Source organism: Pelmatolapia mariae, linkage group LG18 (genome assembly GCF_036321145.2).
Source record: "Pelmatolapia mariae isolate MD_Pm_ZW linkage group LG18, Pm_UMD_F_2, whole genome shotgun sequence".
Taxonomy (NCBI): Eukaryota; Metazoa; Chordata; class Actinopteri; order Cichliformes; family Cichlidae; genus Pelmatolapia; species Pelmatolapia mariae.
In genome coordinates this window covers 32,077,321-32,148,940 of record NC_086243.1, presented here as the reverse complement: position 1 = coordinate 32,148,940, position 71,620 = coordinate 32,077,321, and the positions used below count along the sequence as shown (strand labels likewise).

Below are 71,620 nucleotides of genomic sequence, written 5' to 3'. Positions count from 1 at the left end.
CATGCGGCACTTCACCTTGTATATAACATATACAGGACATAGAAGGGAAGTTTACAAAAATGGACAACAGTTCCAGACAGTAGATGTCCTTCGTGTGGCTGTCTTCACCACTTGGAAAAATGTTCCCACTCACCTCATGGAAGTGCTTGCATCAAACAAATATTTGAAGTGACTCATTACCAAGTTTATGTTTGGAACTTTGATTTCTGTTTTGGGGGGGTTTATGGGTTTTTTGGAGGTGTGGTCCTAAACTTTTGATAAACTGTAAAACAGCCTGTTTCAGTTTAAGCGTTGTTTTCAATAAATTGCATGCTCAAAAAATGTTTTGTCTCACTGTCATTTCTTCTTGTTGCAAGTTGAAGCTCTATTTGGAACCTTGTTAAGATCCAACCATGCAAAATACGATTTTCTTTGCCATTTTTCAAGTGGTCTTAAATTTTTGATCAGGACTGTATGAGGAGATTCAAGTGGGGAATAGACCACAGCTAACTTTGCACACACTCACATAAATGGGGATACATCGTATGACTCTTTTTCCATACAAAGTGATTCCTATATGAGTGCAGCCTTCTCCAATCAGATAATAATGATAAAAAGGCCATAAAAATCTATAAAGTACAAATCAGTTTGTCAGTAAAATGCATCAGTGTTGCAAAAAAGATAAGACTTTTGGTAAATCTGATGATCTAGCCCACAGATAATGCATTTCACCCAGCAGAGAATATACATTGTATTAAAAACATGCTCTATGTAAAAAATCAGTGAAAGTGTGGCACTTCCAACTGATTTTTAAATCAAACCTCAGAACATAACCTGCTACTGAGCAGGGTTTGTGTTCAGAATCAGTTACCTTGGTGATTTAGCAAGGGAAAAAAGAGAGCCACTGACACAATCTAACCTTTTAATCTCCATTAATGGTACATCCCTTTGTACTACAAAGCAGGGTTTCATCATATTCAGGTTAGGTTAACCTAGTCTCAGTATGGTTTTTTTGTACTAGAAAGGTGGTTTACATCTTATTGAGGTATATCACCATGGTAACATATGCTGTAAAACTAACCTGAAATCACTGCCCACTGACCAGTCTGATACAAAATCAACAATGCTGTAAAATAAAATAATTGTCCCCTCACTGATCTATTTTGTACATATTTGTTAGACTTCCACATTAAAAATGTCTGATTTAGGGTCAAAAGCATTGATGAGACTTTGAAACATATTAAAAGTTATTTACTGTCACATTTACATGCAATTTCCACTGTAAACCGGCAGTTATAGTACATAAATATAATATGTGTGCATCATTAATTAAAGTAGACTTATAAAACAGAGTGAGGCAAGTTTAAGTAATGAAAAAACATTTTCTGAATTTATGTAAAACAATATGCCTCGCCTCGCCTCTGTCAGTGCGCCCCAGGGTAGCTGTGGCTACAATGTAGCTTGCCATCACCAATGTGTGAATGTGTGTGTGAATGTGTGTGTGAATGGGTGGATGACTGAATGTGTAAAGCGCTTTGGGGTCCTTAGGGACTAGTAAAGCGCTATACAAATACAGGCCATTTACCATTTGAGAAAAAAAAGTGTGAAACAAGACAGAGCGCTCTGATATTTCAGAGATTACACCTTAAAAATTAATTATCAATTAATTAATTCATTAAAATACTTAAGTTAAAAAAAGAACCAACAGTTGTAAATACAGTTCAAGAGGACAGGCACATGCTGAAGTTTACGCCTCAAGAAAGGCAACACCACAACATATGAAGTGACCTTGAATCCATAATGATATAACATTTTTGGTCTTGTGTTACTTTCTAGCAGCTTTTAAACCTGTTCAGAAAATGACTACGGAATAAATATAATTAACAATTATTAGACTATTACTGTGGAGATCATAATAATAATAATTATTATTATTATTATTATTTTATTATTATTATAACTAAAGCTCTCCCAAATTTTTTAAGTAAAAACCTTTAAACTGTATGAATTTTCATATGTCTTTTCAAATGGATAATCTGAATGAATCTTTTCCCACATATGCTACAAGAGTGTATCTTTTCCCCTGTGTGAATTCTTATATGAGTTTTCAATGTTGATGAAACCGTAAATTCTTTCCCACAGGTGTTACAAGAATAGGGCCTCTCACCTGTGTGAACTCTCACGTGGGTTTTTAATGTTGATTTTCGACTGAATGTTTTCCCACAGGTGCTACAAGAATACGGCTTCTCACCTGTGTGAATTCTCATATGACGTTTCAGTTCTGATTTCCAGGTAAATGTTTTCCCACACGTGCTACAAGAATGTGGCTTCTCACCTGTGTGGATTCTGATATGATGTGCCAAAGTTGATTTCTGACTGAATGAGTTACCACAGGTGTTACAAGAATATGGCTTCTCGCCCGTGTGAATTCTCATGTGAGTTTTCAAGTTTATAATTTGACTGAATCTTTTTCCACAGGTGCTACAAGAATGTGGCTTCTCACCTGTATGAATTTTCAAATGTTTAGTTAGTCTGGATTTATCGTGAAAAGCTTTTCCACAAGTGTCACATTTTACAGACGTTTTTCCACAAGTGTCACACTTTACAGACTTTTTACTTGTGTCAGTGTTACACTGAATCTCTGGTCCAGGAGAGTTGCAAGACAGTTTCCGGTCACTGTGTGCTCCTGGTTCACTGTGATCACTTTCCTCGTGGGTCACCACGAAATTATCAGACTCCTGCTTCAGTCCAAGCTGCTCTCTTTCCTGACTGGTACAGAGTTCCTCCTTTTCCTCTTTAATCTGTGGAGACTCTGAGTCATCCTGGTCCAGACTGGAGTTCTTATCCTGCTTACAGATCTGCTGGTCTGTGAGATCCTCTTCCTCCTCCTTAGAGACATGCTGATGTTGGAGGTCTGAAGGGACAAATCGAAAAAGAAAAAACTGAAACATCTGAAAAAAATACATTTTAATCTTCATCCGTAGTAGTCTCAATGAAGCATTGCTTGACTCTGAAATAATGCCACTGTCTACATTCAGGAAGGAAGGATTGTTCATGATGATAGGATGAAGAAGCATCATTAATGCAGCTGTACAGCAAGCACTAGGGATGGGTACCGGTATCCGGTGCCATTATGGCACCGGTTCTGACATAAACGGTAGTAACCAGACCGAAAAGCAGCGCACATTTCGGTGCTTTATTTCGGTGCTTTTTTTTTTTTCTTGAGATGCCATACACTTTGGATTCTAGCCAATCATTTTACCTTTACAAGGATAGTAGGCGGGCCCAGGTACGTACGTTCTTTTAGAGCAGAGCTACAGATTAAAAATGCCCAAAGCGAAGCGGTCAAAAGTCTGGCTGTACTTCACAGCAAAAGATGCAAACTCAGCAGCCTGCAACAAGTGCTTTAAGCCCCACGCCCCCGGTACCGCGAGCAAAAAGGAGGAGATCACGTTTAATCGGTTATAACACGGGTGAGAAATATAAGTCCAGACATGTGTGGTATCCACAGAAACCTCTGAATCTCAGCTAAACTGTCATATAAACCATTTCTACAACCACCAAACTCAACGAAAACAAGCCATGATTAAACGAGCAGTAAATGCGCACAAGTCCGCTAAACAAACAAGGCGAACCAGAAATTCTCCAGACTTCATGTAACCGGCTAAAGAAAAGCTGGTTATCTTCCAGAGCTATCACCAATTCCAAACACCAAGTTTCACCACACTCTGACCAAAATTCACTGAATGAGCCGCAAAAGAAGACCACAAAAACATACAGCGGCGCAAATGCGCTAAGACAGAAACTGGCTTACCGTCCAGATTTCCTCGTTATTTTCGCCGGTAGCCGGTAGCCATGTGATTATCAGCAGTTACCACGCCTACATAGCTGCATCAGAGTCGTTTTCCGTCAACAACCTCCATTTTAGACCCACCTATAGACACGTGACTGGACAGACGTAACATGCAGTAAATTTGGGCCCACGTGGGTTTTGGCCTTGGAACGTCTGATTGGTTGAAGTGACGTGAACGTGGCATCGTTACTGTGACTCTACTGGCTCAAACAATTAAAAAGAGGTGTCAATCATGCAAATTGACCAAAAGAAACCAAAGTTACAGCCCCTCAGAATTTAAAGGGCCAGAGGCCAATTAAGCGCTCCATGGCAGAAAAGGCCCATTACCATGTAAATGTATGGTTAATTCTTCAAAAACGTATTTTTTTAAAAAGCATTTTTAGGCATGTTAATAAAATTAATTAATGTCTGCTCTTAAATACCTAAAAAAAACCACTGGCATGGTGTCCAATTGTGTGCCAGAATTGGACATTTTTGTACAACGTCTGGATATTCATGTATTGACAGCGCTGTAATTTTTTCACTGTTTTACTTTAAAAACATAAATTTTTGCACAGATGATGTTTATATTTTGTTACGGTTCTTATCATTTTGCAGAAAAAAAGAGACTGCTAAAAATAAAAACATGAGAGGTTTTTGGACGAAGTTTGTGTTCTCCATTCTTTAAGCACCGGCTCGAGCACCGTTTAAGCACCGGCACCGTTTCAAAAGTACTGATTTGGCACCGGTATCGGATAAAACCTAAACGATACCCATCCCTAGCAAGCACTGAGCATAAACGCCAAAGAAAAACTCCCTTTTAACAGGAAGAAACCTCCACTTTTACCATGAAGAAAAGTGGACTGGAAAATGGTTTATAAATAAAGGTTGCTTTAGATTTTTCCAAATGTGCGACTTTTGTGTCACTATTTTATGCCTGCATAGTCATGTGACAGCAAAAACATGTAAGTATGTAAAATAGAAAAATTTTATCGTGAAATTGGTTCATCATCAAAATATTGATAATGTTCCCAGAGGAAGTGTAACATTAAGCGTTAGCTGCAGATGATTCTAACAGCAATAAACATGTTGGATTTCCTGCTATAATTACATTCTTATTAAAAACAAAAGTTAATCTGTTGGGTCTTTATTTTCTCTGATACTGAGAGGGCACAGTAAGGACTTGGCTGAAACATTAACCTTGTCATAACGAAGGCTTGTGAGCTTACTGTTCGAAATCGGGCATATTCAAGTTCATATTCTGTATCTTTAACCGCTGGGTGTTTGAATAAACATGTTTGCTAGGGATGCACCGATACTGATACCGGTATCTGGTATCGGCCTCGATACCACATTTTCTAAAGTACTCGTACTCGTTAAAAGTCACCCGATACCGGGGACCGATACCACGGTCTGAGAAATTTCTATGTTTGAGCGGCGTGTAAGGGGTTAATCACAGGCGCCGAGTGCCCGCCCCCAGGCCCCGGCTGCAGCTCAGAGCTGCAGCAAACTCTTGCAAGACGAGAGAAAATGTCCAGAGACAATCCATGTACTGTGAAAATAACACAGGCAATTATCTAGTACATTGCATTGAGTGACCAGCCACTCTCGGAGGTAGAAAATGTTGGATTCCTGCATCTCCTCCATGTTCTGGAGCCCAGATATGATGTCCCAAGCCGCCAATACATGACTGACACGGAGCTGCCTAAACTACACAAGTCCGTGAAAAAACATATCCACAGCCTACTGCAAGCCTCCTCTGCGTTTAGTTTCACCACGGATATTTGGACAAGCAGTGTTAGCCCCGTGTCGCTAATTAGCCTAACCTCCCAGTGGATAGATGAGTTTCACGCCGCAACGAGCCATATTACATGCCAAACAATTCCGCGGCTCGCACACCAGCCAGGCTATAGTGCATGTGTTTGAGGAAATGCTCCAGACATGGGGTATACATAAAACATCAGTACATGTTGTGCTTCGTGACAATGCCAAAAACATGATTAAAGCCATAAATGACGCAGGGCTCCCAAGTCTGCCGTGTGTCGCGCACACGCTCCAGCTGGCTGTTCACGAGGGCTTATTAGCACAGAGGAGCATAGCTGATGCTATAGCAGTGGGGCGGAAAATAGTTGGGCATTTTAAACATTCCGCCTTAGCCTACTCCCGCCTCGAGGACATTCAGGGACAGCTCAACCAGCCAATAAAGAGACTGCAGCAGGACGTACAGACGCGCTGGAACAGCACGTATTACATGCTCCAGTCCCTCATTGAGCAAAAGCGAGTGCTGGGGGTGTATGTGTCCGAGCACGAACTCCCTGACTATCTCACCGCTCACCAATGGGCTCTTATGGAGAAGACTGTTGCCATCCTCGCACCTTTTGAGGAACTAACTAAAAAAGTGAGTAGCTACGAAGCACTAGCCTCTGATGTCATCCGAGCTGTGACTGTGCTAGTGAGACTTCTAAACAGAGAAACAGACGAACAAATTTAAAATTAAATTTTGGGGTTTTTTTTATAATTATTTATTCTGTAATATGTTGCATACAACATGCTTTTCATTTTAAATAAATGTTCTTAATTCCAAACTAGTGCCTTGTTTGTTTGTTTTTTGTTAAATTATATGACTAAAGCTGTTACCTGTAAATTTAAATCATGTTTTTATTAAGTACTCGGTATCGGTATCGGCGAGTACTGAAATGCAAGTACTCGTACTCGTACTCGTACTCGTTTTCCAAAAAGTGGTATCGGTGCATCCCTAACGTTTGCAGAATGCTTGGATTTTTTACACTCAAGTATAATTTTGTTTCTTGTGGTTTTATTTTGGCAGGTGTCAAAAATTCTTCTACCTAGGAGAAACCTTCACTTTGTTGGCGCCAGTGACCGGCAGCCTCGCCTCTGTCAGTGCGCCCCAGGGCAGCTGTGGCTACAATGTAGCTTGCCATTGCCAGTGTGTGAATGGGTGAATGACTGAATGTAGTGTAAAGCGCTTTGGGGTCCTTAGGGACTGAGTAAAGCGCTATACAAATGCAGGCCATTTACCATTTAGTAACCTTCAACAGTAAAAATAAACACATTTAAAATAATTTTATTGAAATAAACAAATCCCTATATTCAGATTGGATAAAGTGCTTTTACCTTCGACTGACACAAACTGTAGGTTTAATGTTAAATGTTCACAGTTTAGAAAAGAAATGCATTAAAGTTACTTATTGCAGTTAGTCCTTAAATTCTTCCTAAAAGTAACTCTGAGCTCTGATTAGCATCCAAACTGAGTCATATTTATTTTTCTAAGACCTTTACAGTTTTACATACCTATTCTGTGTAAGTTTATTTCAGGTTTCCAGTTGGTGTCACTTAATCTGTCCTGGTCTTCCCTGGTCCAGACGAGGATGCCTTTGCCTTCGTGCTTCAGTACAAGCTGTTCTCCCTCCAGACTGGTGCAAATTTCCTCCTCTTCCTCTTTAGTCTGCTGAGAATCTGGGTCCTGCTGGTCCAGATTGGAGTGACTCTCCTGGTTACAGACCCGCTGGTTATCCAGATCCTCTTCTTCCTTACATTCATCTTCGTGTGGAAGATCTTGAGGAACAAAAACACACAAGAAAACATTTACTAATGTGATGATGGAAAAACACACACCTGAGCAAATATATCCCAGCATATGTAACTATGTCCCTCACATATGAGTGAAATGTTTCAAGGGTATTCCTATGAGTTCTGACAGTCTTATTAGCAAAGTTGTCACACTTTCAAGCCCCACTTATGCTGGGCACTGGTGCCTTCACAAACGGAGGCCCACACCACACTTATGTTAGAACTGCTTTTCTGTTGTTGGAGGGGAAGAGACTCAGAGTAGGTCAGTGGCACATTAAGAAAGTCACATACCTGTGAACTATATTACTGAGGTCCACAGGCATGAGTCTGATCAGTAGGGTTCATTAAATCTATTTATTTTTAATCAAAACATTGTTTTGTATTGCTGTATATACATTATAATAACATGGACATGCATTTAGTATAAACAGGTGATTGCAACTGTAATGCAAACAGTGCAGCTCCATGCTAAACTTTTGCACAATCGCATGTGTTTCATGAGACAGATCATACACATTTATTTCCTGAATTAAACAGCCTACTGGAAGCAAAATATACCAACCTAAAGAAGTAGAAATGAAAAAATTCTATGTAAATGTATATTATTATTAGATAAGATAAGAAAAGAAAACCACAACACATCAATACTCGGTTGATGCCGGCCCTTGTTGTCTATCTTCTATCTTCTCCTGGCTGATAGACTAATAACAGCACAAACACGAGTAGACCAAAGACTGGTTGTACACACAGATGATCTCTGCAGACAGATGGGCTATGAGTAGTTGCCCACAGTCTGCCAACGGACTGCTAAGGCACTGCCACTGCCGAACCATAATTTTGCCCTAAGGGCTTCTCGAGGACAAATGTGTTGGTTGCAACCACAATATAGAAAGCTGCTAAATTAAAAGAAATTAAATTAAATGATAAAGTTTGATTAGCTGTTGAAACAAATATGTGATCTTGTTAAGTGTGTAATAATGTAGTGTAAAAGTGTAATAAACAGCTAAACCTACTTGGAGCAGAGACTGCTGAGCCACTGCTGAGGGCGATGTAAAATGACCCTGAATGATAAAGATCTGGAAAAAGTTTGTGGAACATCTGAAAAACTGTAATTTTTGCCTCAAACCAACGTTGCCCTGATGCCAAGAAAACTTTCATAGACAACGGTCGAGAAATGTAGCCAGAGAGAGGATGCAGAGGATGCAGTGAACATTCCCTGAGCCCTCACTTGCTTTTTTTTTTTACACTGTATTCTGCTATGGATTCCATATCTTGTGACACAGGCATGATATTTTACTCAGTTTCGGTTATACTGGACCTGCAAGCATTTATTGTGTTGTTTATGAGATTTTTTACACCAGAAGTCTCAGTGGAAAAGCACATTTGTCATGAGAATTGTTTTAGTTCACCTGGAAATAAGTGCATTCATTTTTAATTAGGCATTCACGCATTTGTTTGTTTGTTTTACAGCAGGAATACTCTGTCAGTTTCTTGGTCATATTAAAGTGAGGATGCAGCAAATATGATCTCAATTTCATATTAAAGACGGGTGTTACAGATGAAAACCTCTGCCTATTATTGTTTCTTTGAAAGCGATTGTGTTTAAAGAGCTTACAGCACAGCACAGCTCTCTTTATGTTGATACAGCTCAACTAACAGTCTCAGTCTTCATCTCTCACTTACACGAAAGTTATAAATGAAATGAGAAGAGTAATTATTATACTTAGTTGTTAAAGTAAACGGATGGTTGAAATACTAATAACAGATCGAGTATTGTTTCCATAATCTCTACACGCACGTGTATCCGCTGGGAATAAACAGAAGCGGTCGTATTAAAAACATTAACTTTAAATTACAAGGCCCAGCCTAAATACTGCCGCTAGCCGCTTATCGTTTAAGACAAAGAGAAGCACTTCTATTATTTATGTAAAAAATAAAAAACCTCAGAGTTGCAAACTGGGCTGTGATTTAGGTGCTGCGTGAGTCATCCCAGTTTTACATACCGATTATGTGTAACTTTATCTCAGGTTTCCGGCTGATATCCAGCAGCCTGAGCTGATGGTTGATTTCCTCCTCATACCGGACGATCGTTTTTTTAACCTCTGAGAAGATTTCTTCAGCAACGCCAGTCAATCTATCCCTGATGAAGTCTCTCAAATACTGAACTGAAGACATTGCTGAGCCGTAACACAGACGCATCGTTTCCGTTCGTCCTCGTCTTGTGTTGGATCTGCGGAAAGCTTAAGGAGCGCCCCCTTCAGCTCAGGCTGAGAATTCCAATCAGAAACAAATCCTTACAGTGCAGCTAGTAACGTGGACACAGGCGCCAAAACTTCATGCTTGGAGCAATGACTGTAGTCATTGGTTTGGAGCCATTATCTTGAAAATGTATTTATTTATTTTTGCTTTCAATCTTAGGAAACAGCTGTTATAAAACAGAATTTTAGCTACTCTGCAAATTCAAGTTTAACTGAGAACTGATATCTGTGTAGTGCAGAACTGCCGCAGAAGTTATGCGGAGAAAATATGACCCCAATTCCAAAAAAGAAAAAGGAAACGGAGACACTGTAAAATGTAAATAAAATTGAATTACATGATTTTGCAAATCTCAGATTTAAACTAACTACAACATGAAAGTTAGTTAATGCAATGTCTCTAAACTAAAGTCAGGCTAAAGTCAGGCATAGAGCGGATGAGTGAATGTGGTCTGGATTCTGTGGAGGAAGTCATGGTTTCAGGGAAGAAGGACACAATACCTGCTCATCTGGAGGACTGAGGACCTGAGAGTCTCAGAGCTCTGACACAAAACCTCAGAGGACGGATATTATTGATGGACGAGTTTGTAGACTCACATCTTCTACAACTGAAATAGTTCTCCATCACACCACCAGCCCACAGACTTCCAAATAACATAAAAATCATACATGAAACTAGTTCCCTCATTTTACAGTAAAGGGTGTTTCCTTGATAACATGTGGATGCTTTGCTTTGCTCCATAGACTGCTATTGTTCCTTCAGCACTGGTGTGATCACATTATAGAGACAGATTACAATAAATTATATAGTTTCAAAAATAAGGCAAATATTGGACTGGCGGTGCTTCCATATTTTTATCCTTTAAGTAAATTATCTTTAACTGCGGCTGTGTCCCCGAGCTAATGGGAAGCAAGGAGAGGGGCTTTAACAGGGGACAGAGCTAAAACTGCAAGTTTCAGACAGAATGAGCTGAGGCACTGCAGTACAGCCCAGTAAAAGATAAAAACTGAAAACAAAAATTGGGGATTGAAATGAGCCTAAGGTTCTCTTTCATCAAAGTATCACTGATAAATTACAAAGGCCCCCACAAAATATGAGTTAAAACAAAACATACTGGAAATCTCTGACAGAAAGTCCACGTTAGCACAAAAAGTTGATTTTTTTCCATCACATATACAGGTTGTTCAATGCATTTCATAATTACTAAAAAAAAATGGTAAATGGCCTATATTTGTATAGCGCTTTACTTAGTCCCTAAGGACCCTAAAGTGCTTTACACTACATTCAGTCATCCACCCATTCACACACACATTCACACACTGGTGATGGCAAGCTACATTGTAGCCACAGCTGCCCTGGGGGGCACTGACACTTACTATTACATTTTTATGCAGTTTATACAGCTGCACTAAATGAACATCATACAGTGGCTTGCAAAAGTATTCGGCCCCCTTGAACTTTTCCACATTTTGTCACATTACAGCCACAAACATGAATCAATTTTATTGGAATTCCACGTGAAAGACCAATACAAAGTGGTGTACACGTGAGAAGTGGAACGAAAATCATACATGATTCCAAACATTTTTTACAAATAAATAACTGAAAAGTGGGGTGTGCGTAATTATTCAGCCCCCTTTGGTCTGAGTGCAGTCAGTTGCCCATAGACATTGCCTGATGAGTGCTAATGACTAAATAGAGTGCACCTGTGTGTAATCTAATGTCAGTACAAATACAGCTGCTCTGTGACGGCCTCAGAGGTTGTCTAAGAGAATATTGGGAGCAACAACACCATGAAGTCCGAAGAACACACCAGACAGGTCAGGGATAAAGTTATTGAGAAATTTAAAGCAGGCTTAGGCTACAAAAAGATTTCCCAAGCTTTGAACATCCCACGGAGCACTGTTCAAGCGATCATTCAGAAATGGAAGGAGTATGGCACAACTGTAAACCTACCAAGACAAGGCCGTCCACCTAAACTCACAGGCCGAACAAGGAGAGCGCTGATCAGAAATGCAGCCAAGAGGCCCATGGTGACTCTGGACGAGCTGCAGAGATCTACAGCTCAGGTGGGGGAATCTGTCCATAGGACAACTATTAGTCGTGCACTGCACAAAGTTGGCCTTTATGGAAGAGTGGCAAGAAGAAAGCCATTGTTAACAGAAAACCATAAGAAGTCCCGTTTGCAGTTTGCCACAAGCCATGTGGGGGACACAGCAAACATGAGGAAGAAGGTGCTCTGGTCAGATGAGACCAAAATGGAACTTTTTGGCCAAAATGCAAAACGCTATGTGTGGCGGAAAACTAACACTGCACATCACTCTGAACACACCATCCCCACTGTCAAATATGGTGGTGGCAGCATCATGCTCTGGGGGTGCTTCTCTTCAGCAGGGACAGGGAAGCTGGTCAGAGTTGATGGGAAGATGGATGGAGCCAAATACAGGGCAATCTTGGAAGAAAACCTCTTGGAGTCTGCAAAAGGCTTGAGACAGGGGCGGAGGTTCACCTTCCAGCAGGACAACAACCCTAAACATAAAGCCAGGGCAACAATGGAACGGTTTAAAACAAAACATATCCATGTGTTAGAATGGCCCAGTCAAAGTCTAGATCTAAATCCAATCGAGAATCTGTGGCAAGATCTGAAAACTGCTGTTCAAAAACCCTATCCATCTAATCTGACTGAGCTGGAGCTGTTTTGCAAAGAAGGATTTCAGTCTGTAGATGTGCAAAGCTGGTAGAGACATACCCTAAAAGACTGGCAGCTGTAATTGCAGCAACAGGTGGTTCTACAAAGTATTGACTCAGGGGGCTGAATAATTACGCACACCCAACTTTGCAGTTATTTATTTGTAAAAAATGTTTGGAATCGTATGATTTTCGTTCCACTTCTCACGTGTACACCACTTTGTATTGGTCTTTCACGTGGAATTCCAATAAAATTGATTCATGTTTGTGGCTGTAATGTGACAAAATGTGGAAAAGTTCAAGGGGGCCGAATACTTTTGCAAGCCACTGTATATGTGTCTCATTGCATAAAATGCTGGAGCTAGGACAGCTAAACAGGAACTGTAACACAGACTGAGGCACAATTAACCAAAAAACAAACATCAGTATCTGAATTAATCTAAGACAATGTCAGGCAAAGAAAAGCTTGTGTGAAATAAGGCCCAACACTGTTAGGTTTCTCCCATATTTTACACATAAAGAAATCTTTATTTAAACTTTAAAAAATTCACAACCTTTCAGTGCATGCTGAAATCTTGTGAAAATAAATATTGCATGGCCGATGTCCATATTGATATAATATATATATATATATCTAACATGTCATTTTCCAGCTTTTAGTCCTGTGTATCCTCCTCACTGAACAACAAAGGAATCAAAACCTGGTTGTAAATGTTTTTGCCATAACACAGATATTTAGTGAAACAGGGTAGAAATCTCCATCTATAATTGATGGCCATCACTTCCAGAGCCTAAAATTATATTTAAAAAAAATTTCACACAAATTCGGTTTTTGGTAAGATCACAGAGACTGTATCTACTGAGGAAGTTCAGTGGTCTGCTGGAAGTGTTTTAACATTTTTTATGTAAATGTGACTACAGATTAGTAAAAGTCTTTAAGCTTTTGTGAGAAGTAAACCAGCAACCAGTATGGATCAGGCTTTCAAACCTTAAGTGCTTTAATGTGGCCGTGTAGATGTCTCAAGTAATATTGTTTGTGCTCATTTCTCTCAACCAAAACCTTTGGAACTTAAAAGGCTCCATCTAGAACCGATGCTTGTCAGCTCTACAGTTTATAACAAGAAAAATAATGAATTCATTTATCAGTTTAAATAAATATGAAATCAGGCTTTTTTCTAAATCATAAGAATAAGCGAATAAATAATTATACCATAATTACCCCCCAAAACAGAAAAAAAAGAAAAAGAGGTCATATTGTCCTTTAGGTGCTGGAGAGATTTGGCTTCTTACACATGTGAACTCTACCATCATCACAGTACTACATCTACGCTTTCCCACATTCTTACACTTTTAATCAGTATGAATTCTCATGTGCCTTCTCAAGTGTATCAGCTGAATGAATTCCTTGCCACAGGTGCTGCAAGAATGCAGCTTCTCACCTGTGTGGATTTTCTTGTGTTTTCTGGATGCTGATAAGTCACCAAATCTTTTCCCATCTTTCCCAAATCTTTATAGTGTGTGTTCTCTCATGTTCATTGCTAGTCCGTCTGTGTTTCTTCCCTCTGTTTTCTCCCAGTCACCCGTTCAGGTTAGTTTTGTTAGTCATTCCCAGTTTAGGTCACCTTTAGGTTTTGTTTTCCTCGCCGTGTTTCTGTTTGTGCCACCAGTGTGTAAATAAAGCTCGCTCACGTCCAAGCCAGTGCCAGCGTCTGGGTCCTCTCTCACACTCACCACACGTCTGCCACCGCAGCCATGACAGTATCATTCTAAGATCTGAGTAAAAAAAAAACTTCTCATTCTATATCTCTCTCTGAAAGAAATAAAAAGCCCACATTTGCAAAAAAAGAGATAAGTTTATTTAAATAGTTAAAACAACATGGTTGTTTCATGTAAGCAGTGTCAAACATAAAACATTGGGAAATAATGGACAACACTGTTCAAATCCATAATGACTTGTGTCACTTGTGTCAGCTTTTGGATAGAGTGATGTAATCTTGGCTATAGAATACAAGTGTCAATAAATTATTTATCCATTCTTGTTTTTCTATAATAAAGTACATTCCACATTTTAAAACTTAACTAGTATGAATTCTCATGTGCCTTTTCAACTGTATCATCTGAACAAAACCTTTCCCGCAATTGCTACAGGAATATGGCTTCTCAGACGTGTGAATTCTCATGTGAGTTTTCAAATTCGTCATGTCACTGAATCTCTTTCCACAGGTGTTACAAGGGTGGGGCTTCTCACCTGTATGAATCCTTTTATGTTTTTTGAATCCTGATGAATCGCTAAATCTTTTCCCACAGGTGCTACAAGAATGTGGCTTCTCACCTGTATGAATTCTCATGTGGGTTTTCAAGTTCATCATATGACTGAAACTTTTTCCACAGGTAATGCAAGAATGTGGCTTCTCACCTGTATGAATTCTCATGTGGGTTTTCAAGTTCATCATATGACTGAAACTTTTTCCACAGGTAATGCAAGAATGTGGCTTCTCACCTGTGTGAATTTTCATGTGAGTTTTAAAGGATGTCGTATGACTGAAGCTTTTCCCACAGGTAATGCAAGAATATGGCTTCTCACCTGTGTGAATTCTAATGTGGGTTTTGAAGGCTGACAAGACACTAAAGTTTTTTCCACATGTGCTACAAGAATAAGGCTTCTCACCTGTGTGGATCCTCATGTGAGTTTTCAGTTGGTGCATCTGAATGAAACTTTTTCCACAGGTTCTACAAGAATAAGGCTTCTCACCTGTGTGAATTCTTTGGTGACATTGCAAATGTGATTTGTAACTGAATCCTTTTCCACAGGTGCTACACAAATAAGGCTTCTCCCCTGTGTGCGCGCTCAGATGTTTAGTCAGTCTGGATTTAAACGGGAAGGTTTTTCCACAAGTTCCACATTTTACAGACTTTTTACTTGTGTTAGCTTTACAGTGACTATCTGACACTGAAGAGATGTCTACTATGGTACTGTGACTTCCATTTCTGTGATGGTTCCTTTTCTTCAGCTCTGCATTTCTTGCTGATCCTGAGTCCACATCCTCGCCTTCTTCCTGATCTCGTCTCTCTGAATCAGGAGAGTTATGAGAAAGGAGTTGGTCACCATTTGGTTCTGGTTCACTTTCCTCAGAGGTAGCAGTCACTATAAAGGCATCAGCCTCCTGCTTTAGTACAATCCGATCTACCTCCTGACTGCTGCTAAGATCCTCTGGTTCCTCTTTAATCTGTGGAAGCGCTGGGTCCTCCTGGTTCCTTTCTTGATCGTCCAGACCCTTCTCTTCCTTACAGCCATTTTGTTGTGGGAGGTCTGAGGAAACAAAGCAACAACAACAACAAAAAAAAAAAAACATTTGAGAAAATATAATCCAGTCTTAACCATTAGCAGTTCACTACATTATGAGCATGTTGCTCACATAGTCCAGTGAAACTTAAAGTGCACAAATGTGGCAAACCATTTGATGCAAATGACTGCTGATTAGCCAAGTTCAGCTCACTATGTGGACATTTCTGGTGTTATATATGCATGAAATTTAAAACTACTGGTGCATTTTCTTTCAAATTAATTTAGTAGTGGACGTCTGGTTTTGGTACAGTTATAAGGCATGTAAGGGCAGTGTTGTTTTGCTCTGGCTTGTGTTCTCTTGTGGTAAACTACAATGGGAAACGTTTTCCTGCATAGCTCTAAGCACAATGAAAAACACTCTTCTGATATGATTAACTTAATTTAAATTTAGTAATTTCGTGTTTTAGTAAACAGAATATAAATATTTAACCATACTTATCTTAACCAGGCAGTAATTAATATGCAATTTTGTATATTTCCGTGCTGCTGAGGCATCGTTTAACTGGATGAGAGATGCATGCATCAATGATAAAAATGCAAAATGCATGTGAAGAAAATTACAAAAGTCAGGTATCAGGTGGCATCTTACTGTGCTTCTAATTTCTCAAGTTTTCTAATTTATCATCCCTGCCAAGTCAACACACCAGATATTATTTCCTCTGTTGTCTCACTTTTTATGACGTCAGGTGACTGTTGACTCCGTTTTTTGAGGGGTGACCTGCGTAAATGTGTATGTGTTACCTGTTCCTCTCAGTGATATCTGGAGTGAGTTTATATGATATCAGACCTCCTTCTCCTTTTTGTTTATCAGCCTGCCTGCATGTACAGCTGCAGACTCACAACACAACACTTTGAGTGAATCTGTTTGTGTGTGGCAAAGATAGTTATGTTTTCCACAAGCATTTCAGTCAATTACATTTTGGGCGTAAATAAAACCTTCTGCAGACAACAAAAAAGATCAGTACCCGATCATCTGTTTATGGTTGGAGCATTTTTCACTAATGCGTTAGTGTTTGTCACCAGGAAGAAGAAACATCACTAACACAGCTGTAAAAGCAGGAAGGACACAGTGTTTCTGTAAAGCGCTATACAAATGCAGGCCATTTACCATTTCTGTGGCTCCAACAGAGTGAAGTGTCTTTCTCTAGTAAAACAATCACTTCAATTTCAGAAGTCAGAATGTAACAGGAGAATTTTAATTCCCACCAATAAATGATTCGCTGTTAACCAGGACCTTCGGGAATTTGAGAAAACACCTTTTTGGAAAATGGCAAAACTAGGCAGGTAACCTTAAAAGGTAAATACATATTCATTATAATCTGATATCCTCTGCTGCCGTGAATATGTGTACATGGTTTTCACTATGTTTACTTTTGACACAATCTACAATTAACTTCTTTCTAAGCTCATTTTCAGATTGTAACATTAATTAGACTCTCAAAACAGTGTCTGTCTTCTCAAGCAACAGACTCTTTAGTTTTAGTCATTTAAATGTTGTGGCATGCAGTATAGGTCTAATGTTAAACAGTTAAAAAAAGTTGCATGCTACATATTGCAGCTGGCCCTGTGTATTTTAAAATAAATGCAACTTTCATCTCTGATTAGAATACATAAGTCAAACTTTATTAAGATCATTACAGCTTTACATACCTATTCTGTGTAACTTAATTTCAGGTTTCCAGATGGTATCCAGTAGTTTGCGTCGCTCTTCCCCAGTCCAGACAATAATGCCTTCAGCGTCCTGCTTCTGTACAAGATGCTCTTCCTCCTGATTGATGCAGAGTTCCTCCTCTTCCTCTTTAATCTTCGGGTCCTCCTGGTCCACGCTGGAGTTCCTCTCCTGCTTATAGACCTGCTGGTCATCCAAACCCTCCTCTTCTTTACACTTCATGTTGTTGTAGGAAATCTTGACTAAACAAAGGAACAAAGTTATAAAATGTTCAGGTAGCCGCTGCCAGCTTCACCCTTTGAGTTTTGCTGGAGGCTCTACTTTAAAAGCTGTTTCACTTTATCCCATTTATATCTCTTTTGTTTTGTTTTTTTTAATTTATTTAACCAGGAAGATCCCATTGAGATTAAAAACCTCTTTTTCAAGGGAGACGTGGCCAAGATAGTCAGCAGCAGCTCTTTGTCTTGATTTCTACATAAATACTCTCAGATTTGAAAACAGAAGCAGAGCAAACCAAAGGGGACTCTGGTGCTGCCATGTGAAAGACATCCAGCGGGTATACATATATATTAAAGCTTCAATTATTTTAGACAATTATTTAAACTTTGTGTACTCTAGTGGACCCAGAAGAGGAATCTTTTGAGAATTCCATGTCAGCTATCAAGTATTATTTAATGACTTTTTAAAACGATGTAATGATACGATTGACTTTGCTCACTTTCATCAAAATTGTCTTTCATTCTCACAGAAATATTACTTATGCTTGATTTTCCCTCTCGATAAGACTCTCGGTAATGTAGTAAAGTAAAGTGAAAATGAGCATGAAAACAGTTCGGATTACCTAGAAAATAAAATAACTGAAACCTTAAAACTGAAACCAGTATCTCTCACACACTTCTCCCGTTTTCTTTTTTTCACACACTCCATTTTGAGATGCACAATATCATAAATCAACCTGATAGCCAAACAGGAAAAACATTTACTGTAAACTGGTCCTTTCACGGGCTGCAACCACAGAAATCAGCAAAAAAGAAAAAAAGACTGACTACCATAAAACACTGGGTAGAAGCGCAAGAAAGAATTATAGGCTGAATGCTCACTTAACCGCAGTCCTAAATCAGACCTCTGATTTCGGTGCTACTTCCCTGAGACCATCAGAGCTTTACACACCTGTCGTGTGTAATTTTATTTCAGCTTTCCAGCTGATATCCACTAGTCTGCGCTGACAGCTGATATCGACTTCATACTGGACGATCGTGTCGTATCTCTGAGCAGATTTCTTCCATACCAACAGTTCAGCTCTCCAGGAAACTGTCGTTCTTGCTTCAAAAACGTAAATATTTCGCTAGTAAACTAGCGAACAAACGTTTGCAGTTAAACGAACATTGCATATGAAGCTAACTTCCGCCTTGAGTAAGCGTAACCGTTACGTCATTTCCGTTTTTCCTCTTCTTCTTTTGAAGGGTCCGGTGCTGTGCCAAAAAGTGATCTCCGGCCAAAAACTGATTTCCAATGTTTCCGTGTGTGTGTGTTTTTTTATGTGTAATATCTTTATGTATGTTGTTAAATAGACTTGGGTGAACAGGGTTTACAAAGTAATTATATATGAAATTTAAAAATGACCCATTTAGTATCTCTATAACTCTGCATTATTGTACTTACATTATAACCAATCCGGTTCTTTTTGTCCACTTAAAAATGTTTACAGAACTATTGTTACATTTGTTGCAATTTCTCCTGTCCTCTTGGCCTGATTACTCTTTAAAAAGACATTTTAATGTCAACATGTTTTTAACTGCATAAATAAAGGATATATAAAAGTCACTGCCAAAAACTGATTGCAGCTTCTACCTTGTTACAGGAATGTTGTTTGTGGCTCAAGTTGGCTTGATATCATTAATGAGGGATATATTTGACATATGTTTCACACATTATAGACCAACAAGTTATTCATAGCAGTTTAAATATGAGCAATCAGGTTTTGGCAAAAATCAGTTTTTGGCAGACGATCACTTTTTTATCGTAACACTGACACGCTTGGCGTAAGGTACCTCATAAAGTGTGGTACTTTGCAGAAAACTGACTTTAGAATTTATTATATTTATTGTTTAATCTCCACCAGTGACAATTCCTTAAGCTTCAGGTTTCTTTCTGTAGAATAGTTGGAGCAGACCATCAAAGCATGCTTAACAGTTTCTGCTATTCCACAAGTGCATTTTTATTCAGCATGTGTGTGCTCATTTTTCACAAATAAAACATGGTGTTTCTGTATCTTAACATTGTTTTGCAGTGAAAAGTAACTGCCCCCCTTCATTTCATTCTCCCACATATTCCTTCACATATGAGTTGTGCTTTCTTTGATGATGCATCTGAATTCAGAAGTTCTGATTTTTATTCTTAATAAGCTTTTGAATTTAATATGTCAAATACATCTCATTAATACCATTTTGACTGCTAACACACAAACTCATTCTCCCCGATTCAAACAGAAACCCCGCTGATCCTGCTTTTTCTTATTCAGCAGAATGAATGGCTTCACTCTTAAGTCTCACCCTAAGTTTGATTATGTGATCCATCATCAGTTTTTCCAAATTTGCTGTTTTCAGAATTTTTCTACGAGTAAAGCTGGGCTTGTAGTTGTCAGTGATTTAGTTTGAATTACCTAATAATTGTGAAACTAATGATTGATGCACTTTATTATAAAGGGTTTAATTAGCCTAATAATATGGCTGGATGTAAAACAGTGGACAAACTGAGCTGAGGTGCTTTAACCTCCTCTACATCCCTGTTAGCAGGATGAAGGCGCCCTCTTGTGTTGTGCATCAGTTTCAGATTTCACTTGTTAACCTGCAGGAAGACAAAACTTCACTGAGCCTTCAGCAGCTTCAACATCATCAGTAAAGACAGATTTAAATATGTGTAATATCACACTGTGTCAGTTTGTTCACAGGAGTCACAACCTGTAACACTGATGCTGCATTCAAGCATCCCCCCCCCCCCCCCCCAAAAAAAACAACAAACAAACAAATGCTGGAAATTTACTTGTCATGTATATGTATATATATATGTATAAAAAATCTATAGTTTATAGTTATCCAATTTTACAAGTAATGTAGTAATCAACAACTAAAATAAAACTTGTCTCATTTCTCGGTAATGAAGCTCTTTTAGTGATGAAAGTTGAAATTTCACAGACTGACTGATGAAGCTCCTCTTTAAAGCTTAACTCTGAATTTTGTTTCAGAAGGAAAACTGCTTCAGTAGTTTCTCGCAGATTACTTTCAAATTTTCGCGATCAGAGTGAGATCCTGAAATGAAGACAGAGTAAAACACCTCGTTCAGGGTTTTATTTTTTCTTCAGTTTTTTTAAAGTAAATATCTCTTCATTGATTATAATCATAAATATTATAGTTTTATATCATTAATTTTCTGCTACTGAGTCTTGGTTGGTCTTGTTCATTAGATTTGACTGGATGGTTGTCTGGCAATTTAACAGTTCATTGATTTAACAAACAGAGGCCTCAGTAGCATGTGGAAGAACCATATAGAGCATGGCATCTCCTCCTCATGCTGGTCACACAGTGCTGTGGGATAGCGTCCCATTCATCACCCAGCATGTGTTGCTGGTCAGCCACTGTGGCCATGCTACTCATTCTGGCACGAACTACACATCAAGTCAATCCCATGAGTGTTCGGTGGGATTGAGGTCTGGACTACAGGCAGGCCACTTCATCCTCCCTTCTCCCAGATTCTGGAGGTAGTCTCTGATAAACCCCGGACTGTGGGGGTGAGTGTTGTCACCTTGGAGCAGAGTTCGGTCCCAGCCTGTGAAGATATGGGACTGCCACTGATGCAGAATCTCATCTCAGTGTAACTCTGAGCATTAAGGTCCAATGACGACAACCCTTGTTTTTCCAGTGAGGGGGATGTAGTCCCAGTCTTCCATATCATCTTGCGTACCTTTATTTCAAATTTACTGGAGCCTGCCCACAAAATGATGAATTTTATATATGGTGCGGTTGTGTATGTGTTGTGTGTCAGGTATAATGTCAGTGAGAAGACTTGAAACGGCTCATATTTGATTATTAATTCAGGTGTTGCATTAAGGCCTAGTGTAAAATAGCAGCGGATCATGGCCTCTAGTAAACATCAAGAATATAAATACAGAGCTGAGAATGAGCCTGTTTCTCCTTCAAAGTACCATTGATAAAATATAATATCCAACCTTAAAACATTAAAAATGTTTTGTAGGAAAACCAACCCAAATGCAGGACTCAAAAAACAGGCAGGAGTAACAAAAACCTAACATTTAATTAGGTCAGCAACCAGCTTTCAAAATAAAACACACTGAAACTTGATAGAAACCCATAGCGGAAGGCTAGGAAAAAAAGCAAAAAAGAGCTATATTTAAAAAAAAATTAGCTGGAACACAAAGAAGAAAAAGAAACTCAAGTAATGATTACAATAAAATAAAAGCATAAAAATAACAAAAATGGTTTAAACAATGACAAAACTCCAAGACTAAAGCGCAACCCCCCCCCCAAATTAACAAAATATTAAAGACAATTTGCATACAAACGAAAATCCTTTACAAACAGTTAATCTCAGTGAAAGAAACATTTAAGTCCTCGTTGTCGTAAAAAGTTAATTTTATCACCACTTGATTATTTCAGTGGATGAAACTTTAAAGCACTGCAGAGGAAAGTTATTTAATATAAGACAACTGGTCATATCATATGCTAATCATCAGGCTAAATATGACAAAAGTGCTTATTTGAAGACCAAAAGCAATGACAAACCATATAAACATATTAAACATCTTTTACCATTACACTTTCATGCAGTTTAACTGTAAACCTGCAGCTACACTACGCAAATGTCTCTTCACCAGAAGTGTTTCATGAAATCTTTATTTAAACTTTAAAGATAAATAACATACTAAGCACATCGCTAAGAACAAAATAAACATCACAACACATTCAGTGACCTGAAAGTCTAGTCTGTCTCTTGCTAGTGGAGTTTTTCCTTGATCTGTTGCTTAGCCGGGCAGCTTTTTAGTTTACAGCATCAATAAGTACGCATAATTTACTTACTGCGCATAAGCGTAGATATACACATTATAACAGATGGACTCCTATGTTGTTGTAAGCTGTTTGACGTTTCTTAGTTGCCCTCCATCCTCAGCTGGAGTAAATGATCGAGTCCATGCACCAACTGCACCATGCTTTGCTTAGAATGTCTGGATTTTTAATAAACTCATTAACTTTAAGAGTCATGTTTTTGTCAAACCATGTGAAGGACTGAAATTTCATTTGACAATCAGGTGCCATGTTACAAATTATGTTGCTTGTCAATACTGCACTACAACTTCCATAAGCGTACATATTTATTTACCAGACTAGAGACATGATACACACCTCCTGCCATCAAGCCATTTGTAATGAAATACAGGTTAGCCATTAAAAAAAGAAAAATGGATACAAGACAGAAGAAAAACTGGGAAAAAAAAAACAACAACACAAGCCTCACAGAAGAATCAAATCTTTACTATGAAAAACAAAACTAAACTTTTTTTTTTTTTTTTTTTTTTACAACAAAGCTGTTTAGTGAATCAAGTTTAAGGACATAATTCAACAATTAATTTTTGTGTAATATCTCTACAGGCTAAAAATATCATTTCTAGATTTAAAAACAAACAAACAAAACCAACAAACGGCTTTCCCTACAATTATAAGAATAAGCCAGTATTAGAATATATGAGATCATTTTTTCCTCACAGGTGTTGCACTGATTTGGCGTCTCACCGTTGCGGGCTATGCTATCAACACAGTGCTAAAAATCTAAAAGATGACATTTTTAACCAGTATGATTTCTCATGTGTCTTTTTAACTGTGTCTTCTGCTTGAATGTTTTCCCACATGTGCTACAAAAATGTGACTTCTCGCCCGTGTGAATTCTCATCTGTGCTTTCAATCCAAATGAGTATCTATATCTTTTACCACGGGGGCCAGACGATAATGGCTTCTCACCTGTGTGAATTCTCATGTGAGTTTTCAAGTGTATCATTTGACTGAAGCTTCTCTCACATATGGTGCAAACATATGGCTTCTCACCTGTGTGAATTCGTGTGTGTTTTCGGAATCCTGATAAGTCCCTGAATGTTTTTCCACAGATGCTACAAGAATATGGCTTTTCACCTGTGTGAATTCTAGTGTGAGTTTTGAATGATTTTAAATCTCTAAAACATTTCCCACAAGTACTGCAAGAATATGGTTTCTCACCAGTGTGAATTCTCATGTGAACTTTGAATGCAGATGAGAAACTAAATTTGTTTCCACAGACACTACAACAGTAAGGCTTCTCACCTGTGTGAACTCTCTGGTGTTCATTCAGTCCAGATTTAAAATGAAAGATTTTTCCACAAGTTTCACATTTTAAACACTTTTTAAATGTGTTTGTTGTATACTGGCCCTCTGAGCCGGGAGAGTCATCTGCTCCCACACCGCGAGGTTTCCTCTTTATCGGCTCTGCTCTTCTAATTGATCCCAAATCCACATGCCTGCCTTCTTCCTCATCTCGTCTCTGTGGTTCAGGTAAGTTATGAGAAAGAAACTGCTCACTCTTTGGTTCTGGCCTACACTGCTCATAAGTCTGAGTCACCATAAAGGTATCACTCTCCTGCTTCACTGCAAACTGCTCTCCCTCCTGACTGATGCACAATTCCTCCGGTTCCTCTTTAATGTGTCGCGGCTCTGGGTGCTCCTGGCCCAGACTGGAGTACCTCTCCTGGTTACACACCTGATGGTCATCCAGACCCTCTTCTTCCTTACAGTCGTGTTGTTGTGGGAGGTCTGAAGGGACAAATATGAAAACACATCTTTGGTTCTGGATGTCTGAATTCGGAGCAGTTGCAGTCATGGTACAAAAACATAGAATTACATATTAATCAAAATAAAATGTTGTTAGCAGGTCTTAAATTAAGCAGATACAGTCTCAGATTATTATTCCAAAACAGAAGCTTTACAAAATATTTGTTTCATAAAGTCTTCCACTACAGGATAAAATGCAGAATTAATTAAATCTTCATTAAAAATTACTCAGCAGCCTTTCATTGCCCCTTTTTCACAAGGAAAACTAGCAAGTTGATCTTTGCTGGTTTCAGACACTAAACACTTTGTCTGCTGACAATTTTAGACTCACATCTCAAATTTGATAAGCATGTAAAGAAAATTTCATAGTAGTTATGGCTAATCTGAATGTTTTAACTTAGTTTGACACTGTATAGCAACATTAGCATACCCACGTTATCTAGTCTAGTTTTCAAGTGTATAAATACTCTGGGGCCAGAGTGTCTTGGCTAGATAAATTCAAAGACAAGACAGTAATCACAGTAATAGGAGCACAGTTAATGGGAAAAGTAATATACCATATTAAAGATCTAAATCAGGATTCTCTATAAAGGCCTCAGTCTTTCATATCACTGGCCCACTCTTCTTTACAGCAGTACTTCAGTTCACTGAGACTTGCAGGCTTTGCTTGTACAAGCTCCCTCAAGGTCCTACCACAACATTTTAATAACATTGGGTCTGGGCTTTGACTGAGCATTGCAACACTGTGACTGTTTTCTTTTCAGCCATTCTGTTGTAGATTTGGTGGTGTGATTGGGATCATTGTCCTGTTATACGATTCATTCTCCTCCAAATTTTATTAATTAGAAAGACAGTCTCAAATTTGACTCTACAATACTTGCAAAATAAGTGGTATGAGGGCTTTTGTAAAATATGGTGCTGTGTATTATAGCAAACCCCTCCACTTTTTTCCCCTATTCTGTCCAAAGGACATTGCTCTAGACATCTTGTGGTTTATTCAGATGGAACACTGCAAACCTAAGCCATGCTGCCATGTTCTTTTTGGGAGCGAGAGTAGCTTTTCTCCTGGCAACTCTTCTAAACAACCCCAATTTTTTTAGTCTTTTACTAATTGTACTGTCATGAACTTTAACATGCCAACTAAGGCCTTTAGAGTCTGGGATGTATCTCTTGAATTTCTTGCAATTTCATTGACCATTGAGATGTATTTGATAGGGTATCGATAACTGGAAAGAATGGCAGCTACCTTGTATGTTTTCCACTTGTGACTAATCTTTCTCATTGTAGAATGATGGACTCCAAATTGTTTAATGACCTTTTCCATATGAGTAGACAACAGCTGCTTGTGTAGGATCATTGCAAATGTCTTTTCTAATACTACAGCTGAAATTATCTGCCACTTTAACTGATTTTTTGTACCACCTCAGCTGGATCCTTTGAAGAAAAGTAAGTTCACTCAGAGTACATCTCAAATTACAGAGATCCTTCTGGGCTGAGCCTAGAAACCCACTGGACGAAGCTCATTTCCACAAATATGCCAACATTTAGAGGAGATGTTGAAAAATATGTTTTTACTGAGGTAGTATTCTGTAACATTTTATTTTTGTCTCCTGGTGCCTTTGTGAGCTCTTTTCGCAAGCAGTCATACTCGCAAATGACTCTGACGTCCCAGTTTGTACTTAGATTTGTTGAAGCATCACTTTCACTTGTTTTGGTCATATACTTATCATGTTTACATTTATTTTATTTAAAAGAGACAGTGCATATTAATGAATACGATCACATAATTTCAACATATGAATATGCCAAATTTAGCTATATAGGCTAATTTTCATCTGCACTCTTTACAGTTTGATGGTGCTTTCTTTAGGTTTGTGGTGTTTCACCATGACAGTTCCTCTGTGTGTGTGTGTGTGTGTGTGTGTGTGTGTGTAAGATCTCTACAGCACAGCTGCATACCTGATCTGTGTAATAAATTCGTTTCAGGACTCCAGATGACATCCAGCAGCCTGAGGCGCTCTTCCCCGGTCCAGAAAATGATGCCATCGGCCTCCTGTTTCACTACAAGCTGCTCTCCTGCCTGAGCGATGCGCAGTTCCTCCTGTTCCTCTTTAATCGGTGGAAGATCAGGATTCTCCTGGTCCACACTGGAGCTCCTCTCCTGGTTACAGACCTGCTGATCATCACGACCTTCTTCGTCCTTACACTTCATGTTGCTGTGGGATGTCTTGAGGAACAAAGTGACACAAGAAAAAAGTTACTAATGTGATGACAGGAAAACAGATCTGAGCAAATACATTCCAGCAAATTTATATGAAGGAACAACTTCAGAACATCAAAAATCCCCCAGAAGCTTTTGCTTTTTCCACAAACAGATAGTATTACACTGGTTACTTACATCCCAACAAACTTTCAACCATAAAAATTACATTTAAATCAACAATGACACTTAAAAAAAAATAAATAAAAAAATCAAAAGCTTGTTCGATAAAGGACTAGGCCTAATTAGTGAACTCTTTAATTCAGATGGTTGCCTGCTTTCATATTCAGAATTTGTCCTTTTATCAAACATGTGATACCAAAATAATATGCAAATGTTTGTGATGCAAGTCCAGATTGTGCAGTGAGACATTTAGTATTTGCAGCACAGATGGAAACTACATCACACCACCCTTTGATCTCGGCTCTCTATACTCCCATGACTGTGTCTTTAATCAGCAACAAAGCATCAACAGAATGATCAGAAACTAAAAAACCCCCAAAAAATAATTTTACCCAGAAAGCTCCTACTGACCAACAAATTAAAAGAGGTGACATTTAACATCATTAAACGTTACCTCACAGTGACCAGACTTGTTTACATTTCTAGAAGACGTTTCACCTTTTATCCGACAAGCTTCTTTAGTTCTAAAACCTAATGGTGAAGAAACCCGGGTATTTCAACTCTAGTGGGAGTTGTCCCTTAGGAACTTGACCCACTATTGATTATGTGAAAAAGGGCGTAGGTCATTATCAGCACTATTTTCGTTTGAAACCATTGTACGATCTGGCCTCACCCTATTATGGCCTATTGAGATCAACTGATGCAAGATGTGAGTGGGCCCTGAGGTGCCTGGAAGTGATCTCAAAACTGTATTGTAGGTAGCAGACGGTTGATGTCGTAAGCCACCCCCTCTGTTCAAGGACGGCAACAATGGAATCCTCGAAAGAGTTACCTTTGACCTTTAGATGCAGATGTACACCCAAGTCTTGTCTTGTTTTGTCGAGGTGGCTCTTCTATGCTGCGCCATGCGTTTATGGAGTGACTGTTTGGTTTCTCCAATGTATGCACTGCACACACTGGAGAAACCAATGCTGCACCGCACCGCATGCACCATGTTGTTTTGTAAAGGAGTGTATGCGGTGCAGTGCAGTGAAGAGTGCTCAGACGTCTACATTAAAGAAACCAACTTTAAAATAAAATATTTGTAAGTTAAAATAAAAAGATCAAATAATGAAAACTCTGACAAGACTCAAACCTGTTTCTGTGACCACAAGCTAACATTTTCTTTCTGATACCACCAAGCAGCCCAACGGAGTCTCGAGTTTACTTCATACATCCTGTTCAAAAGCTTGGTTGATAAAAGACTAGGCCTAATTAGCCAACTCCTTAATTCAAATGGTCTCCTGCTCAGTTTAACACAGGCAGCTTCCTGCTCAATAAAACAAAACATCACTTTAATTTGTATAAAATGAGCAAAAGTGTCTCTTTCACTAGCTTAGACTGCTGGACGCTTGTGTTTACACAGCGTCCAGCAGTCACAGAAGGACTCATGATAGAAACAGACCAAAAATCATGTTAATGAATGAATCACATTGGAGTAATCTGTTTCCAGCAAGCTGTTCAGTGTGAAACATGTGTGCTGCAGTCAGTTTACAGCTCTGAGCGGATCAGTGTTTCTTTAAATGTAACTGTACCATTTAAAGAGAGAATTACAAAAAAATAACTGAATGCCAGCCTCTTAAGATGCCATCATGGAGAAACAGCAATGTTTTAGTGGTGATTGTCTTAAAACAATCGATGGTTACTGTGAAAAACAAATGATCATCTTAAATAATCAAACATCATGGGGAATATATAAACACTGACACTGTTGTGTTAATTTATTGTAAAAAGTATAAATGAGTTCAAGGTATTGAGAACTTCATTCAGAAAACTAGTGATTTTAGTCATCAAGAAATAAACTGGTGATCCCTCTATAGCCATACTGCCACCTACAAATAAGAGCTCTCCCCCCCTCGCGGGGTCTTTAATCTGGTTAAATCACGTGATATACTCGCAGAAATTGATGAATCCACGGATGCAATCCGAAACACGGACTGGAATATCTAAACCAATCTAACTAGTTCAGGTAAAAACCAGCGTTTACATTCTGGTTTTCTGTTAACGGGTCCTCAATGCTGCATCTGTTTCACTGTTTTGCCGTGAATGCGGTACACCGGCCTGCACACACACCGCATGGAGTCCGCGGGTGTCCGCAAGCACGAAGGTTTTCACCGCGATGTTTTAGTAAAGTCACTTTCTGCTGTGTCTCTCTGGACGTTTAGTTTTAAACGCTTACCTTTTAAAAAGACACAAGCACTTGTGTGATTAGCTGCTCCCTGATTTTAGTCTGTTAGCATACAAGCTGCGCTCTGATCAGAGTGTTAGTTCAATGAGACCGTCACAGTTTCACAAACCTGCTTTGTGTGACTTTATCTCGGGTTTCCGGTTGTTCTGCAGCAGTCTGAGCTCACGGCTGACCTCCTCCTCATATTTCGTTTGTTAAGCTGACAGGATTTCTTCAGCAGCAGCAGATAAACTCTCACACAGCGAACTAAAAATATTGTCGAGTAATAAAAGTCACGTCATTTCCGTTCTGTTTCGTCTTCCGGTAAATCACGCGTATCGAAGTCGCACTGCTGCCCTCCTCTGGTCATTCTTACAATTTCAACCAGAACCAAGTCATTACATAGAGTCTTTTGCAGAAACCTGGATACAGAATTTACACTTCTCCAGTGATCCCAGTTCAGTGTTGATTTAAAGAATAGACTGTGATGTCATCCCTGACAATTCCTCATGCATGAGGTTTCTTTCTGAAACCTGTAATGCCAGCCAGACCCTGGTCAAATTCACCTCATCCCTCCTCCTGCTTGTTTTTACACATAACAGATGGTATTTCTGTATCTTAACGGTCATTTATAATGCTTCTGGCACAACACTGTTATGTTTTCTTTGATGATTCAGAACAGCCCATCCTTAGCTTAATACCTCTTTTAATTGCCCCTCAGGGTGCGGTGACTCAGTCCCTTCTGTGTATTGGTATCTACAGAAACCCTACTGATGCTCCTGTGTTTTCAGTACTATATAACAGAACCAACAGCTCCATCATTAAGTCTGATTGGACTCCAGCCTGAATTTCTTTCTTTCTGTAGTATAAACAGACAACCGCCTTCAGTCACCTAAGCTTTACATTGCCTGTAGGTCTGTTATGTCAAAATCAAAGTCTCATTTACCATTTTGTGGACCTTCTGGCCATCTGCATAAATCTGGGGTGCAGCTGAATAGTCACTTTCATTTAGGAAGGTTCCTAACTGAGTGACATGACAAGTATCTGTGTGGGAGCTGTAATAAGAGCTCATCTCTAGGTATTAAGAAAGCTGCTTCACTGATTGCTTTATAACGTCATTTAGCAGAGGATTCAGTGAATCAACCTTTATGAAAGGAAAACAGATAATATCATCTCATAGTTCACAGCAACACAGTGTCTGACCACTCATGAAAAGGATCAACTGTCAAAGTGGCATGCACATGTAAATGCTAGTTGTATTTTTCAGTTTTCAACAGCAGACCTTAAAGCCACAGCTGAACTATGGCCACAATAATAATAATAACATCTGCTTCTTGTTGCATGAAGGCCGTACATTTATATAGGCTCTTTAAATCCAGATGAAGAGCATTAAAATGATCAAAATGCTTTTACTGTCACGGTTTACAGGGGCAGACAATGAGTTGGTGAGTGAGGACCCAGGTGCAGACACAGGCGAGGAAACCAAACTAACTTGAACAATAGGCGAGCCTTTTATTACGGCTGATAATCAGGTCAACAAAACAAGGGAGTAAGCACAGAGGCAAAGCTAAACTGGGCAAGCTGAATACTGAGACTATGAAAGCTAGGAAGGCAATGACAAAGAGACTGTGAAGACTATAAACAGGACTTTGTGCAGGAACATGAAGGAACTATGAACTCATATACAAACAAGCAACATGACCTGCACAGTGTCCTGAAACCTGACATGAGGGGTGGAACACAGACAACGCAACAATGAACAAAGGGAGACAGAGGACTTAAATACAAACATGAGGTGATCGGGGGAATTGGAGACGCCTGAGGAAACAACTGACACAAATGAATCATAATGACACCACAGGGGAAGAGCAAAATTAAACACAGTAACCATAGAAACACAAGATCTCTTCAAAATAAAACAGGAAACATAATGAGACAGACATGACAACACAAACTTGACAACATAAGACATGCAGACTTGAAACACATGAAGGGCAAGGAGGACTAAAACACAGCGGGAGAAGACATGAGGGGATCTAATAAACAGAGAACTAAAGGCTGAGCAACTTAGGAGCTTAAGAAAAATAGATGAACTTAACATAAACAAAGAATAACAAGATACAAGGACTCAAGTCCTAACTTTTGCAAGCAATCTGGATCGGATTAATTAATTTTTGCTTCGGGTCTTCTGGGATAGACTCCAGGCTCCTCCTCACCCCCTACTACAACCACTGAAGACCCTGAACTGGATAAGAGGTAGATGTTGGAAATTTTGCTTTAAACATAGAAAACAAACAGGAGGAAAGGAGTATACAAAATCACCTCTCCAGTAAGCATGTCACAGTGTGTGGAGTGAGAGGACCCAAGTGCAGAGTTTAAACAACAAAAACAAAAGAGACGTTTATTTAGGGTGATACATTTACTAAAATCAAAAGCCCATAAATGTGACTAATATATAAACTAATATATAAACTAAACACAAGGAGAACCGGAAACACTAACAGTTACTCGGAATACAAAAGAGGAAACACAGACAGCCGATCAGGCAGAACAAGCTGTACAGCACAACAGGAAATGGAGGGAAACTGAGGCTATGAATACACAGAGAGAGAATGGAGTCAAAGGAAGTAGAAATATCTGAGGCACATGCATCACAGATCACCTTAATCCAAATAATGAGGCAGAAAGGAAAGTAAAACAACACAAAAGAAGGAACTACCATAACTGAAACTCGGAAATAAACAGTAAATGTGAATAAATTACACAGGAAAACAAGGGGAAAGACCAAAGGAACTTCTGAGCGGAGAGTAATGCAAAGTTTTAGTGGGACCTATAGAGGTCTACAAATTTAGAATAAGTCTCAAACCACTATAAAAATCTTAACATCTTTCTCTGTTTTCAAACAGACTTTAAACAGTTGTCACTAAATTGTGTTTGATTTCAAACCCTATATGGTTAACAATCCTTCAAAGCTTGCACTAGCACTCTGTATGAGATTTAGACCATTGTTTTCATATCTACATACTGTCTAGCTTAGTATTATTTGTATGTTAGGATATTATGTTAATCTGAGGACATTTTAGTGGTTTATCTTAGTATGATAATATATGTTAGTAAATATATATGCATTGGGTTTATATCTGATGTTCGAGGCTATATTTATAATCTGTGATTAGCTTTTGGGCCCAATTTCAAAAATAACTATTGTGCATATTACGATTTTGGAATTTTTATTTTATTTTTATTTATGAATAACCTGAAGCTGATATCAGGAATGCAGACATTAATTGAAGCTAACATATATCAACACCTGAAGGTTTATAATACATAGAAATCAAAGTAAAAACCTCATGAAAAGGAAACAGACTCTAGATTGTAACTAGAACTGAGAGGCTCAATAGTACAAGTACATAGTTGAGCTAAGAACAAAGACAAAGGAACCAATAACATAAAACTCTCACAACAAACTAAACACCGTACAAGGGAAACAGGGAACTACAGTAGTAAACCAAAGACCAAACCAATCGAAATAATAATAAACCAACCCTGACTGAATTAACTCAGAGTGCATGCTCAAAAACTGAAAATCCTGGGTGCAGGATCAAGGATGATGGAAGGAGGAGTGAGAACAAATGCAATACCAGTGCAAAAATAACGTTATGTTAATTTTTCTTGAAATCAACTATTTTGGAATGTTAATTACATGAGCAGCCTCGACCTCAGCTTCTTCTTAGCTTCTTCACAGTGCCACCTTCAGACATCTCAGGGCTAATTTTAGCATCCCATTGATGTGTTTGCCTTGATTGGAAACAAAGAACTCCACAGGTCTGCTAAGGTGTTTTCAAATCAATCCCTGTTCTTTCACAGCCAAACGGTCCCCGGGTCCTAGTGTCCTTCTACATAATCATTGTTTGAAACACAAGTAAATTACTGCCAGTTGATTTTTTTCTCCCAAAAATTAAATAATAAAATCAACCAAGAATAATTTCAGAAAAGAAAATTAAATTAAATAACTCATTAAATAAATCTAGTTAATTTCAGCAATTTAATTAAATAGAAAACCATCTACAAGGTATAACAAAAAAGGGCTGGTGTACAGCAGCATGTGAGGAGAGATAAAGGGAGGAAGAAGAGTGTTCACCTTTTGACTTCATGTAAACGCTGCTACTGTTGCAAGACATAAAATGCATAAATGCTGCATCATTTTAATTGTTATCCATCTTAAACATGCATATAAATGGATTAACTTAATTATCCTGTGAGTGTAAGGAAGTATTTTCAGCTGTTGGTTATCCCTCTGTAGTTTAGTTTGTACTCGTCATGTCTGTATTTGTCCACTAGATGTCTCTCTTTGCCCACTTTTTCTATGTGACAGCTCTCTATGCCCATGATGAAACGTTTTCGTTAAGGCTCTCTGTTAAATGTTTGAACCAAGTTAAATTGTGTGTGTTCTTTACACATTTGCTGGTTCTGTTTCCCTGCTGCTTGTTCTTCTTAATAGTCTTGATGTTTTTTAAACAGTCTATGCTGAAGTCGAAGAAATCAATTCTACAATGTTAGATGATACAGCTTCAGAATAATAACTGACTAAGTAAAACTTCTGCAGCTTCAGCAACATCAGTAAAGAGAGATTTTAGTGTCTGCAATATCACTTTGTGTGAGTTTAGTCACAGGAGACATAACGTGAAACACTGATGGTGCATTCAGGGACCATGTAAAAGACGGTAGAGAAGATTTTCCAGTTCACAAATATCCTAAAACACTTTGCCTGTGGTGGTTTGAGAGTGAGTTAGTGTGAGCAGATGATATAATGAGAGTAACAGAGCAGGAAAGGAGTAGTGATGTTCAGAAGATCAGAGAGTTATGGACATACTTTTAAAATTAACACAATCTTTTACAGGAAGCCAGTGAAGCTGTTGAAGGACAGGAGCTATATGTTCTATGAAACATCTTTATGTTACTGCTGTGTATATTCACTATCCCTCCTCTGCAAATGTGAATAGTGTTACAGAGTTGAAAAGAGTGTCTGACAGGATCTGAAGTTTAAAGCGAGATTAAACTGGAAGGGAAGTGCAGTAGGTTAGGATGATTAAGGATAGAGCTGGAAATGCACTAATGAGGGCATTTCAAATGCTCCTGAGAGGAGTACTTTTATTACGTTCACCGGGAAGAGGCCTTGTCTGCTTAGGCTGCTGCCCCCGTGACCTGGCCCTGCATGAACGGAAGAAAATAAATGGATGGCTGGAAAATAAAAAAGAGAGGAGGACAGATGGCAGAGAGACAGTGCATGAGGAAGTGCAGGAGATTGGTAAGGGGTAGGTTACAGCAGCTATGAAGGATAATGAGTGGAAAAGCAGTTGGTCCAGATGACATATCTGTGGAGGTATGGAGGAGAGAGGGCAGTGGTAATTACTTTTTCACACAGGGGCAGGTAGGTTTGGATAGCTTTTTTCCTTAATAAATAAAATGGGCGTTTAAAATTGCATTTTGTATTTACTCGGATTATCTCGGTCTAATTTTAAAATTTACTTGATGGTCATGTCACATGATCGTGTGTCAAATATACATAGTGCAGGCAGGGTGGAGTGGGTGGAGATGAGTGTTAGGGTGATTTGTGACAGAAGGATAGCTGCAAGAGTTGAAAGGAAAGGTTTAAAAGATGGAAGCGAGACCTGTTTTGATTTATGGTTTGGGAAATGTGACACTAACTAAAAGACAGAAGGTCAAACTGGAGAAAGCAGAGCTCAAGGTGCTCAGATTTTCATTGAGAGTTGTCAAGATGGACAAGATTCATATATCTGAATCAAAATGCTTGAGCTCAGCTCAAGCATTTGGGAGACAAGGTTAGAGAGGCAACACTGAGATGGTTTGGCACACGCAGAGGAGGGCTAGGGCAGTGGAAAAGGAAAGTTAATGACTAGAGCTTTAAAGGAGGAGGAAAAGAGGAAGAGAACAGAGGACGTTCACAGATGTGGTGAAGGAGGACATGCAGTGGGTTGGTGTAACACAAGATGAATCAGATGTAAGCAGATGATCTGCTGTGAAAATCCCTAATGAAACAATACACACAGCTATTATATGCTGTGTGTATTGTTTTTATGCCAGGAATTACTTTTGAGAAGCGAGAAGATGGTTTTAATGGTTTATTTTGTTTTGCAACAGATGTGCGAAGTTTGATAAAACAGTAAAATTCAGTAAAATTCCTCGTTTCAGATGGAGGATAAACTGTGGGGCTGCACCATGGTGCAGTATACAGTATATCAGGTTCATTCCGACCGTGACTCATGCAAAGCTCCTGCAGTGTAACAAGTTTCCTGTAACCAAAATACCATTATAAAATTTGATCCAAGGTAAAAACACTTTTCCCATCTTGTTGAAAAAAAATATTAAATCCACATTTGCACAAAAGGTTTGCTTCTAATCATTTCAGTTGGTTACTTCAATGCATCCCTCTCATTAGACTGCACATTAAACCAATAGAGAGTAAATATATTTCATATCAAGCAGGTCAAACCCTATGTTACTGAGTTCACATCAAATTCAATACAAATAATTGTTGACATGATCACCAAAATTGATAAAAAAATTTCATGCAGTTTGAACTGTGAACCTGCTGCTAAACAAGAACTATAACACAGACGGGGACATGTTTATTCAAATAGTACAAAAAAAAATCTGCTTCTACATTTATATAAAAAATATCAGTAACCAAGAAAAATGTGTGAAATAAGGCAGAATTTATGTTTCCTTTATATTTTAGATATTACTACTCAGAAAAATATATAAGGATTACTTTTAAAACTTTACTTGAACTGCATAAAACTCATAACCGTTCAACACACACTGAAGGTTAATTTTCATTAATATGAATAGCTCGTCAAGTCCATAATGACGTATTTCTGTCCTATGTGTGGCACTTTCTTGCTAAACTCTGAACAACTGAATTAAATGTTTTCCATAAAAAGCATGAAGTTCATCTATCCTTGATTTTCTATAAGAAAGGTAATTCTTAAAACACAACCTACATCTACAACTTATGTTTTTCATCTCTACAGCCTAAAACAAAACAACAAATATAAAATCAGGGTTTCCGCTACATCAGGGGTGTCAAACTTATGCCCCACAAGATAATTATTGATTGATTATCCGAAAAACAGCAAGTGTAGTGGTACAGGACAGGTACACACCGCTGCCATTCATCATAAGAATAGGACAGCAAATTGAATACATGATCGGTACAGTTTGTTAATGTTATGGAAATAAAATGCATATGAGGTCAGCTTTTTGAGTGAGTGGGACACCTAACTAGTGTGACTTTTCATGTGATTTTTCAGGTTTGTGGCATAACTGAATCTTTTGTCACAGATGCTACAAGAGTGTGGCCTTTCACCTGTATGCCTTCTCATATGATTTTTTAAGTGTATCATCTGAATAAAACTTTTCTCACACACACTACAGGAATATGGCTTTTCACCTGTGTGAAGTCTTGTGTGAGTTTTGAATCCTGTTAAGTCACTAAAAGTCTTCCCACAGGTGCTACAGGAATATGGTCTTTCACCCGTATGGATTCTCGTGTGTCTTTTCAACCCTGATAAGTCACCAAATCCTTTCCCACAGGTGCTACAAGAATATGGCTTCTCACCTGTGTGAGTTCTCATATGTCTTGTTAAGTGATTCACCTGAGTGAATCCTCTTCCACAGACACTACAGAAACGTAAGTTCTCTCCTGTGTGAACTTTGAGATGACTTTTGAATTTCAACTCATCACTGAAACTTTTTCCACAGGCACCACAAGTATGTGGTTTCTCACCTATGTGGACTCTCACGTGTTTTCTGATTGCTGATGAATCACTGAAGTTTTTGCCACAGGTTCCACAGGTATGTGGCCTCTCACCCGTGTGAATTCTCATGTGTGTTTCCAGTCCTGATCGCTGAGTGAATCTTTTCCCACAGGTGCTGCAAGAATATGGTTTTTCACCTGAGTGGATTCTCATATGATTTTTGAATCCTGAAAAGCTACTAAATCTTTTCCCACACTCACTACAAGAATACGGCTTCTCACCTGTATGTTTTCTCATGTGTGTTTTCAAGTTGACCCTCCGACTGAATACATTCCCACAGTAGGTACAGGGGAAAGGTTTCTCACCGGTGTGCGTTCTTAAATGGCCTTCCAATATTGATTTTTTTCTGAATCTTCTCCCACAGGTGCTACAGGAAAAAGGCTTCTCACCTGTGTGGATTGTCATGTGACTGTCCAATCCTGACTTCAGTGAAAATCTTTTCCCACAGGTGCTACATGGATACGCCTTCTCACCTGTGTGACTTTTCATGTGACTTTCCAGTCCCGCCTTTATAACAAATCTTTTTCCACAGATGCTACAAGGAAATGGCCTGTCACCTGCATGATGTTTAACATGGATTTTGAAAGGTGATAAGAAAGTAAACTTTTTCCCACAGGTGTTACAAGTATATGGCTTCTCACCTGTATGGAGTCTCATGTGAATTTTCAAGTTTACCATCTGAGTGAACCTTTTTCCACAACTGCTACAAGAATAAGGTTTCTCACCCGTGTGAACTCGTGCGTGTTTTGCTAAGTGGCAGTCAAACCGAAATGTTTTTCCACAAGTGTCACATTTTATAGGCTTTTTGTTTGTATCAGTTTTACCCTGACTCTCTGATTCGAGACAGGTGTCTACTGTGTTACTCTGACTTCTATTTGTCTGTTGTGATGTGTTCTTCAGCTCAAAATGTATAATTAATCCTGAGAGCACATGCTTGCTTTCTTCCTGTTTTTGGCTCTCAGTTTCAGAAGACTTGCAAGAAAGGAGCAGGTCAGTGTTTGGTCCTGGAGTGACAGTAAAAGTATCAACCTCCTGCTTCACTGCAAGCTGCTCTCCCTCCTGACTGATGCATAGCTCCTCCTTTTCATCTTTAATCTGTGGGGGCTCTGAGTCCTGGTCCAGACTGGAGCTCCTCTCCTGGTTACAGACCTGCTGGTCTATGAGTACTTCTTCCTCCTTACAGTCATGTTGTAGTGGGAGGTCTGCATAGACAAAAATGATAGAAAACACACACATATTTGAGAAAATATCATGTAATTTGCCATCGGAAGTTCAGTTATCCAGGTGGAAAAATTTCTAAAGAGTAAAAACTATTTATTACATCCTCACGAAAGCCCTTACCTGTAATTGTCCACTCTGCAGTAATATAGTTTTTTAAATCAGTATATACCTACGCATTTCTCTGAAACATTTTAGATTTTTCTCTTCTACTTATTACTTTTTATATTTCTTAGGGGTGAATTTAATGCTTTAATTGCAATTAATTTGAAAAAAAGAAACATGTTAAAAAAAATTAAAAGCATTTAATCGCACTTTGTGTTCCAAGCAAATCGGAAGTTTTGTCAATGCATGATTTCCTGGTATACGATTACATTGATGCAAACAGCTACAAAAATGGAAGACTCAGAAGAAATCATGTTGCCAGGACTGATCGCAGGCAAACTTCATTTCCAAAAGACTACTAAGTAAAACCTTGATAAAAGTTTGGTTTTGTGCAAACTGTGCACAAAGGAGTTTGCATACCACCAAATCACTTCAAGCTTACAGTACCATCTAAATGCAAAACATGTTGCAGCGAGCACAGAAACTGTCGGAGCTGTGAGTGCTAGCAGTCTAAGTACCAACAAAAGGTGCCAGCAGCCCAAACTTGATGAAATGACTGGCTTCAGGACCGACATTAGTAAGTCAACATCGGACAAACTTACAAATTTTCTCGCAAAACGGATTGCTCTGGACTGTAGAATACTGACAGTGGTAGAAGATGGGGGGTTAGAAAATGTGCTACAATTAGCTTCAGTTGATCCAACTTTCCACCCGAAAGACTATTCAGGTAAATTCAACAGCTTTATGACACTGAAAAGCAAGCAAAATTAGATTCATTACACACAGTCCTGCTAATACGATGGAACTACACCAGGAGCAAACACGACTGGGGCAACAAAAAGAGCCACTCATACAGGATGTTTCCACACAGTGGAATTCAAAGCTGGATATGGTTTCTTGTCTACTAAAGAATCAAGAGGCTGTTTTTGCTGCTTTAGACAAACAAAAGCACAAGCTACTTATTTTAACTCCATCAGAGCCAGTTAAACTCCAAAAGCTGACTGTCCTCAAGCCATGCAAGTAAATAAAACTATTTTCAATTTGTTACTGTTTCTTCAAAAAGCTCTATAGTTGACAATTAGTGTGTAGATTAATATTTACTTTCTTGAACTGTCTACTACAGGTTTGTGACTGAATTTCTTAGAGGTGAGACATGTCTCATGTCCAATGGTTTTACCTGCTTTCTGCCATCTGCCTCACACCATGGAGGTCTCCGATGATGATTCAAACTACATGGTGAAATTTAAGATCCTTCACAAAGGACATATCCCAATGTGTAGCAACACTCAACCATCAGTGGCTCAAGATAGCTACTGTGCTTGACCCACCCTTTAAGGATTTGAAGTGTCTTAAAGTGTAAAGATGCCACCACAAAGGAGCCACCAAAGACAAAGAGCCTCCCCCTCTCTTCATTGTCTTCGGACTCTGATTCAGATGAGGAAGCCCTGAGTACCAGGGCCCTGAGTTTGTACAGAGCAGAATACACCATCAGTGAGAAAGACTGGCCGCTGCACTGGTGGTCGAGTCGAGCAGGGACCCACCCACAGCTGTCTGTCCTTGCCACGTGAGAGTGTTTTCTCCACTTGCAGGTCACATAGTAACAAAAAAGAGAGCTGACTTGAGCTCTGAAAATGTGAACAGGGTAGTTTGTCTAAGTAACTGGCTGAAAGAGACAGACAGCAACTAAGCATAGAGGTATTGTGAGTCCAATAGGTTTGTTAATTTTTGCACTAAAATGTTCAATGATCACACTGTTTTAGCCTAATGTACAAAATAATTTTGGCTACGGTTACTCAGAGTCTAAAGGTGAAGCTGGTTAAATAACCTTTTATGTTTCTGCCTTTTTTTTTTTTATTAAGAAGAAAAACTGCACTTTATGTTGAAATTTTTATTACTACTTAAAGACAATACCATTTTGAAAATGTATTTAACGTACTTAAAATAAGGCTTTATTTTTAAGTCTGCCCAATTGTGGCCAGGGATATTATTCTTGTTTCTCTGTTTTGAACTGAAATTCAGTTTAAATACTTTTTTCTCTCAGAAATTAAAAGAGTTTGATTTTACAGGATTCATCTCCATGTCCATTATTTGATTCTGCCACCCACTAAAACTCTTTTAAATTTAAAAAAAAAAAAAAAAAAAACAACACACAACATTTGAGCTTAGGGGAAAATTTTCTTGTGAGAGCAAATGATTAATCGAGATTATTTAATTACAAAGCCTCTAATTGTCACGGGTTGCCGGGGCAAGCCCTGTGAATATTAACGGACCCAAGATGCAGACTGCGTAGTAGTGAGCGAGCTTTATTAACAAAAGGGTGAAGTACAACACAAAAGAAAGGGTGGCGAGAAACAGAACTGAAAATACTCTAAACTGGGAAAACTAAAACTTAAAGAACAAAACCAGGGCAAAACAAAACAGGAGCACTAGAAGGTCAAAAACAACCGAAACACGAGTCCAAAATAGAATAGCTCAGGGGGCTGACCCAGAGACCGACAGCACAGGAGTCTGAACAGTTCAGGGGGCCGGCCGTGCGGAAGGCAGCGGCGGCGTCGTCGTTGGAGAAGGAGATGACTGAGCCGGTCCGGAGGCCGACCGTGCGGAAGGCAACGGCGGCGACTCAGCTGAAGGGGGTCTGGAGGCCGCCCACAATGGCGATGACGCCCAACCAGTAGCCTGAAAAGTGGCCGGAGATGCTGAGGTAAGGCCGGCCGTGCTAGGTGTAGATGAGGCCGTGGCAAGTCAACCGCAGAACCAGACGAGCCTGGACCAGGCGACGCTGAAGGCGAAGGCACGGAGGCTGGGCCAGGCGAGGATGATGAGGCTGCTGCAGGCGAGGACTCTGAAGCTGGACCAGACGAGGGTGAGGACTCTGAAGCTGGGGCTGCCGGCGGCAGCGTGGAAGCCGGAGACGGTGGTGCTGCAGGTGGCGGCGTGGAAGCCGGAAACGGTGGCGCTGCAGGCGACGGCGTGGCTGCCGCAGGTGGTGGCGCTGCAGGCGCTACATGGCCGGAGCGGTCCCTCGGACCCTCCAGCGGAGACTGGAGACAAAGGCCGGAGCGGTCCCTCGGACCCTCCAGCGGAGACTGGAGACAAAGGCCGGAGCGGTCCCTCGGACCCTCCAGCGGAGACTGGAGACAAAGGCCGGAGCGGTCCCTCGGACCCTCCAGCGGAGACTATCACAAAGCCAGCAGGCATGGAGTCCTCTGGCAGACGTGAAGGCAATGGGTGCTGTGCTGAGCACTGGCTCTGCCCAGACAGCGCTGACCCGGAGTAGTTCTCTGAGGGCTGCTTAACCTTCAGGGGTCCAGAAACAGCTGGGGACTGAAACCTAGCTTCTGGGGAGGCCCTGGAGTGCATAACTGTGCCCAAAGCAGCTAAAGCGTGAGAAACTCCCTGGGTGGAAATTAGATTTTCTCCCTGCATGGAGTGAACGAGTGAGGCCGGTGACACAGGAGCCTGAGCTACGGGTAGCGGTGACACAGGAGCCTGAGCTACGGGTAACACTGGAGGCACTGGAGATAGAACTGAGGATGGCTGCTGGGCAGCTAACCGAGCTGGAGGTGGCTGCTGGGCAGCCAACTGAGCTTGTGGTTGCTGCTGAGCAGATGATAAGCTGTTGACATTACTATCTGCCACACAAAACATAGCCCCAGAAAAAACAGTTCCACAGTCCAACACAGAAAAAGAGTCCTCACTCACCACAGCCGGCGATTTAGAAGTCCGAACATCCGGCTGTGGGGTGGTGCGCCGGCGGCGTGATCGTCGTTTCTTCCCCGCAGACGGCTCCGACGGGCCGGGCAAAACCACATCCGGCGGGTCGGGCAGCGAGGCAGTAGTGGCTGAGAGAAGGTGTGGTGTGTTGTGGAGAAAGGCCTGCATGGTCGGGGGAAGCGATTCCAGTAGCCATGGCAGGCCGGAAAAGAGCCGTTATAGCCGACTTTCCACTGAGCAGCAAAGCTCTTCCGGGGGGTGTTCCAGCCACAGGCTGAGAAGATTCTCCACAGTGAAAATAATGTCATCCTTTAGCTCCTCAGAAGGGTTGCAAACTGCTGGGTCCATGGTGGCTGGTTCGTACTGTCACGGGTTGCCGGGGCAAGCCCTGTGAATATTAACGGACCCAAGATGCAGACTGCGTAGTAGTGAGCGAGCTTTATTAACAAAAGGGTGAAGTACAACACAAAAGAAAGGGTGGCGAGAAACAGAACTGAAAATACTCTAAACTGGGAAAACTAAAACTTAAACAACAAAACCAGAACATGAATAAGGGTACCTTGCAAGGAGAACAACGCGGGGAGAATGCATGGGAAAATGGAGGAGAACAACACAGACGAACCAGCAACTACTATGACAGGACTTAAATACACTCAGAGAAACACAGGAAGATTACACACAGGTGGGGGACACAGCTGGGAGTGATTAACGTGACGAGACAAGGGAGGCAAACTGAAAACACTCACATAAGACGCAGACCTTTACAATAAAACAGGAAACACATACACGCAATGACACAACACACAAACTTAACACAGACTGGGGAACACAAAACATAGGAACATAAAACGTGAAACAGAGGAGTACAAAAAACCCAAGATAACCAAAACCACAGAATAATAATAACCTAAAACAAACACGGAGTCACAGACTCCGGACCATGACACTAATTAACTAGATTAATTTTTTTAATCGAGTCCCACCCCTAATATTTATTCATTTATTTAGAATAAATTGTACAAAATTGCTATACATTTTAATGCATCAAGCAGGAGTAGCACTTCTTTTTTGATATTTTTCCACAGTACAATGTGGAAATTTTTAAAGCCTTTTTTCAAAAAAATTAATGTTTGGGCAATAATAAGTCCCAATTTTTAATTTTTAAGGGATGGAAACAACGTAAACTAAATATCTGAACTCCACTTTCTGCTTTTATTTGGATAGAAACCTCAACTTTTCCAGGGGACCACTGTTGGCGTTCCTAAAAAACAGTGTCCTGGGTCTGCCCCGGGGACTCCTCCCAAGTAGGATATGTCCAAAACTCACTGCCTCGACGGTGTCGTGGAGGCATCCTTTAAACCGTATAATGTTAAACAGGCTGCCTGGAATTATTTTGTTGTTTTAGCTGTGAAAGTGTCATAAAATCTACTGCGAGTATGTGGTTTGTCCCTTTTTTAGGACTACTACTTCCTTCAACATCTGGTAGTTGTTTTGCTTTACTGTATGCTATAACTGTGTAATAACAGAGAATAATAACAGGAAAACACAAAAAAGGAACATGAAATTTTACAGATTTTTACTTAATAAGGTACTCAGAATGTACATGAAAAAAAAAGATTTGCAATTTGCAATTTGAACTATAAAACAGACAACAACAAATATGTGAACTTTTGTTTGTTTGTTTCTGGGGGTCTCCAATTTTTTTTCTAAGCAAGTCCAGACATTTTTGGCCTCTGGTGGAACTCCAAAAAGCAGTTCCTTTCAAGCTGCAGGCAAAGGCCTACATTGCACTGCTGGCATTTCCAAGGAGTGCTCCTCTTACAGACAGTGCACTGCTTCCTTCCCAAGCTTGCCCTGTGCCTCCTTCCCATATCTCTAGTGCTCGTAGGGACAGGAAAGTGTCCTTGACTTGGGAACTCAGGCCTGCCATCCAAGCAAACACCTAGGAGGTGTGCAGCGAGCTCCTCCTGGAAGGCCTGCCGTGTCTTGTGCTTCTGTTGCTTGCTGATGCACAACTCTTTGTGAAGAATGAAACTGTTGGTAACTGCAATGTCCAGTAGATGCTGGAAAACTGTCATGTTCGATCTTTTGGTTTTGCAAAGGACTGAATTTGTTCCTGGCATCTGGTCTGATGTGTCCACTCCTCCCATGTATTTATTGTATTCGGTTACAGCTGTTGGTCTGGGGACAGAAACGCTCTCAAAATGTCCATCTTCATTTTTCTGCCAGCGTAACACTGTGTCCCCACTGTACACAGGGTGGACGGTGGTACAGATGGAGACTTCTCGACTGTCCACCCATTTTACAAATAAAAGGTCACCATCCCTGATCCACCGAATGGAGCCTCTTGGTGATCTTTTATGGAGAGCATTTTCCTGAGAGGATGGAACACCCAGTCTGCCCTCCCTGTATGTACCACAAGCCCCAAATCCCTGCTTTTTCAAGTGTTGGAAGAGGCCTGGGCTGGTGTAGAAGTTATCACAGTAGACAATATAACCTGATCCCAGATAGTCTTTGTCCACTAGTGATGTAACCACATCAAAAGAGAGTCCTTTCCCTGATGACAACTTTGATTTCCCTGTGTATGGCTTGAAGTCTATGATGTAGCCATTTACATCAGCAAGAACAAAAAATTTTAGCCCCCACTTGGTGGGCTTGGCAACCATCCTCTCTTCAACTGAAATGTGTTGCTTTGGGTGGTAGTTACTCATGCAACGACTTCTCATCATCTCAAGGAGAGGTCTGACCTGGTGAAATGTGTCATAGTCCTCTGTGCCATTTTTCTTGCCATTGGCCACATCTTCTTCTGGATCACTGATATGAAGGTTAGAATTGATGGCCATAAATCGGTCTTTGGACATAACAGTGGCAGGAAAAGGAACATGAAAAATTGTGTTACTCCTCCAAATGTCTACCATTTTTGGAAAATTGCAGACTGCCATGTAAAGTAGCAAGCCCAGGTACTTTTGTAGTTCTTCTGGTGTAATTTCCTTCCATGCAAACGTTTTGCCCTTTTCCTTTTTTTTTGCCGCATTCTTGTTTGTGTTTTCACACAAGCATTTTAGTACTTCGTCATCAAAGAATTTGGAGAAGATATCACCTGGGGATTGTGCAGCATTGAGAGGAGGTTGAACACCAGGGGTTCTCTTTGGTCTGAACTTTGGTGGTTGAGGGACAGCATCATCTGGGTCTGCCTCTGTTCTCCAAGCCACTGGACGATGTGGCGACCGGCTGCGAGAGGCATCACCACCAGCTCCACGCCCATTCCGATGTACATGGCACTGGCCTCGACTTTGGCCACAAATGGCACAGATCCCTGCTGAAGTCCTCAACATGAATGAATGAAATCCACCCCACCCCAGCAAATAAAAGAAAAGAAAAAAAATTCTGTTATACTTGCTGACTCTGATTCTGTCAACCAACCTTCATTTTCACAGGGTTGAGTTCACCCTGTGCCTGGGATAATGAACCTAATTTCAATAGAAAGTGCAGACCCTCTGCTTTCAGAAACTGTTGCCATTTTCTCAATTGTGTGAGCAGTTCAAAAGTTACGATAGGTTGAAAAAAACCTGTCACCAGCGACGGGTTAGGGCTTAAAGGGTTTTAAAAGCCTGAGGACTTTAAAGTTGCTCCTTTCAATACAGAGGTGGAGAGGCACTTCTGACCAAACTCTTAATTTCTTTAACATAGAGCCCAAATACCCTTCAGAAGATGCTCATTTACATTTCCCATTGCCTCCCCACAACAGATACAGCATGCACAGCAAGGATTCCCCTTCAAGTCTCCCACTCCACTCTGCCTCACTCTCTGAAAATTTGAGATATCTAACTTCTTCCACTTGCAGGAGCAACTCATCCCCGACGCAAAATGGGCATTCACCCCTTTCTGGCTGAGAACCATGACCTCATTTTGGAGGTGCTAGTTATCTTTCCAAACACTTCACACTTGGCTACAAATGCAAGTTGGATGATAAAACCAAAATAGTCACATCAACTGTGAAGAGCAGAGTGGAGATTCTGAGGCTACCAAAGCCTCAGAATAAAAATTATGAAGAGAACTGGTGACAAATGGAAGCCCTGTCAGTTCAACTCCCACCAGGAGTAAACATGAAACCAAGCTGTCACCACAGTTGTACCTAGTCCAACTCCTCTCAGTTCCCAAGATGGTTTTAGAAGGACTAGCAACATCACCTCATCTTAGATGGTTTCCAGATTTTCTGAGAAAAATGCCCAGACATCAGATCGATAAAAATAAGTCATTTAAATGATTCAAATTAAATAACCAAAGTACTGTACTCAGACTGGATAAAATGCTGTAGTAAAATCTAAACTTTACTCCAGGGGTGGGGGAACTCAAGGGCCAGTGTCCTGCAGGTTTTAGATGTGTCTTTGATCCAACACAGCTGATTTAAATGGCTAAATTACCTCCTCAACATGTCTTGAGGTTTTCCAGAGGCCTGGTAATGCACTAATCATTTGATTCAGGTGTGTTGACCCAGATTGATATCTAAAACCTGCAGGATACTGGTGTTCTGACAAACCATCCTACTTTGGCAAAACGTCCTACCGTAAGTAGTTTATGCACATTTCAGCTGTCACAGAGTAATTCCAGCACAAATTTAAGTAGGTATGACGGTTTGCCACTTAACTTTGCCCATCAGAGTATGCTTGTAGCTCATATTCATAAAGCCAGGATGGTTTGCCACTTCATTTTACCCATTAAAGTATGCTTGTAGGTAACATTCACAAAGGTAGCATGGTTTGGCACTTAATTTTACCCGTCAGAGTATGTTTCTAGCTCTTATTAACAAAGGTACGATGACATGCCACTGAATTTTAGCAATTAAAGTATGCTTCTAGCTCAGATTAACAAAGGTAGGACGATTTGCCACTTAATTTTAGCTGTTAAAGTATGCTTGTAGGCCACATTCACAAAAGTAGGACGGTTCGCCACTTAATTTCGTGTTGTGCGCATGCGCAGAAACAACGGGTAGGATGGTTTGTCAGGTAGGATGGATTCCCAGAACACCTGCCCTTGAGGCCTGGAGTTCCCCCACTCCTGCTCTACTCATTGCAGTTTTCCCTTAAAATTTTCCTGTGCCTGTAAATAAATAAGAAACTTTGAGCTCTGACTAAGGTCAAAGTTATTAAGACTCATATTCCTCTGTCATCTCATTAAGAACTTTTTAGTTGTACATACCCAAGTTTTCTTTTGGTTTCCAGATTTTATCCAGAAGACTCAGCCGTTCTTTACCAGTCCAAACGATGATACCATCAACCTCCTCCTCCTTCACTACAAGCTGCTCTCCCTCCTCACTGATGCAGAGGGCCTCCTGTTCATCTTTAATCTGTGTAGGTTCTGGGTTCTCCTTCTCCAGACTGGAGTTCCTCTCCTGGTTACAAACTTGCTGGTCTGGGTCCTCCTTAATCATCATGTTGTTATCAGAGGTGTCCTGCTGATCTGGGTCCTCCTTAATCATCATGTTGTTATCAGAGGTCTCCTGCTGATCTGGGTCCTCCTTAATCATCATGTTGTTGGAGGTCTTCTGTTGATCTGAGTCCTCCTTGCTGGTCATGTTGTTGTGGGAGGTCTTTCGGAACAAATGTACACAAGAAAAAGGTTAGTAATGTGATGACATAGTACAATGCAGTAAAACCAATGAATTACCTCTAACAGAATTCTGGTAATTAGATTTTAAATTTAGGAATACTACACATATGTAATTTGAGTCAATTTTGCATCAAATGTTCTCTGCAGTTTTATAAGAGACCGTTTTTTTAAAGATAGTGATGAGGTCATAGCTGTAGTGATTTACTGAAACATGGAAAAATACAGAAGTAGTGTATACATGGAAAAAAAGTTAGTCTGTCTTACTCTAATAGCCTAAAAATCAATATTTGTGATGAACACCTTTATTCTTCAACACAGCCTGAACTCTGTTAGTCAAGCTTTCGCATCATTTCGTAGTCTTCAGGAATAGTTCTCCTGTCTTCTTGAAGGACACTTCAAGCTTTTCTTTGGAAGTTGTCTGTCTTTTGTGTTGTTCTCTGTCAAGAAGTTCCTACACTGCTTCAATAATGCTGAAAAATAAAGCTCTGCTAAGACACTTCTTAGATGTTCTTTTTTTGTTTTCCTGATCTACTCGGTACACACTGATAAGAATTTGAGGCAAAAGTTTTTTTCACATTTGGATTCATTACTCCATAAGACCTGTTGCCACTGATGTTCAGCCCAGTTATTGTATAAAGTAGACCACCTCAGCATTTTCTCCCTGTTCATTAAGAATGGCTTCTTGACATTCACTCTTACACTGAAACCAGTTCTGATGAGGCTTCAGCAAACAACCACACAACATGGGGCTTGATGACTCCCCTGGCTCACTAACAAGTCTCATCATAGGCGATACTTGCAGATGAGAAGAAAGCTCGGCTCACCATTCCCACTACCAGTGTTACTAAAACAAATGAGCTCATATATGCCACTGCCACAGAAATAATAGAAACACTTGGGTATGAGATCAAGAATGCATGCAGAGAAAGTCTCCTGTGGAGAAGAAGGTTGGAAGCCAAAAATCAGGGAAGCCCAGAGGGGGTTAGTCAAGGTACTTCAACAGAAGTACCGAAAGACAGGTCCTGGATGAATGAGATATACAACAAGGTGCAAATAACTGAGGCTCTAGAAACTGCAGCCTCTCGCCACTAGGCTGAAGAGACATACAAGAGACAAGAAGAGGCCAAGAGAATAAACGGCCTCTTCTCCAAAGATCAGTCCAAGGTGTACTCTCAGCTACAAGGGAACAATAATAGGAGGGCAGACCCACCCAGAGCTAAAACTGAGCAATACTGGAGGAACATCTGGGAGAAAGAGATGTTGTATACCACCAGCGTCAAGTGACTTGTGGAACGGCAACCTCTCAGAACAAGAGGCAGTCAACATTATGGACCTAAGATGATCCACACCTACCAGCTGAAGAAGGTAACAGCACAAATGAATGTGCTCATAACAGCAGGTACTCACCCAGACTGACTAACACAGGGCAGAGAACGCCACCATTGAGTTGCCAGCTGATGACCTGCATCTACACAACACGGAAGCTCGTCCCAGGTATCATACCAACCAAGCTAAATAGGTACATGAGTCAACACATAAGTGCATCTCTAAAAGGAGTAAGGCAATACTTTATCGGTACAGGAACACTAAATATTGATACGTTATTATTATATAAATTATCTTATATATTATCATTATTATTTTTGCAAATACAAAGTGAACCTTTTAATACTGGAATAATAAAATCAGTTGCTGTTCTAGTGAGTACAGCAGGTCAGGAAGTTGGCAAAACAAAGATGAAGGCATCAGAGAAACAAATCACAAAAGTGCCATCTGTGTTTTAAACAAATACACGGGCTTATTATGGATGTTTTTAACAAACAGGAAAGACACAAATGCTCTCAGAATAGTATAAACATAAGGGCTCATCTCATGCAACACACCAGGATGAGTATACTGCCCTGACTTTGGATATGAGCAGTGTTGTCAACAACACAACAACACTGTGGTAGCCTAACTGAAGAGGGGGGTTGGAGTTTATAGCATAAGCTGTGTCCGTTCCCGCAATCTCTGACTGTTGCTGCTGTCCATAAAGCTAATCAAAAGCTGAAATGACCCTATTGATAATACTGATTGTTATAGCACATTACTGTTGCATTTACTGTGTGTGTGTGTGTTTCTCTGTGAATGAGAAAGAGAAAGACTGTGACAGGCAGACAGATTTGAGACACTGTGGCTTTTGCTGCATGTTTAAGACACTGGAGCTCAGGCATAAGTCACTGCCGTGTGTTTTCATGGATAAAGCCAAATTCAGGTTCTAAAATGAAATAAAAATAAATGAAGTGTACAGTTGAGGATAGCAGAAAGATGTGTGCAATGTGTGGGCATCACAGATTCATATGCAACTATGACGACTCATTATATCACAGGGAACTGGTGACTGCTGTCTCACAACTGACCTAAATCTGCAGTTCGAAAAAAGTAATATATCACTGTTTATCTTATTAGAATACTCAGCATGTCACAAAATGCTACAAATTGTCTTATACATTGTATATCCTTGTATGTTTGTACATGTTTCAGTTCATCACTGCAGCTATGACCCCAACTTTCCCTGTAAAAAAAAAAGAATGAAATTGGCATCTCATTAAACTGTACAGGTTTAGAAAAAAATTCATTATCATTATACATATGATATCTCATATCCTATGTATTATATCCCTATATTTAAATTAAAATTACATGAATTCTGCTCGAGGTTACAGTTTTACTATATTCCTTTTCAGGTTGAACCAATTTCTATTGTGCAACTGTATGGTTTTAGAAAAAAATAAAAGCAAGGTCCACTCAAATCACATAATGTGTGAGTATTACCATTTCTGAACTGCAATTACATCAGTTTTCACAATAACAAACACAATACAACTGCAGTGAGTATCGATTCAGGTTGACCCAGACTCCGTTCATGGTTATCATCTCCCCATATTACAGTACACTTTTCTGTTGTCACTTCATTATACAAAACTATACAGCAGACAAAGTCTTCTCAAATAAAGTCATTTCAATTCAATTTATATGATAACAATAGTCGCCTCACAGCGCTTTATATTGTGAGGTAGAGACCCTACAACAGGGGTCTCAAACTCCAGCCCTCGGGGACCTGAAACTTTTCCATTTGTCCCTATTGCAACTTACCTGAATGCGATTAGTAGGTCATTCGTAAGACTATAGAACTTGACTGCATGCTGATGTGGCAATTCAGCCATTTGATTTGTGTTACAGGAGCTCATGAGTGAATGAACATGGTGCCATAAAAATACTTTTAGAAGTACATTTTTCCAAACACTTACATTTACTTTTACTGGGGTGGCTGTAGCTCAGGTGGTAGAGCAGGTCATCCACTGATCGGAAGGTTGGTGGTTCGATTCCTGGCTTCCCCTAGTCTACATGCCAAATATCCTTGGGCAAGATACTAACCCCAAATTGCTCTCCGATGCATCCATCGGAGTATGAATGTGTGTGAATGTTAGCTATGAAGCACTTAAAAAGATGTGCTTGTGCGAATGGGTGTGAATGGGTGAATGCACAAGTTGTGTAAAGCGCTTTGAGTGCTCAGATGAGTAGAAAAGCGCTATATAAGAACCAGTCCATTTACCATTTACCATTTACTTAAGAGGTTAGGAGTTGCCACTTCAGCATGCAGTCAAGTTCTATACTCTTGCTAATGGCCTTATAATTTTATTCAGGTCTGCTGCAACAGGCAGGGACACATGGAAAAGTTTTAGGACACCAGCCCTCAAGGACTAGAGTTTGAGACCCCTGCCCTATAATAATACAGAGAAAAACCCCAAAAATCAGATGAAAAAAGTAATGTGGAAATTACTTCTCCATATTCACAATGTTCTTAATTTTAACTGCAAACAGAAAGAGCTGGAGGAACAATTTACAACTAATAAGGTTCTTAAGGATTTCATGTATTTACAAGGGTCAACCTAAAAAGGAATCCAGTGAAACTGTTGCATCAATTCAAACATGATTACTGCAACTACAGTTCATAAATGGTAACATTATAAACATGGCAACATAATTTGAGTAGATTTTGCCTTATTTTTTCTTAAATAATACAGTTAAGAGATACACTACTACAAGCCTTAAATAGTTTAATAATGTATTATGAATGTATTAATGTATTATAACGTATAATGTAACAAAACCTATACGGGACAGCGGAGTAAAACGATAGTTCTGCAAATAAAGTAAAATAAAAACAGTTTCAAAGTTGCAGAATGAACGCGTGTTCCTTTGTGCTAGTCACTCGGCACCCGTACCACAATGTCGGGAATAGAGGAGCAGCACAACTGAAGGTGCGGCTTGCTTGACCGCGACTTCTCGAATAAGGGTTCCGGGCAAAATTACCGCTTTAAAAAAAGAGAAGCGCTTGTTTTACTTCTCTAAAACGACTCGATCCTGCTCCTTGATTTTAGTCTGTTAGCTAAAACAACAAATCTGACTAGGATCCTGCATGAGTCGGATTCTTGTGTTAGTTCATTGAGACCGCTACACTTTCACGTACCTATTATGTGTAACTTTATCTCGAGTTTCCGGTTAGTCTCTACCAGTCTGTGCTCACGATTGATGTCGTCCTCATACTGGGAGATCGTTTCTTAAGATCTGAGAAGATTTCGTCTTCAGCAGCAGCTAATCTCTCCCCGACAAACTCTTACCGATGCCGAAGACTGAATTGTTGAGCAATAAAGAGGCAAGTCATTTCCGTTCTCCTTCTTTTTCTTCTTCTATTGTACTTCCGGTAGAATACATGCATCAACGTCGTGTTGCTGCTCTCTTCAGGTCAGTTTGAAGCTAGTCCTAAACTAAACTAAATAGCTGACTAACTAATGGTATGTCCATACATTTTAAAAAGGAAACGTCAATATCTGTAATATCACGCTGTCAGATTGTTCATAGGAGTCATGACGTGTAACGATGGTGTTGGATTCAGGGACCATGGGAGAGAAGAGATTATCAAATATCCTAAAACAGTTCAGTGCTAGAATCCATTTCAGCCTCCATAAACAGACAACAACTAGAAGATGTCACAATATCACCCATGATGTTTGATTAACATCTGACCACTGTGCTGTACAGAGATGCCAGAACAATGATGGAAGGAAAATAAAATAAAAGTAAAACACAGATTTAAAATGATGAAAATAGGAAAGACCTCAGTCTATTTCAGTTTAACGAACTCCGCAAAGACATCAAAATTGATTGAGTTATCATAATATAGACTAATCCAGCATAGAGCGGCTGGGTGAATGTGGTCTGGACTCTGTGGAGGATAGCTATGGTTTCAGAGACGCTGTAGAAGGATAAAATACCTGCTCTGTGATCCAGGTACACTCCTACTCTGGAGGAACAAGGACCTGAGACAGGAGTTTGGATGTTGTTGTACCAAAAAGTGTCACTGATTTCGTCTTGTAATCGGAAGGTTGCCAGTTCGAGCCCCAGCTCGGACAGTCTCGGTCGTTGTGTCCTTGGGCAAGACACTTCACCCGTTGCCTACTGGTGGTGGTTAAAGGGCCCGGTGGTGCCAGTGTCCGGCAGCCTCGCCTCTGTCAGTGCGCCCCAGGGCAGCTGTGGCTACAATGTAGCTTGCCATCACCAGTGTGTGAATGGGTGAATGACTGAATGTAGTGTAAAGCGCAAACCAGCATTCATTCCCTGTTCTGCTGATATTCTTGTATGCAGCTACTACATAAACTCCTATGCCTCTCCTTTCCACCTCCCAATAACAACATCCAGTCAAATTTTCTCCACTCAGGATCTGCCAGTGTTCAGTGAATCTGTCTGGCTTATTCATTACTATTACTTTTCTGTGCCCTTCTGATAATAACAGCTGTTTGTGTGCTGTGTTTGGATCCAGTGTGATTTCACATAAATATTTTAAGAATTCAGCTCTGGTCTTTGCTTCTGGTGGATCTGACAGTAAAACATCCACTTCAGTGACTGTCAGTAAGACGCAGTGTTGGGGAGTAATGGAATACCACATCATAATGAGGCTGAAGGTGTTTCTCACAGTAAGATGCCAAACATACTAAACAGGACTTGAAGGATTTCATTTTTCTCTCGGTGCAGACATCACAGGCCACATCTTCAGGTCCAGCATAGCAGTGATCAGCAGGAGCAGCTTGGAGTCCAGTCTTCTTCAGCTCCTCCAGTAAAACTGCTAACATGGTGTTTTTCACCAGGACAGGCCTCGCTGTGAAAGTCTGTCTGCACTGAGGGCAGCTGTAGATTTTTTTCTTGTCCTCTTCATCCCAAAAGCCATTAATACAGTTCATGCAGTAGCTGTGTCCACAGGGAATAGCCACCGGATCCTTCAGTAGATCCAAACAGATCAAACAAGAGAAAGTTTCTTGGTCCAGCTGAACTCCTTTCTGTGCCATTTCTCCTCTCAGTGTCAGTGACTGTGTCAGTTTGTTTTCCTTATAACTGAAACTAGTCTGAGCTCTGATTGAAACAACGTGAATGGGGCCTGTCAGCCCTTACACATAACCACATTTTGGTTGCACCTATCTTCAAACTGGAGAGTTAAAAGGGAGGAAACAAAGAAATGTGTAAACAGAGGAGGTGCTGATTTAGACAGCAGAAAGAAGAAGGAGGGTTATCAGGCTCTGCTTCACTGTAAGAATTAAAGCAGTATGAGAGAGAGTGGCCATGTTGAACCATTTCTAGAACCTTTTTAAATGTTTTTTAAACCCTTTATAAAAGTTTTGTGCTACATTTATAAACTTAATTTTTGACATGCCTTGGACCCCTGTTTCTAATAGACCCTTGTTCAAGGTGACTTTTAAAACTGAAATTGAACAGAAATGATACAAGATGAAATCTCTGAGGGTTTTTTTGAATAAAAATATCCTATTTAGAATGTAGCTTCAAGTAAAAAGTGTATTTTAATCTTTGTCCATGTAAGTTGAAACACATAAAATCCCAGATCATTTGGCTACTTTGATTGGAAGAGATCATGTTTCAGATTTTTACTAACAAGTCAAATCACTTTTTTTATGTACTGCATTTAAAAACAGGAATGTATCCAAAGTGTTGTATTTCATGTAGACTGGGGACCCCAGATGTAGAGTCTGGGATTACATGAAAATCTTTTTGTTGAAGGTGACCCAAATCCATGAGCAAACAGGGAAACACAAGGGAAACACTGGAATTAGGGAAACTGCAGGAAACATAATGGCCACGATGCACAGGAAACAGTCTGAGGGGAACAGGATGGTGTGACAAAGCCTAGGGGAATACAATCTGTTTATCTCCTAGCCTCTTTTCCTATCCTCTTTTCCTTGACCTTGATATTGTTTAAATGGAGACAAAGGTACGAAGGAGAATTGATAACAAGTTAGGAAAAGAGAAGAGTGGTGCTGAAGTCGAACGCCCTTACGTGATGTGTTGCGCCGTGTTAAAACTACAAGAAGACAGACTTCATAATGTGCATCTTACTTCACCACAACATGTTCAAACCCTGTTAGTTTATGTAAGTCATATAAGTGAGAACAACAAATGAAAACTATCACATCATTAAAAAGATTGAGATTTTAACCCTGGAGAACCCATGGGGTCAAATTTGACCCCATGGGTTCCCTAGAAAACCAATGGGGTCGGCTCTGACCCCATTGGTTTTCCAGGGTTAAAGAAGGTACATTTAAGGCCTGATTTGCTAACATCTGTAGCAGTGCAAAGTCTTCTTTTGATACTATAAAGCTTTTGGATTCATTAAAGAGGTTCTGTGTCAGTGACAACGTTGTAAACGAGTATTTTTCAGTTAACCTTATGACACGTGTATTTGCAGGTGTTTTACTTTCAGGACAAATGTATTTAAGAGAGTCATACAATTGGGAAATACAAAATCTATGCCATACAACTTACAACAAATTAAAAAAAAACAGCACTAAAAAAGTCATGTCATATGTCTGTTCTGGCTGCGATAGTTGCTACAAAGAGTGTTTGTTTTTAGGAGAGGGCAATATTATATGAATGAGTGTGTATTTGCCACTTAGCTTAGATGGCTCAAAGTTGTGAGTGGAGTGCCAAAACTTTGGCTTTGTCCTAAATCTTGTTGAGAATAATAGATTGCTTAATGTACATCAGAGTTAAAGAGACTATAGTTTGGGATTGCTTGCAAAATTACAATATAGCGGTTAATGGGTGTAAGACTACAAACTAGAAAATAGGCCTGGAATGGGAACAAAGATGGGGTGCAGGGCAGGAGGACAACTAACCCCCACCCTCCAGACAGTAGCAAGAGTTACTGAGGGTGAGGGGCAGACAATGGACACTACCTTAAAAGGAGATGGGGGTCAGGGTGTCAGCACCCCTGGCCGCTGTACTAGTGTTTTTCCATTGTGGGGGTGTTTACTGTAGGGGGGAGGAGACCAGAGGTTATAACTGTAACTGTTGTGTGGATTTCTTTAGATCAGCCTTTAGAATAGGACTCCATAGGATGATCTCCAGATGCGTCTGTGTTTTATTTACTTCCAGTGCAAATAAAGATGTCTGATTTTGGAAGTAAAAGTCTCTGCCTGATCGCTACCATCAAAAGAATCCGTGAAGTCAGCGTACTTCAACAATCTGTTGACTCAGTCCTCACACTGAATGTTTAGAGGTGGACCCCACTTATTGCTCCTGAATAATACTGGACTTTTCCCAAAACACACCAGAAATTAACTGAAGTGAGCTGTTTTTATCTCAGTGGTCTGTGAGTTTTTTCATTCTGCTGAATCTGTAATGAATAAAAATGACACGTCTGACAATGCAGTTGTTAATGAATCCTTGTGTTAGTGTGGCACATTAATGCTTCAATGTTGCAATAAGCCATTAAAATAAAAAGCATACACATTTGGCCCAATAACATAAAAATTGCATAAATTAATAATGATAACACATATAATAACACAATAATTTAACTTGTTTTGTAAATCTGTCCCATAGCCTAATAAATTAAACATGGAACAGTGGAACTTCTTTCATCCTTCTTTCCTCCTCCACCCATGGTCTGGGTGAGTGCCAGTGTTTTTCCACAGAGCCGACAGGTCCACCTCTGGGAGGAGCCACCGTGTTCCTGCTCTCACCTGTGGGTAATTAAGCTGTCGACTTATAAGGGCAGCGCTCTCAAATTCTCTTTGCCAGATTCTCAGCTAACCACAGTTAGTGCCGGCCATCAGTGTGTTTTGTAAATCTCATAGTAAATTACCTTGAACCTCTCATTCATAGCTGCTCACCAGATTACCAGATGCAAATCCTCTCCATAGAACCTGCATTCAGACGCTGGACCTCTTGACAGTCTTCATAATCATGGTTTTTGCTCACTACACGCACCTGCCTGCCTCCCTGCCTCAGCATCAGGAGTTTTGGATTCCTTACCACTCACCCAGACCACTCTCCCCTCCATGCTACTGATCCACTTGCAGCAATTAAGCAGCTTAAAGGAACATTCAGAACCAATAACTGCCAGCATTGTCCTGGAACCATACCTGAACTTGTTTACCCTTATTTCAGTGACCCCCCTGGACCCTGCCATCTAGTCTGACTCTCCCTTTGGCCCCAAAATCACAGAACTGCATTTTCCACAGTTGAAGTCTCTCTTGTTGTTTGCATAGCTCAGGTTGCATAAGTGCTCCATAGTTTTGGCATTGTTCACGGCACAAGTTTATACTCAATGCTCACAGTTCACAGTTGAATAGACTAGTTGCATATACACTTGCTTTGTAAATTAACTGTCACTTAAATGTTGCCAGTGCTCCGTCTGCGTCCTGCATTTGAATCCTTTTCTCTCAAGTCGGCCACGGTTGTCACACTCCTCCAAGTTTAGGATTTCTGTGACTCCAGTAAATTTCCCTCCATCCATCGCTTATCCCACAATGCGATAGGATTCTCTTCAACCATGATTCAAATTGATGTGGACGAGTGGCGACATTCTTTAACACGTTTCCTGAAGAAGTTGTGACACGCTGCTGACAGAATGGACAGTGGTTAACAGCAGTAAACACAGTTGATAATCTGCACCTCATAATTGGGTATGGTTTTAACAATGACCGACTAAACAAAACTCTCCTTGAAGAGGTTACTAAGGTGGTATCAGATCTTAAAACATTGTATTGCTGATTATTTTCTCGCGGGTGGTGATTGGAACAGGACACCAAATGAGTGATGAATAGATGGCCCCCAAAATTACGGAAACAACAACACAATGATATGATTAATGGCTTTATAATGGATAATAATTTAATAGACGCATGTAAAACATTAAATCCAGCGCTTAAGAGGCAACACAGAAATCACACACAGCACATGGAGTGGTACAACACAACAAAGGACAAAGGAAAGCACGGCTTAAATACACAAGGGAGTGACGAGGGAATGGAAAACAGGAGGGAAACACAGCTGGGACTAATTAGACATGATCAGACATGGGGAAGCAAAACTAGATACACTGACATCGGACATGAGACTCTCAAAATAAAACAGGAAACATGAGACAATCACAAAGATGCAGACTAGAAGTTGAGACATAGTGACACGACTGACTGGGGAGACGAGAGTGACTCGACGAGGAACACGGGAAAGACAAAGTAACAGAAACCTAAATCCTAGGACGAAGAATATAACAAAAGCAGAAAACAACAAAGAGAACCAAAACCCATGAGTAAAAATAATCAAAAATTATAAATTAACCACAAACACTGAGTCAGAAGACTTAGGACCATCACATGACGTGTACCTTCAAAGAGCTCAGGGTGCTTTTATTAGATCAAAGGCTAGGTGGATTTAAGATGGAGAAAAGAATTTCCATTATTTTAGTCATTTAGAAAAACAAGTTGACAGAAAGAAAAAAAAACTCCATAACAAGTTTATGAAGTTATTAAGTTAAATTGTACAGATAGCAAGATTGTAGAAAAGGAAGTTTTTGAGTTTTTCTCTGGTCTATGCTCCTCTCATTACTCAAGAGTAATCATAGACTTTTTATTTATTTATTTCAAATCTATATCTAAAATCTGTAATATCCTGATTAAAGTGATGCAATTTCTACTAAATTCTATGGTCAGGGAACTAAAGATTTAGAGCACTCAGAGATTTCCTCTAGTTTGTGACAACTTCACACCGAAAATATAGAATATAGTCATAGAAAATTTTCCAACACATTTTTTAGATTTTACTGTCAGAATATTTTTCTAATCAGAATAAGGAAAAACAGAGCTGAAAGAATGGACTGAAGACAGAAGACTTTGATCAAAGTTTATTTATTATACATATCTTCAGTTTGTTTGCACCTTACATATTAAATATTGAGTTACATATTGCATTCAATATTAATAATTGAATGATCTATACTTTGATTATTATCATGATAATAACAGTTTTACAGCCTCTAATGTGTTTGTAGATTTAGGGGAAAAAAACAACAAAAGTATTTTTTCTGCCAAAAAGACAAATGTGTATGAGATTACAGATTTAATTTCTAAATGTACAAAATGGTGGGAACAAAATCTCGTTAATAAAGAGTTTTCTCAGTTAAAGCCTATGATGTAGGACAGAAACAATAACATACAATTAAAAGAATATAAACATTAAGATAACTGGAAATTTTAAATTTCATTTGGAGAAAGATAGCCTCCATGGCTAAACAGACACAAGAAAGAGCTAAATGGATTTGTTCACCCATATATTTATACAAGCACTTTCTTCAACATTTAAGTACTGTCTAAATAACATCCACTCACATTAACCTAAGGTTCAATGTCTTAGCAAAGGATACTTTAGCATGCACACTGGAGCAAGCAGGGATTGAACCACCAGCATTCCAATTAGGATGTGACCTCCTTTAACTCCTGGGCTAGTGTCACCCACAAGAAACAAACATAAAAACAAACAAACAAAAAACTCCACCTAAAAAACTCAAGAAAACATCAAGAAGATGTCAAAGTACGACACATAATGTTTGGTTAACACTCTGTGCAATGAAGAAACATCACAATAATGATGGAGAGAAATTAAAATGGAAACTAAAGTACAGATTTTTAACCCACAACAATATGAAAGTCTTCAGTCTATTTCAGTTTAATGAACTCAGCTTTGGTATCGCCTTCATGAGAATGACGACACCAAAGTCCAGCATAGAGCAGCTGAGTGAATGTGGTCTGGACTCTGTGGAGGAGAGTCATGGTTTCAGAGACATCATAGAAGGACAAAATACCTGCTCTGTGATCCAGGTACACTCCTACTCTGGAGGAACGAGGACCTGAGACAGGAGTTTGGATGTTGTTGTGACAAAATGTATAACTGTTTTTGTTGCAATTTAATGCCCAAGATTTGTCATTACGTCCAAATGCACATTCATTGTCCCACCCTGCTCTATTGATAGTGTTGTATGCTACTGCTACATAAACGTTTCCTCCACTCTCCACCTCCCAGTAACAGCGCCCAGTCAGACTCTCTCCGCTCAGGACCTGAGACCATCCAGTGAATCTGTCTGGATGATCAGAATAAGACTGTTGTTGATTCATGACTGTTGCTTTTCTGTTCTCCTCTGATAGTAGCAGATATGTGTTTGCGGTGTTTGGATCCAGTGTGATTTCACATGAATATTTTAAGAATTCAGCTCTGGTCTTTGGCCCAGGTTGTGACAGTAAAACATCCACTTCAGTGACTGTCAGTGAGATGTTTGTCCATTCCTCTCTCAGAATGTCCTGTAGTTTATCTCTGACCTCTGACACAGCTGCTGTCACATCCTCAAAGTAGCTCAGAGGACGGATATTGATGCTGGATGAGTCTGTAGACTCACTGAGTGCTGACAGTGAGGGGTAGTTGTGTAGAAACTGGATGTGATCCTCTGTGTGTGAGAGCTGCTTCAGCTCAGCATCTTTCCTCTTCAGCTCAGTGATCTCCTGCTCCAGCTTCTCCTCAAGCTCTTTGACTCGACTCACTTCAGTTTCCTGCTGGGATCTGATCTGCTGCTTCACATCAGAGCTTCTTTTCTGGATGAGATGGATCAGCTCAGTGAAGATCTTCTCACTGTGCTCCACTGTTTGATCAGCAGACTGATTGATGGCCTCCACCTCCTGTTGAAGCAGCTTCACATCTTTCTCTCTGTCCTGGATTCTCTGCTGGATGTTTTGTCGACTCACCTCCAGCTCTCTCTGCCTCTCAGTCCTTTCTGCTGCAGCTGAGACCATGTTGTGACCTTTATGTTCATCGACAGAGCAGAGATAACAGATACTCTGCTGATCAGTACGGCAGAACATCTTCATCACCTCATCATGACGAGAGCAGATGTTCTCCTGGAGCTTCTTGCAGGGCTCCACCAGCTTGTGTTTCTTAAATGTAAGTGAATCATAATGAGGCTGAAGGTGTTTCTCACAATAAGATGCCAGACATTCCAAACAGGACTTGAAGGCTTTCATTTTTCTCTCGGTGCAGACATCACAGGCCACATCTTCAGGTCCAGCATAGCAGTGATCAGCAGGAGCAGCTTGGAGTCCAGTCTTCTTCAGCTCCTCCAGTAAAACTGCTAACATGGTGTTTTTCACCAGGACAGGCCTCGCTGTGAAAGTCTGTCTGCACTGAGGGCAGCTGTAGATTTTTTTCCTGTCCTCTTCATCCCAAAAGCCATTAATACAGTTCATGCAGTAGCTGTGTCCACAGGGAATAGTAACCGGATCCTTCAGTAGATCCAAACAGACTGAACAAGAGAAGGTTTCTTGGTCCAGCTGAACTCCTTTCTGCGCCATTTCTCCTCTCAGTGTCAGTGACTGCGTGAGTTTCTATTTCTTTTAACTGAAACCAGTCTGAGCTCTGATGTAAACACGAGTTTCTGCTGTGAATGGGGCCAGCTCTTACACGTCACCACAAGAGGAGGGAACAAGGAAACATGGATAGAGAGGAGGTGCTGAGTTTGAGAGCAGGAAGCAGATGTATATATACACGTGTATATATATATATATATATATATATATATATATATATATATATATATATACACACACATACACATACATACATATATATATATATACATACACATACACATATATACACACACACACATATATATACACACACACATATACACACACACATATACATATATATATATACATATACATACATAAATTGTTCATGCCTTTTTAATTTGTCATTTATTAAAATTATAAATATATATTTTAACTCAAAAGTACAGTTTTTAAATTTAATGTTGCTGAAACAACAAAGTAATAAATCTATCTGATCGAGAAATCACTCATCTTTGGAAAAAGAGAGTTTATTACAGAGAAATGGTTCTTTCCAAAATAAAAGCTATACTATACCCTTCTTCTGGGGTATATTCTCAGCAGCATATTAAACATATCAGGTCCCCATAAGGAGAATCATGTGCTAACGGCGGTCTAAATGACTCGGGTAAAGTCTGTAGCATGCGTGCTTGTTGTTTTTGTCTGCTTCCACTTGTCTTCGCACTAGGATGATGTCGGCGTAAATGTGCAGTCATATTTGTTGTGTTCCCACTAGTGCTGTCAGCGTTAATCTGAAATGACATTAACGCCACAACACGGCAAATCTCCGTTAACGAGCCACCGCGGATCGCCCCGTGCGTGGGGCTGGACGGCGTCAACACGTTAACAAGCTAACTGCGCTAACGCACTAGTTCCCACCAATGTAATTAAGCATTGCAGCACATCCGACATACTGTTTTACTTTTGTCCATGACGCGCTTACCTTCAGGGTCATACTTCACATGAAGACCAAAATAGTTCCAAACGCCAGATCTGAATTAGGGTGGGGGAGGTTCAATTTGCCATGTTGCAACGAGCAACTTCTGTCTCGCTAGCTTGCGCTGTGCTCAGTGGATCTGCACTCGACAGTGCAGCTTAGGCGGATAAGTCGAACGCAGATCCACTGAGCTCTCAACACAGACAGCATCGTCAGAAGAAAAGTTGATAAAATAAATTAAAATTTTTGTATTGTTCGATACATATGCGTACCGAACCGAAAGCACTGTATCGAACGGTTCAATATCGATACGAGTATTGTTGCACCCCAAATATATATGTATATACACACACATATTAGGGGTGCAACAATTCTTTATATATATATATATATATATATATACATATATAAAGAATTATGGATTTGATCAACTGGTCCCGTAACGGACGTTTGCTGCTGGATACTTGATGGTCGGTTGCGTCGTGTGTCTGGCGACACTCTCGATGGAGGACATTGAATGACATCTACCAATTCGGAACCACGATAACAGAGTTCTGGCTGATTGGAGCTGGCTCGGACCTGGCTTATTGAAGTACAAGAAGCGGCTACAGCTGTTCAAAATCTCACAAGGCTGGCCGACATGGTAGACGATTGGCAGGGCTGTGAGTACTCAGACTGTGTTTTGAGCGCAATATGGATAAGATCTTGGAGAAGCTCATGGCTCTGCAATATGGATAACATCTTGAAGAAGAACAACGGGAATTGAGAGAATTGGTGACCAGTGATGGACATTAGACCAACTGGAAAATTGGATGCAGTTGTTCGCACTAAACCCAAGCATTCACCATCTTCACTCATGCAGCTATCCCACTGGCGCCAGCTGAAGGCCTGCCAAGGTCGAAGCTGACTGCAACAACAAAAATTCTTCCATGATAACAGGATTGTTGTCAGAACTCTTTGTCCCTCCTTCAAGGCCATCCGCGTTGATCGAAGATTGTTGACGTTTGCTTAACCGGGTCAAGGGACACTTTCTCTCGGTTGAACACGGAACACACATGCACACTTACACATGTACACTGACAAAGACCTGCACTCACCCCCCCACCCACTCCAAATGCCTTCGAAGCTTATGTCTTCTATGTTATGAGATGTGATGATTCATGTGCTGAGGTGTTTTTTTCTGTTCTCAAACTGATCTCCCTGTTGGAGCTCAGTCTGGGGGGAGTTCTTTTTCTCCTCGTCTTTCCTCATGTTGTGCATTTTCCATTGTATACCTCTCTGACCTGTCAACCCCATGTGATGTTTGTGTAATGTATGTATGGTCGGAAGGGTAAGATGGCGCTGGCATGGCTGGCAGCCTTAACCCAATTTCCCTTGGGATGAATAAAGTATTATCAATCAATCAATCAATCAATCAATCAGTCAGTCAATCAATACATGTGTATATATATATATATATATATACATATTAGGGGTGCAACGATACTCGTATCGATATTGAACCGTTCGGTACGCATGTGTATCGAACAATACAAAATTTTTAATTTATTTTATCAACTTTTCTTCTGACGATGCTGTCTGTGTTGAGAGCTCAGTGGATCTGCGTTCGACTTATCCGCCTAGGCTGCACTGTCAAGCGCAGATCCACTGAGCGCAGCGCAAGCTAGCAAGACAGAAGCTAAGCTCGTTGCAACATAGCAAGTTGAACCTCCCCCACCCTCATTCAGATCTGGCCTTTGAAAATATTTTGGTCTTCATGTGAAGTATGACCCTGAAGGTAAGCGCGTCATGGACAAAAGTAAAACAGTATGTCGGATGTGCTGCAATGCTCAATTACATTGGTGGGAACTAGTGCGTTAGCGCAGTTAGCTTGTTAACGTGTTGACGCCGTCCAGCCCCACGCACGGGGCGATCCGCGGTAGCTCGTTAACGGAGATTTGCCGTGTTGTGGCGTTAACGTCATTTCAGATTAACGCTGACAGCACTAGTGGGAACACAATGAATATGACTGCACATTTACGCCGACATCATCCTAGTGCAGTGGTTCTTAACCTTGTTGGAGACACCGAACCCCACCAGTTTCATATGCGCATTCACCGAACCCCTCTTTAGTGAAAATTTTTTTTTTCAAATTCAAGACATAGATATGTTTTTTTACTGGTGCACAAAATGATCCGTGCATGAACATCACCTTGTTCAAAGAACAAAACCAACACAATGCATGAACTTACAAGAAATTACATACCTGCAAATCAGTGTGACTTCTGCTGTTGCCTTTGAGAGACCAGTTCAGATATGCGTGGCTTCACCTTGGCAATTGCCAGTCTCATGTCATTTTCACAGAAAAGTCTGTTCCTTTTCTTCGTTTTTATGTCCAGCATCGTCGAAAAGGATTGCTCGCAAAGATATGTTGTAACAAATGGTATAAAAAAATCCAGGGCTTTCTTAGCTGAAATGCGCTGAAAATGCGGTGCCTCAGAGCACTATTCGCACATAGTTCACACATTCCACCACAGTTTTTAATACTTCTGCCATTGTTGGAGGAAAGTTTTTTGTTGCCAATGCATGCCTGTGCAAAATACAATGAGTCACAATGATGTGTGGTGCATCGGCTTTTACTAGCGCACCAAAGCCAGAGTTTCTTCCTAGCATGACTGGAGCTCCGTCCGTACAAACTGCAGAAACCATGTCCCATGAAAGATTGTTGTCTCTGAAGAAGTCATCCACAAGCTTCTTCACATCGGCTGCCTTAGTTGTTGTTGTAAGAGGCTTACAAAATAAAAAATCTTCTTTTATCATGTCATCTTTCACATAGTCCACAAAAACAGTAAGCTGGCTTAGATTAGCAACGTCTGTGCTCTCATCGAGCTGAAGGCTGAATTTTGCCGGGCTTGAAATCAGATCAGCGACTACTTGAGCCAAGATGCCTTTACTCATGTCTTCAATTCTATCGCTGACGGTGTCATTTGAAAGAGGAATTTGGGATAATTTACCTTCGGCCGCTGTTCCGAGAATCAGATTTGCCATCTTTAACGCAGCTGGTTTCACGAGTGTTTCACCAATGGTGTGTGGCTTGCCCTGCTTTGCGATCAGGTAAGCAACTTCGTACGATGCTGTGAGGATCGGTTTGTTAACGGCTACAAATCCAAGAGCAGGCAGAGTGGGCCTTTCACCGAATCTGGCTCTCTTCACCTTGAACTCAGCAAGTGTTGTGTTCTTGTATTCCCCGTCTCCATGCAGCTTCAAGAAGTGTTCCTTTAGTTTTGCCGGTGCGAGACTACAGTTGCTCAACTTGGCGTTGCAAATCATGCAGATAGGACGCTCACTCCCATCACGTTCCGTGATACATGTGAATCCATACTGTACATATTCGTCCGACCACTTTCTTCTTTTGCCCGACATAGTTAGTATGGATTAAAATGTTAAAATAAATCACACGAAGTACTACCACTACATTCACCTGTTGACTACTGCGCGCGCTACATTCCCCGCAGCCCTGACTGGCCAAGCAGTGTAGCATGACAGTCTGCAGCCAGTGATGGCCAGAAGGGGGCGTGTTATCACAAATTTACACGATAATTCGGGTGTGTCTGGACCTCTGTGACCTCTGCGGTGGAGGCTCTGCCGAACCCCTGAGACCGGCTCACCGAACCCCTAGGGTTCGATCGAACCCAGGTTAAGAACCACTGTCCTAGTGCAAAGACAAGTGGAAGCAGACAAAAACAACAAGCACGCATGCTACAAACTTTACCCGAGTCATTTAGACCGCCGTTAGCACATGATTCTCCTTATGGGGACCTGATATGTTTAATATGCTGCTGAGAGTGTACCCCAGAAGAAGCGTATAGTATAGCTTTTATTTTGGAAAGAGCCATTTCTCTGTAATAAACTCTCTTTTCCAAAGATGAGTGATTTCTCTATCAGATATTTATTTTTTTATTACTTTGTCGTTTCAGCAACATTAAATTTAAAAACTGTACTTTTGAGTTAAAATATATATTTATAATTTTAATAAATGACAAATTAAAAAAGCATGAACATTTTTTTGTATCGAAAAAATATCGAACCGTGACACCAAAGTATCGAACCGAACCGTGAATTTTGTGTATCGTTGCACCCCTAATATATATATATATCTCTATATATAGAGATATATATATAGATATATATATATAGCAGGCAGATTAGTGGCCTCCTGCTGAATCTTAAGCAAAGACACTTTGAATCCATGGACAAACGTGAAAAGTTTTTAGCCAATTAGAGCTGAACTTGACAGTCAGGCCATTCGTGGAATAAAGTGTAAATCAAACTGGGTGGTCACTTACACATGAGGAATTTTATGTGGAATTGTACTCCAGCAGAAATACCAAGAATTTATTTTACTCAAAACCAGGATGGCCAACATAATGTCAGAAATACTCAACATCTGTGGAACATCTTCTAAATTCTTCCACAGCAGGACACCCTTGCAGGAAAAATAAATATGCTAGCATCAAGTAACATCCAAGGAATAATATAATTTTAAAATTTCCACAAATTTAGCTTATATTTTAGGAAATTTGCAATAATCACATCCACCAAATTGGACGTCATGCATCACTGAGTATATTTTAACTCTTGTCATTACAGTAACATTGCTAAGACAATTCCTGTTTCTGATTAACCTGACCTGCAGGTTCAACTGATATTTGTTATTAGAATGTAATTAACACTTTTTTATAAATGAAAATAATATGTTTGCATATTATCTTCATAAAGTGAGTACATATTAGTGTCATTATGTTTAGTAGAATTAAAGTGCGGGTTATGATAGGAAGGCCTACAAATATGGGGTATATAACATCTTAGTCATTTGAGAATGATGCCAGTGGCAGCTATGATTATTGGCTGCTCGAAAAGCAAAAAGATGGATCAGGATTAGTCAATGCAAGCAGTAATATCAGTAGATCAGAGGATTCTTAAGGAGCTGTGGATGGTGAGGAAACTGATGATGCTGATGACCTGAGGTTGTACCACTTGATATATTGTAATACTTTTCAAAACAAATGGGAAAATGTTGAATTTAGGTCCTAACTGGTCACCTGCAGACTTTATAAGAATTTCTGAAAGTTCTGACTCAACCGTTTTATAACAAAGCATTCAGAGGTCAAATCAAAAATTGTCACGGTTTGCCAAGGCAAGCCGTGTGGTGTGTGAGAGTAAGGACCCAAGATGCAGGCACGGCTGAGATTCAAGTGAGTATTATTCATAAGGTGGGTGATACAAACAGAAACCGTGAAGGCGTGGACGGAAACTAAGCAAAACCTAAACTGGAAAAAACTAACAAAACAGACCTGAAAGGGAGACGCAGGGAGACTCGGGGAAACAACACAGGATGACGCAGGGAAATAACACAGACTAACCAGCGACGAGCACAAGAGGACACACACTATAAGCACACACAGAGGGAGACACAGCTGAACCTAACTGACCTGACGAGTCAGGGGAAGTGTAATCTGAACACGCTGACATCAGACACAGACCTTCACAATAAAACAGGAAATGCATAGACTGAACTCAGATGCACAATACAAACACAGAACCAAAACCTAAGAACTAACAAAGATACATCATAAAATCAAAGATTAATAATATGAAACGTAAAACACTGGGTCACTGATCCAATACCGTGGCAAAACTAATGTTTGCATCAATTAAGAGTTGCTATACATGGTTTTACAAAAAGTGCCAACAGATGCCGTGATGGTGCATGCACATGAAGAACAAAGTATGTCTGAATTCAGGATTAATTGCTAGTTTCAATTAAGGATAGATGGGAAGAAGAGATGAGAGGGGCATGATGATGTGAGCAATTGATGGCAAACTAGAGGGGAGAAAGAATATTTGTAAACTCACAGACATGTTTTTTCTTTTGTTTAGTTCAGTTGACACTTTTTGTAAGACCATGTATGACTCCTGTTAACTGATGCAAGCATATTATTTTTTAGTTTTTGCTCTGGGTGTTTTAGAAAAGTCTGACTGAACTGAACTATTGTAAATGGCAGCAATATTGAAAAGACCATGGTGCTTTCTGCGAGTGGCTTATTGTTTTAGGATTTAGAAACTCTTAAAACAAACATTTGCTTCCTTCTCTCAACTCCGAATTAAGTTCCTTTTTCCTCAGTTACGTTTTTATTCTTACTCCTAAATCAGACATTTTGTACAGGGGTACATCTCTGAATTTAACGTTAACCTTAAAAATCACATTCTTTTTTTTTTAATCTATTCCTGGTGCAGCTAATATTCAAACATTTAGTGTACCAGTTTGTTAAAGTTTTTTCCATCCGAGTTACTGGCAGCCATCTCAGCGAGGCCTGGGCCAATAAGTTGGCTAATATATCAACTGAAGGAGAGCCTGTCTTGCATTCAGAGCCGTTCTGAATGCAAGACAGGCTGATTCAATTTAAAGCTTTGTACAGACTTCATTATTCAAAGACTAAACAACAAAATTTGGCAAACAGTGACACTGACACACAGACAGAAAGCATAGCTGGCAGGGTTTTCAGTTGTTTATTTTTTTAAAATTCAACTTTATTTATATAGCACCGAATTACAACAACATTTGCCTCAAGGCGTTTAAGGACATGCATGAACCTCTTAATTTCACTCAACAGTCAACATGAGGCAATGGATTGGAACAATGACCTCATATTTTTGTTTTTCTCAGCCAAGAGGATATGTAAATTTCCACATGCTCCGTCCTCATCTTTGTCTTTACACATGTGCAGAATTTAATTCTAAAATATTTAGGTTAATTATCATACTCCTGTTGGATAAAATCCATCCATCCAGCTTATTTAATTTGGGTTAAAGGGAACTGGACCCTATGGCAGCTTCCTTTTTGCTAAAGCGTTCATTTAGCGATGGATCAGGTGACCCTGAATCCTCCTTTAGTTATACTGCAATAGGCTGCTGAGGGATTCCCATGATTCATTGAGGGTTTCTTCTTTAGTCAACTTTGGCACTCACTATGTGTTGATAAACCTTTCTGGACTGAAACATTACTTGTTATTAATCTGTGGCTCTCTTCCATAGCATGCCTTTTGTCCTGTCTTCCTCCCCTCACCCCAACCGGTCGCAGCAGATGGCCTTAAGGCGACTGTTGTTGTGATTTGGGGCTGTATAGATAAAATTTAATTGAATTGAACTGTCATAGTGGAAGAGGCGGGACATGCAGGACAAAAACATGTAGTCATTATATTATTAAACTCTGGTTCTCTCTGCTGTGTTTGCTTGTAGCCCATCTGTCTCTGCTCTCTTCTCTTTCCCCTCATACCCAACTGGTCAAGGCAGATGGCTGCCTCTCCCTGAGGCTGGTTTCTTTCTGTTCCTTAAAGTAAGTTTTTCTCCCTGTCACCAAGTGCTTGCTCATAAAGGGTGCTGAGATTGTTGGGGGTACTTTCAAATATTGTAATATTGTGGGGTCTTCAAGTTTTTTTCATAGTGTGTTATCAAATATGGAACTTTGCTTAAGTGCTGGTGTCATGGTCACTGAGTCCTGCGCTGGCATAGCTTCTCTCTCTCTGGCCCTATCTTTTCCTCCCTTTCTTTGTATGCATATATGTTTGTGGGCGTGTATTGTTTACTCTTTCAGAGGCGGTACTTCCCGGCTTCCCCGCCTTCCTGGCAAACCCTCACTTGTTAAATACTGCTGATTAACATACCTCCTCCTCATGTGGTTATCAGACTGCCTATTTTAGGCTCAAGCAATTCCTCAGTTTTTGCCCGACTGTTGCATTACAAAGGGTTATTGGCTTCTGGCTTCTTCATGTAATCCATAGGGTCGTTTTCAGATCTAACCTGTGATTCTGTGCAGACTACTCCAGTGTCTCAGAAGCCCTAGTGTATTTGTAACAATGTGACTGTGTGCGTTTGTGCCCACAGTGTTACCGACTCTCTCAGAATAAATTGCATCTTAGAAAATGATTCTTTGTACGACACTGAAAAGCAACCTGTAAAACCTACGTAAACATTACTCAGTGTCCTGTGAGTGAGTCTTCCTTTCTGTGACTTCCATGACAGCTGGACTTTTTTTCTTAATATTTTAACAAACCATTACTCGTTTATTTATCAATGGATTTATCAAAACTTACAGATCTTGGTTCATTTAAATGGTAAGAAAGACCGGTTACAATTTCAGGATTATATCTTTAATATGTGAAATAAAGTGGGTCAACAGGCCATTTTTCAAAAAGTATGTCTTGAAAAGTATTTGACATCTGAACCTATGTCACCGTAATCATTCTTTGTGCCCAAACTTTGGATCATAACCATAACTTATATAAAGGAAAGCAGTATCTCGTGATTTATGATATGACTCAATTTGCTAATTTTGAACTCATTTTATTGACCAGTAAATCACTGGGTTTTTTTCTTTTCACAATAATTAACAACTTCCAGTTTTTAATGTATTTGAAAAAATAAATAAATAAAAAAGGGTTTTTATAGCTGGACTGTCTACAAAGCACTTTGGGTCAACTTTTGTTGTTAAAATGTGCTATAAATATAAATAGATAAAATATATAAATACAAAAATAAATGAATAAATACAATAAAAATCTATAAATAAAATATATGTGACAGTTAAAACAAAAAATTTCAGACATTTTTCAAAGTGCGTGCTGGACTTGCCAGATAGAAACAACATATGGACTGGACTATTGATATCTGGGTAAATCCGCCACCTCTAACTCAGTTCCCACAAAGCTCCAAACTGCCAGGAGTAAAATAGAAAAATGTTTGTGTGCTGTTTGCAATGAGCTGTTTGTGAAGACATCCAGCTGTGACTAAGTAATGACAAAGACAAAACCATGAAAAGCAGGGCTGATGTTACTCTGGAGACACAAGGCATTGTGTCTGTCAGGTAAAATATGTACATCAGTCTGCACCGTGACAATGCTACACAATACATTTTTTTCCATAAGCTCCACTGCACCTGCACTACAGCTTCGATTTAATACACTGATAAGCTCCAAGTGCTCTGAATGCACCACTGAATGTACATTTTTATGCTGACCCAACAGAGTGACAAAGCTCATCTGTTGATTAGAGTTTGTTTCCTGAAATAGAAAGCACTTCTTACAACATCCTGTTCCATGACAGTCTTTGGGCATCTTTCCAATTTCAGACTTCCTCTTTTAAATCAAAGGAGGAACTTCTTTGTTTTAAAACAAAGAAGTTCAAGTTATGACTGTCATCTTTTAGCACAAACGTGTTTCCACTTCTTAAGAGGCTGACGGGTAAATTATCTGATACCTTACATGGTTTAAAACCTGTGTTCTAGATTTCAGAACTCTATATAAAATAAAATTAAATACATTAAAAGTTACTGTTGTCTTTTTATACAGTCTGAAATGTAAACCTGCAGTGGCATTACATGAACTTGCTGTGTGTGTCACACTGATTACAAAACTTTAACAGAATTTTTCTTTTTTAATTAAAGGTTTAAAAACAAGTAGTACACATGGTCAGCAATGGGAACCATTCACTAATCTACAGTATATTGCCAAAAGTATTCGATCAACCATCAAAATAATTGAATTCAGCTTTCCAATCAATTGCTTGGGTA

The 71,620-nt window shown here is 39.9% G+C and overlaps 5 protein-coding genes across 13 annotated transcripts in view; all 5 read right to left on the bottom strand.

The window, feature by feature from the left end:
- LOC134617007 (zinc finger protein 260-like) overlaps positions 1-9,597 on the bottom strand; it is a 15,101-nt gene extending 5,504 nt beyond the window's left edge. The window contains exons 1-3 of the mRNA XM_063462150.1: positions 9,406-9,597; positions 7,124-7,387; positions 1,997-2,893 (exon numbers count right to left, since the gene is read on the bottom strand). Coding sequence (XP_063318220.1) covers positions 1,997-2,893; positions 7,124-7,387; positions 9,406-9,577 — 1,333 coding nt within the window. The 5' untranslated portion in view covers positions 9,578-9,597. The remainder of the gene's footprint in view (positions 1-1,996; positions 2,894-7,123; positions 7,388-9,405) is intronic.
- A 4,631-nt stretch (positions 9,598-14,228) lies between these two features.
- LOC134616975 (zinc finger protein OZF-like) lies at positions 14,229-18,757 on the bottom strand. 5 transcript variants are annotated; one of them, XM_063462113.1, is made up of 4 exons: positions 18,532-18,757; positions 17,343-17,603; positions 15,015-15,656; positions 14,229-14,930 (listed from the first exon to the last, which is right to left on the bottom strand). In XM_063462113.1, exons 2-4 carry the CDS (start codon positions 17,581-17,583, stop codon positions 14,422-14,424), a joined length of 1,392 nt encoding a protein of 463 aa, XP_063318183.1. In that variant the 5' UTR covers positions 17,584-17,603; positions 18,532-18,757; the 3' UTR covers positions 14,229-14,421. The 5 variants fall into 5 exon arrangements, with proteins under 5 accessions (XP_063318183.1, XP_063318181.1, XP_063318180.1 ...); XM_063462114.1 differs by lacking the exon at positions 14,229-14,930 and having other exon boundaries at positions 15,307-15,416; positions 15,535-15,656; XM_063462111.1 differs by having other exon boundaries at positions 14,229-15,656; positions 18,462-18,757.
- Positions 18,758-21,772: 3,015 nt separating this feature from the next.
- LOC134616987 (zinc finger protein 502-like) lies at positions 21,773-29,114 on the bottom strand. The gene is made up of 3 exons (XM_063462130.1): positions 28,950-29,114; positions 26,190-26,457; positions 21,773-24,212 (listed from the first exon to the last, which is right to left on the bottom strand). The coding sequence occupies exons 2-3, from the start codon at positions 26,440-26,442 to the stop codon at positions 23,218-23,220; spliced, it is 1,248 nt and encodes a 415-aa protein (XP_063318200.1). The 5' UTR covers positions 26,443-26,457; positions 28,950-29,114; the 3' UTR covers positions 21,773-23,217.
- A 1,229-nt stretch (positions 29,115-30,343) lies between these two features.
- LOC134616964 (oocyte zinc finger protein XlCOF6-like) lies at positions 30,344-52,037 on the bottom strand. Of its 5 annotated transcripts, none has more exons than XM_063462100.1 (4): positions 51,821-52,000; positions 46,897-47,287; positions 36,882-37,862; positions 30,344-31,064 (listed from the first exon to the last, which is right to left on the bottom strand). In XM_063462100.1, the coding sequence occupies exons 2-4, from the start codon at positions 47,270-47,272 to the stop codon at positions 31,042-31,044; spliced, it is 1,380 nt and encodes a 459-aa protein (XP_063318170.1). In that variant the 5' UTR covers positions 47,273-47,287; positions 51,821-52,000; the 3' UTR covers positions 30,344-31,041. The 5 variants fall into 5 exon arrangements, with proteins under 5 accessions (XP_063318170.1, XP_065325632.1, XP_063318167.1 ...); XM_063462099.1 differs by lacking the exon at positions 30,344-31,064 and adding an exon at positions 36,622-36,775; XM_065469560.1 differs by lacking the exon at positions 30,344-31,064 and having other exon boundaries at positions 34,962-37,862; positions 51,972-52,037.
- A 7,289-nt stretch (positions 52,038-59,326) lies between these two features.
- On the bottom strand, positions 59,327-61,045 carry LOC134616970 (tripartite motif-containing protein 16-like). The gene has a single exon (XM_063462106.1). It carries the CDS (start codon positions 61,035-61,037, stop codon positions 59,358-59,360), a length of 1,680 nt encoding a protein of 559 aa, XP_063318176.1. The 5' UTR covers positions 61,038-61,045; the 3' UTR covers positions 59,327-59,357.
- Positions 61,046-71,620: the final 10,575 nt, after the last annotated feature.

Excerpts from the sequence above, each read along its gene's own strand:
- LOC134616975 (XM_063462111.1), bottom strand. The coding sequence starts at position 17,583 with ATGAAGTGTAAAGAAGAGGAGGGTTTGGATGACCAGCAGGTCTATAAG. Across the intron at positions 15,657-17,342 it reads AATTAAGTTACACAGAATAG|ACCTCCCACAACAAAATGGC; the intron begins GTATGTAAAGCT and ends TTGTTTCCTCAG.
- LOC134616987 (XM_063462130.1), bottom strand. The coding sequence starts at position 26,442 with ATGAAGTGTAAGGACGAAGAAGGTCGTGATGATCAGCAGGTCTGTAAC. Across the intron at positions 24,213-26,189 it reads GAATTTATTACACAGATCAG|ACCTCCCACAACAACACGAC; the intron begins GTATGCAGCTGT and ends TTGTCCCTTCAG.
- LOC134616964 (XM_065469560.1), bottom strand. The coding sequence starts at position 47,272 with ATGACCAGCAAGGAGGACTCAGATCAACAGAAGACCTCCAACAACATG. Across the intron at positions 37,863-46,896 it reads GAAACCAAAAGAAAACTTGG|ACCTCCCACTACAACATGAC; the intron begins GTATGTACAACT and ends TTGTCTATGCAG.
- LOC134616970 (XM_063462106.1), bottom strand. The coding sequence starts at position 61,037 with ATGGCGCAGAAAGGAGTTCAGCTGGACCAAGAAACCTTCTCTTGTTCA.